Raw genomic sequence first — 72,089 nt, 5'->3', positions numbered from 1 at the left:
CTTGAAAACAAAATTAAGTTTTTGATATATGATAAATGTGGTAAGGTATTAGAAGACATTTTAAGTGCTCAAAGGTCAAGCACTAACAAACAAGGGTTGGTTTTTAAAGAAAGTTCTTCCAAAATGAAATCATCAAAACAATAAACTATAGTGTTTGTTAAGTCTCAAAGTAAGCCAAAAATCATAGAAGATCTACGGTCAAAGTACGATAAAGCCGTAGAGTCGACCGCAGGCCAATCTTCAAAAACAAAGATTCACAAAAAGCAGAAACTAAACAATTCAAGCCATATAAGAAGAATTTCTTAGAAAATAATCACTCGAGAAACCTTAGAAAGAAAGTATTTGAAACTAGGTCATGACACAAAGGAATCACAATACTAAAATTGTGAAAAGATAGGTTAGAATGGGATATTTTTGATGCTAATCATCCCGGTCTCAATAAAAATTGGGTACCAAAAATATTAATTAATAAAATATAGGTTTTCCTAAATGGCGTTGTACAAGAAGAAGATTGGATAATATATAGTGGATGTACAACGCACATGACGGGGAACAAAGACTTCTTCACAAAGTACAAAGAACATAACGGTGGTGACGTGATCTTTGGTGGCGATGTACGAGGAAAAATTGTCGGTAAAGGTAACATTACAAATTACAAAATTACTCTTGAAGATGTCTGGCATATTAAGAACCTAACCTTTAATTTGCTAAGTGTTGGTAAAATATGTGACAAAGGCTATATAATATGGCATTCACTAAATCCTCATCACATATAACTAAAGACGGTAAAAGTGTCATAAACGGTATTAGGAAAAAGGGGCTTTACACATGCAAACTAAATGATCTCAAACACTTAGATATTTGCCTCACTTCCATTCACAACACTACAACTTTGTGGAATAGGAGACTTGGGCATGCAAATATGAAATTAATTCATAATATATCTTCTAAAGAAATGGTGAGAGACTTGCCTAAACTAAAATATGAGTGTCATTTTTGTGATGCTTGTAAAATAGGAAAACCAGTCCATGCTAGTCATAAGCCTAAGAATTTCATTTCAAATAGATATCTAGAACTCTTACACATGGATTTGTTTGGGCCATCATCCGTTCAAAGTTATATGAGGAATTTTTACACTTTAGTAATCGTGGATGATTTTTCTAGATATACATGGACATTATTTCTAAAACACAAAAATGAGGCATTTGAAAGATTCGTAATTTTTTCTACAAAAATAGAAAACTTGCTTGGGTGTACAATAGTCACCATACAAATGGATCATGGAAGAGAATTTGATAATGATGCCCAATTTGGAGTCTTTTGTGATTTACATGGAATTTCTCATAATTTCTTGGCTCCTCGCACTCCTCAATCAAATGGAGTTGTTGAGAGGAAAAACTAAATTCTTCAAGAAATGAGTAGAACAATGTTAAATGAACAATCAATTCCTCAAAATTTTTGGTGTGAAGCCGTAGCACCTCTACCTATTTTCAAAATGGAGTTCTATTTAGGCCCTTAATGGATAAGACACCCTATGAAATTCTAAATGGTAGGAAACCCATCGTAAGTCACCTTAGGGTATTTGGGTGCAAGTGTTTCATCTTAAACAAAAAGGAGTACCTAACTAAATTTGAACCTAAAGCATATGAAGGAGTATTTCTACGATATTCATTAGAAAGTAAAGCCTATAGAGTTCTAAGCAAATACACGAATGTCATAAAAGAGTCGTTGGATGTCACATTCGATAAAACTCCTCCACTAAGACCAAACCACTAGTAGATGATGATGTGGTTAAAAAAGAAGCTATTGTATAAGCAAAAACCAAAATGAGTCCAAAGAAATCAAAGAAACAAATGAGAAAAAATCTTATTTGGAAAACGAGACTAGCAAAGATAACCTAGAACCCACAACCAACCTTAAACATATTAAGTATCATCCAATAGAACAAGTCATAGGAGATATCAACACTCGAACCACAAGATCACGAATCTTCAACCTAGTTGCAAACTATGCATTTATCTCTCAAATAGAACCCAAAAACGTTAAGGAAGCCTTATTAGATGAGAGTTGGGTGGAAGCTATGCAAGAAGAATTAAATCAATTCTAAAGGAGTGATGTATGTAATTTGGTTCCCCTACTAAGTGAGCATAATATCATAGGAACCAAATGGGTATATAGAAACAAACAAGACGAAGATGAGAAGGTTGTTAGAAACAAAGCTAGGTTGGTTGCTCAAGGATATAGCCAACAAGAAGGAATTGATTATGATGAAACCTTTGCTCCCGTAGCTAGGTTAGAGTCCATTAGAATACTTCTTATATATACATGTGCCAAAGATTTAAAACTTTATCAAATAGATGTTAAAAGTGGTTTTCTAAATGGTGTCATAAATGAAGAAGTATATGTGTCACAACCTCCGGGCTTTGAAGATTTTAAAAAACCTTATCATGTGTTTAAACTTAAGTAAGCCCTATATGGACTCAAACAAGCTCCTAGAGCTTGGTATGAAAGACTTAGAACCTTCCTCATTAATCATGGATATGAAATGAGAAAAATCGATAATACATTATTCATCAAAAAAACATGAAAATGATTTAGCTATTGTTTAAATATGTGTTGATGATATTGTATTTGGTTCTGCTAATGAATCTTTTAGCAATGAGTTTTCTAAGTTAATGCATGATGAGTTTGAAATGAGCATTATGGGTGAGCTCAATTTCTTTCTCGGACCCCAAATTAAGCAACTAGAAGATGGAACATTCATCAATCAACAAAAGTATATTCATAATATGCTCAAAAATTTTAATGCCAATGGCCACTCCCATGGCTACCAATGCAAAGCTTACTCTCGAAGGATAAGGTGATTCGTTCGATAGCACTAAGTATACAGGGATGATAGGATCTCTACTATACTTAACGGCCAATTGACCCGACATTATGTATAGCGTGTGCTTATGTGCAAGATTTCAAGAGAATCCCAAAATGTCACATGCTGAAGCGGTTAAAAGAATTTTTAGATACTTGAGATGTACCATGCATCTTGGGCTATGTACCCAAAGTTCACCGGTGTTGACATTTTGTGCTTTGCAGATTCCGACCATGGAGGATCATTGATCGATCGAAAGAGCACAAGCGGTGTGTGTGCATTTGTTGGTCTTTGCTTAACATCATGGTTCTCCAAGAAACAAGCATCCGTTGCACTATCTACTACCGAAGAGGAATATGTTGGCGTGGGAAGAGCATGTGCACAAGTGCTATGGATGAACAAACCTTCATCGACTACGGTATCATCTCTTCTAAAATACCTACATGTTGTGATAATAAAAGTGCTATAGACCTATATAAGTATCAAATATTACACTCTAGGACTAAACACATAGACATTAGGCATCACTTTTTACGTGATCATGTCCAAAAAGGTAATATTGTGATTGATATGGTAGATTCCGTACAGAATATAGCTGATATCTTTACTAAGCCTCTACTTAGGAATGGGTTGGGAATGATGGAACTTGTGCCGTAATAAAAATAATTCCACTAAACCCATGCGGTCAAAGCACGGTCGACCACAGCCTCAAACGCACACCACCTGACGGCTGTTTTGTCTTTATTCTCACCATCTTTATTATCTAAATCACCTTTTCATCAACCTCATTCTTTCTTTAAACTCCAACCACTAGATCTCATATCTCATTGTCTCTTTCCTCACAAACATCTCTAGTGGTCCTTCAAGGTAAGCATCCAAAATCTTTAACTTTGCTTACTTTTAAAAGAATTCTCATGTACTCTTATACTCTTTACATAATCCTTCATGAGAATATATTTAGTGTCTTTTATACTAAAAAGAACACTTGTTTTAATGCATAACTTATTCATTCTATGAAAGCTCTTTTGAAAAAATTATTACTAATAGAGTGCCATGTAAGAACTTTTTCTTGCATAATTCATGAAAGTTATTTTTGAAAACCACTCATACACACACACACATAAATGTTTGACCAAGTCCTTATGATAAATGTCAATCTCATGGTACTTATCAAATATTGGCAAACATAAATTAAAATGACGAAACTTATCTATTTTTCAAAAATGGCAAAACACACATGTTTTCAAAATGCGTCTAGACAAGAATTAATCGACACATATTTAGCATATAGGTTTTTAAAAACATGTTGTAAACATAATCTCTTTGCTAAAACGTTCACGTTCCTAGGAAATGACCAACACACAAAGACAGTGTGCGGCATATCACCAACAACAAATGGAAACTCGAACCCTTCTTGAAGAAACAGTAGTTCACTACAATGAATTTCCAAACCTTCACACGACATTCACTCAAAAAGGATGTCTCTATATATTGAACCTAGATAAAATAATCTATCCATCTCTTATTCGGGAGTTTTATGCCAACTTTGAACTTATCTACCCGAAACGAGTCAAATTTCAACTCTGTAATAAGATTCACTCTTGGCCTCTCTCGTACTTTGCTTCAGTTATGAAGATTCCCTCACATGGTCGTGTTGGCAATAAAAGATTTTCTTTTATTTAACCACGTTGAACCTTGCGAGGTTCTTGACTGAAACCGCTCCCTAACTTGTTAAAAGGGAAGAGGATTCTAAAATTGTGAGTGCGCGCGATTCAGGTTTGAAATCACTCGAATTCCTTGTACGCAACTATGTCTTGACTAACATGATCGATCCATTCTATAACGTGTATTCGAATAGTCTTTAGATTGTATCTGGATTGCTTTCAGAGACCTGACAAGCAGTGTGTGTGCATTTTTTTAGTCTTTGCTTAACTTCATGGTTCTCCAAGAAACAAACATCTGTTGATGTATCCACTACCGAAGCCGAATATGTTGCCGTGGGAAGAGCATGCACACAAGTGCTATGGATGAAAGAAACCTTCATCAACTACGGTATCATCTCTTCTGAAATACCTATATGTTGTGATAATAGAAGTGCTAAAGACCTATCTAAGAATCAAATATTACACTTTAGGACTAAACACATAGACATTAGGCATCACTTTTTACGTGATCATGTCCAAAAAGGTAATATTGTGATTGATAAGGTAGATTCCTTAGAAAATATAGCTGATATATTTACTAAGCCACTGAAAAAGTATTCATCGGGACTTTAGCATCGGGGTTCTTCAATAAATTCAAACTATCCAATCACCTCTCACATTTAGCCAATGTCTTGGTGGATCTCAAACAAATAAGAGGTCGTTCGTCATTAGGGATATCCTCATGTCAAATGGTTTGAATATACATATATAGTTACATATGCATATACTTATACATATTGTGACGACCCGAAAATTTTTGACCAAATTTAAACTAAATCTTTATATGGTTTCGGCATAATAAGCAAAGTCTGTAATGTTGAGTCTCAAAATTTTTGAACTATTTTATGAATTAATTTGACCTTTGACCATTCTCGACAACTCACGATACGATTACTTGTAAATAGATATGCATATAATTAAACATATATATACATATATATAAATATATATGTAGATAATAAAATAAAATATTATATATTGTAATTGTTAGAATTAATTAGGTAAAATAATAATAATATATAATAAATATTATTCAGAAAATCTACATATAAATAAAATGTATAGAATATGTATCTAGTGAATTAGAAGTTATTTAGTAAACAATGGTAACGCTCAATTATCATTTGAATGATAGAAAACGAGTTAAAAAGGAACTTATGTAATTTTAAAATAAACGGTGATCCGAAAATGAACTTTATAAATTTTAGACTTATAAAAAATATATTTAGGAGCTAAATGTTAAATTTGAACACTTTTTATATTTCACCCATAAATGAGAGGGACAGTTGATGTAATTTTTATTTAATAATTAATGATCGAATTTTATACCATAATGACCAAAATAAATAAATATAGTTAATTTAAAAAATATGGAATTTTTTTCTGAACACTTTTATCCGCCACTAATTAACATCGGGTACGAAATTCAGTCCGTGAAAGGTGACGGGTAATATATTCACACGTTTATTATTATTAATATTATTATATAAAATTCGGTTTCAAAGTGATTGATAAAAGCCGTGATTGATGGTGTTACATTTTTCTTTGCCTGATATATATATTATATATACAGAAAGATAGAGATTCAACTATCCTATACCTTTTCTTCTGTGCTTCTTTTTATTTTCATCATCTAATCCATATATACCCATATTTATGTACATACGAGAGATATATATACACATCTCTCGATCACTCTTTTTCTCTAAAACTATCACCACCCTTAACATTATCATCCATCACCGGTTTCCTACACTCTCAACCATCGCCACACTTAGACTACTGGAGAATCAACACAACCCTTCTCCTCCGTTCAAACAAACCGCCACCTTTATCATATAACCACCTCGACACCCACCTTCAACCGCCAAAACTTTACCCATTAACCACCTTCACTATGAAGCACCATAAACTACCAACAACAATCGAACTGCTGCTATGATTGGTACGTCTGTCCGGTCCTGTTTAATAGCTGAAGCAACCATTAAAACCAACACTATTCAATTGCTATCAACAAACCCATTTATGTAGTTGTTATTTTTGATCGATAGGAACCAATTGCGACTTTCATCTCCATTTTCTGGTACAGTCTAAACTATCACCACCATCGGTCCTGGTTACTAGTCATTTAGTCAAGATCACCACCTTTAATCATATATTTTTTTTTTTTGTGAAGCCCGACAACCCACAAAACCTCCAACTCATATACCCATCAAACCCATTTGAAACTCTTGCTGTTACTATGCAAAACCATCAACCACCATTAACGGTTGCTTGTTTCATTCCTGTTTCTTTCTTGTTGGTCGAGCACCACTCTAAACCGCCACCGAGATTTCCATCACCCATCACCATACCATCATATTTCATCAACCACCGCTGCCACCTTTCGGGTACCTGATTCGATGAAACAAGAACACCACCGAACACCGCCATTCTATTATACTTCCGATTTCGTTCATATTATAACAACGATGATAAAGTGATAATGATTAAACTAAGATGACGAGAAACATAGAAAATGCAAAAATTATTAATACTTTGTTAGAAGCAAAGTTGACAAGTATGATCTTAATATCCTTCGACAAGTTGGTAGTTGGTAGTGATTGGGTTAGTGGACTATATAGTATGATATATAAATTACTCAAAAGGAAATTCCACAACTTGTTGATACAAAGCCCCACAAAGTGCAGTGCAAATTGACATGGGCAAATTTAAAAGCAAGTGGCCTTTTATTGAATAAAAGGGTCGCTAGTGTAGAAATTGGAAACATTTTTTTTTGTTTTCAAATGGAGATGAGTAGGATTTCGAAGATGATATAGGAATGATGATAACGAGTGAAGAAAAATAAAATGGAATAAAAAGGGTTAAAAGAAATAAACTTGGTTATAAAGTAGAAATGAACAAGTAGCGAAATTGTTTGGAAGAGAGTTGGGTTAGTAAGAGGTCTTTGGTTCGAGCCCGGGCATAGGCATTTATTTTTGGAACTTTTTCTTGAGAGGTAGTTATTATTATTATTATTAATATTATTATTATTATTATTATTATCATTTCTATTAAAAATAACATTATAACTAAAATTATCAAAGTTATCAATTTTTTTTTTTTAAAAACTATCATTTTTATCAAAATTTAACATTTTTAGTAAAGTTATTATCTTTATTCTTATTAAAATTTTCATTTTTATTATTATTATTAATATTAATACTATCATTATTATTATTATTATTATCATTATTATCAATATTACTATTAATATTATTATTATTATTACAATAAGAGTTAGTTATATAAAAATTTACTTTATAAAACTATATTTTATAAATTATTTAAAGTAAATATATTGAAGTTAATAATGAAACACATGAATTACTAAAATAGTAGTTATATTAATAATAATACATAGACTTATTCGACTTCAATTATATGTGTTAATATATATATAAATGATATAGGTTCGTGAATCCGAGACTAACCCTACACTTATTCAATGACGTCATATGTATTTTTACTACAAAATACAGTATGGTGAGTTTCATTTGCTCCCTTTTTAATTGCTTTTGCAATATATATTTTTGGGCTGAGAATACATGCGCTGCTTTTATAAATGTTTAGGAAATAGACACAAGTACTTAAAAATATATTCTACGTTGAGTTGTACCACTGGCATACTTCCCTGTAGCTTGGTAACTACTATTTACATGGGTATTGTAAACGCGAATCCTGTTGATAGATCTATCGGGCCTGACAACCCCAACCGGACTGGACGACCAGTATTCAACGGTAGCACAGTACTCCGTTTCGTTACTACACTTGGTATAGTGTAGGGAGATTTCATAATAAAGGGAATATGCGACGTTGATTAAATGTTAAGTATGGTTACCAAGTGCTCAACCACTTAGAATGCTTTACATACACTTGCGAGTGTATTATGTTTATGATTATGAAATCTTGTGTTCTATTAATATATTGAAAAGATTGTTATGATAAACCTATGAACTCACCAACCTTTTGGTTGACACTTTTAAGCATGTTCATTCTCAGGTACGAATTAAGTCTTCCGCTGTGCATTTGCTCATTTTAAGGACATTACTTGGAGTCGATCATCGCAATGGGGCCAAATGTTGATGACTTCGTCCAGGGGGATAAGGACGGGTCACTATAGGTGGTATCAGAGCGGTGGTCTTAGCGAACCAGGTCTTGCATTAGTGTGTCTAACTGATAGTTGTTTAGATGCATTAGTGAGTCTGGACTTCGACCGTGTATGCATGTCAAAAGTTTTGCTTATCATTTCTAGTCAAAAATCATCTGCTTATCATCCTTAGAAAATTACCTGCTTATTATTCTTAGTCTAGACATGTCTTACTGCCTCTATTGCGTAGACAGTGTATAGATAAATTCATATCTTAGCGTATCTGTTATTGTTACCTTTGCCTGACAGCTTCCGTAGGTTTCTCCGTAACTTATGGGATTTTAGTATTATATATGCATATGTAAATTATGTATTTCAGGGTACTAATCTACATTCTATAATATATTTCATATCGAAAAGTCTTTCATCTGATCGTACGAGATGAATCCCTCAACTAGTTCGAATTCCTCGGATTCCAACAGCTATCCCGATATGGAGTTTCACCTATCAGTGTCACCAGAATGAAACAACCGATCAGTCATCCCCAATTCATCTGATGGGTTCGTAGTTGACTTAATCAATGGAAACGAGAAGAAGGCGATCCTTTCCATCCACCACATTCCCCTCTTGGCGAAGAATCTGAAGCACTCACCGGCGAACCTGTTCGTAATACTATTTTCTCTCTCATTTTCCGAATATCTCGCCAAGATTATATTCTATCTAAAATTTTGAATCTCATTCATCCGCTCGTTTTGACCGACAATCATCCCGGAGTAATGGAAGAAGTTAACGAACTTCGCGCTCGAGAAATCAATTTGGAGAATATGGTGCAAAATTTACCAGCTTCAGCAATATCACCGGCACCAACAGTACCATCAATAACAGCACCAGTACCATCAACATCACATGCCTCAACATCTCATTCTGTACCTCGAGCATAATCATCGTTCTACGTATCATTCTGTTTACTTCATCTTCGTACTACATATAGTTCTACATCGATTATCTTCGCTCGACATGGAAATTATATAATTTCTAAAGTTTTAGAGATTATGTAATCTAGTACTAACGATAAATCAAATGAGTTTAATATCTTATTGACTCATTAAATCCATGATTACATCTGAAGAAAATATATATGTATGTATATTTTCATAAAGATTGTAATTAAAAATTCTTTTGTACAAACTGTTAATGGTGAAAATATTTTAACGGGTAGGTAATACACGAGGAATATTTAGATTTCATATTAATAAGTTACACTGTACATTCTTCAAATCCTATTCAATAGTCATTTACTATCCTACATACATCCACAAAGATATGAATCCGTTCACCACAGAATAACCATTTTCATTCAATTTCATATTTGGATTTTGACCTATCAGAATCCAACAAGTGGCATAATGAAGAAAACATCGGACACAGTAAAATTTGTTAGAAACAAACTAACTAACTAATTGAAATATTGTTAAGAATCCACGCTAACTGTTCCTAGCTAACTGGTTACATTTTATTTATCGCAATTTAATTATCGCAATTTGCATACTCGCAATTTTATTTATCGTCATTTAATTTCTGTATTTATTTTACGCACTTTAAATAACGGGACACGTATACAAGGTTTTGACATATTATATTGACCCATCTATATATTTATCTTGGAATAACCATAGACACTCTATATGCAAATGACGGAGTTAGCTATACAGGGTTGAGCTTGATTCCAAAATATATATATAGTTTGAGTTGTGATCAATACTGAGACCGGTACACGGGTCACGATACGTATTAATTAATTCGAATGTTATATATTAAACTATATATGAACTATTGAACTGTTAAATGTGGACTATCGACTGTGGACGAATAATATTGGACAATTAAAATGAATTAAAATACTGATTATAACATATGAAACTAAATAATTCTTCAAGTTTGCCACTTGATTTCATCTTAAACCTCATTCGTATCTTGACGATCACCATCAGCGTTTAATCATCTAAAAACCTTCAATATTCTTGAAAACACCTCGGTTTGATAACCGATGATCCAGATCCGTTAACTTTGAAAATGCTGACGAAGCAGCATGTTGTAGATGGTCTAAATGGCCAAAAGTTTGATAATAAATGGAATGTTGAGAACGCTCGATAGAAAATTTGGTACTGAAAAACGGATTGAGCAAACCATGAAGGAGATCAAGGAAAAATACAAGGACCATACCCTATATTTAAAGAACCCGTATAATTCTGAATCCGATGAAATCTTTAAAGAATACCTTGCTTCGAACTCATGTTAAAATCTTGCGAAAAAAATTTTCATCATCATCTTTCGAACTTAGAAATTTCAAAATATCATCATAAATATCTTCGATACTTCTGAAGATATTTTCATAAATATTCTCGTCCGAAATTATATACCTCTTTGTGCTATATGTATTACATTGTATTGGAAATTTCTATAAAACCTAAGTATAATTACGAATGAATTCTGGAGAAGTGTTAAGAATTTGAGTATGAGTTAGTATAATATAATGACACTTGGCCAACGTGATTATATTACAGTAAGTCATGCTGAAAGTTCTATTAGAACATGATGATTCACAGATCATAACGTCATCATGTGCCATGTTACATAACTCTTTCATTCTACTTAACTTCTGAACATATCAAGAAAATGTATTCTTGATGGTTCTATCTTTCGTGATGTTGATAAATTTGAAAATCAAATCATGCTATTACAATTCTTCTGCTTAGTATATTATGATCATTCAAAATTTCATACATATGAATTTTGGACCATTAATCGCTTGACTTGAAGTCGGGAAGAGAAAATAAGAGTATGGAGCTCCGAAATATAAAGGAAAATATAAAGCCTATCACAAACACAGAAATCACAAACCATGTACATTAATACGAATAGCAATATAAAGACACGGGAGTATGAAAAACACTATAGTACCAAGAGCATGGTAGAAGTAAACAGATTTCTCCGGTGGTAGATGAAAAAGAAGAACGATCAATATGAAAGTCAGGAATATATCCAGAATTAAAACTGGATGAAGCATATTGATTGATGATTTGAAAGTATGAATTCAAATATAGAAAATGGGAGTGGTGAGAAGTAATGGAACGAAAGAAGTTAATTTATAATGGAAACATCTGATATAGCAATCGAGACAGATGATCGCATTTAATTATAGAGATCTTAATTTCCTTATTCACCAAAGAGTCAAATCTTATAGATTTCAAAGATTTTCTCTAAATCCCCTGAATTCCGGAATTCAACCTAGGCAATGTCAAAAGATAGGACGAATATTATTATCTAAATTCAACCAAGACAACGTCAAAAGTTAAGATGCACCTTATTTCTTAAAATCAACCGTGGCTACGTCACCGGTTAAGACAAACTTGCATTTACTCATTTCATTCTTTTGTGATAGCTTCACTCGTACTCTTCAAGTAATCGAATTGTTTTATTCATATTATTCAATGATGATAAAACTCTATTTATCAATTCATATTCGTCATGAAAACATTTTTATTGTTAGTTATGACGACTTCGATTAAATTTCGGGACGAAATTTCTTTAACGGGTAGGTACTGTGACGACCCGAAAATTTTTGACCAAATTTAAACTAAATCTTTATATGGTTTCGGCATAATAAGCAAAGTCTGTAATGTTGAGTCTCAAAATTTTTGAACTATTTTATGAATTAATTTGACCTTTGACCATTCTCGACAACTCACGATACGATTACTTGTAAATAGATATGCATATAATTAAACATATATATATATACATATATATAAATATATATGTAGATAATAAAATAAAATATTATATATTGTAATTGTTAGAATTAATTAGGTAAAATAATAATAATATATAATAAATATTATTCAGAAAATCTACATATAAATAAAATGTATAGAATATGTATCTAGTGAATTAGAAGTTATTTAGTAAACAATGGTAACGCTCAATTATCATTTGAATGATAGAAAACGAGTTAAAACGGAACTTATGTAATTTTAAAATAAACGGTGATCCGAAAATGAACTTTATAAATTTTAGACTTATAAAAAATATATTTAGGAGCTAAATGTTAAATTTGAACACTTTTTATATTTCACCCATAAATGAGAGGGACAGTTGATGTAATTTTTATTTAATAATTAATGATCGAATTTTATACCATAATGACCAAAATAAATAAATATAGTTAATTTAAAAAATATGGAATTTTTTTCTGAACACTTTTATCCGCCACTAATTAACATCGGGTACGAAATTCAGTCCGTGAAAGGTGACGGGTAATATATTCACACGTTTATTATTATTAATATTATTATATAAAATTCGGTTTCAAAGTGATTGATAAAAGCCGTGATTGATGGTGTTACATTTTTCTTTGCCTGATATATATATTATATATACAGAAAGATAGAGATTCAACTATCCTATACAATTTCTTCTGTGCTTCTTTTTATTTTCATCATCTAATCCATATATACCCATATTTATGTACATACGAGAGATATATATACACATCTCTCGATCACTCTTTTTCTCTAAAACTATCACCACCCTTAACATTATCATCCATCACCGGTTTCCTACACTCTCAACCATCGCCACACTTAGACTACTGGAGAATCAACATAACCCTTCTCCTCCGTTCAAACAAACCGCCACCTTTATCATATAACCACCTAGACACCCACCTTCAACCGCCAAAACTTTACCCATTAACCACCTTCACTATGAAGCACCATAAACTACCAACAACAATCGAACTGCTGCTATGATTGGTACGTCTGTACGGTCCTGTTTAATAGCCGAAGCAACCATTAAAACCAACACTATTCAATTGCTATCAACAAACCCATTTATGTAGTTGTTATTTTTGATCGATAGGAACCAATTGTGACTTTCATCTCCATTTTCTGGTACAGTCTAAACTATCACCACCATCGGTCCTGGTTACTAGTCATTTAGTCAAGATCACCACCTTTAATCATATTTTTTTTTTTTTTTGTGAAGCCCGACAACCCACAAAACCTCCAACTCATATACCCATCAAACCCATTTGAAACTCTTGCTGTTACTATACAAAACCATCAACCACCATTAACGGTTGCTTGTTTCATTCCTGTTTCTTTCTTGTTGGTCGAGCACCACTCTAAACCGCCACCGAGATTTCCATCACCCATCACCATACCATCATCTTTCATCAACCACCGCTGCCACCTTTCGGGTACCTGATTCGATGAAACAAGAACACCACCGAACACCGCCATTCTATTATACTTCCGATTTCGTTCATATTATAACAACGATGATAAAGTGATAATGATTAAACTAAGATGACGAGAAACATAGAAAATGCAAAAATTATTAATACTTTATTGGAAGCAAAGTTGACAAGTATGATCTTAATATCCTTCGACAAGTTGGTAGTTGGTAGTGATTGGGTTAGTGGACTATATAGTATGATATATAAATTACTCAAAAGGAAATTCCACAACTTGTTGATACAAAGCCCCACAAAGTGCAGTGCAAATTGACATGGGCAAATTTAAAAGCAAGTGGCCTTTTATTGAATAAAAGGGTCGCTAGTGTAGAAATTGGAAACATTTTTTTTTGTTTTCAAATGGAGATGAGTAGGATTTCGAAGATGATATAGGAATGATGATAACGAGTGAAGAAAAATAAAATGGAATAAAAAGGGTTAAAAGAAATAAACTTGGTTATAAAGTAGAAATGAACAAGTAGCGAAATTGTTTGGAAGAGAGTTGGGTTAGTAAGAGGTCTCTGGTTCGAGCCCGGGCATAGGCATTTATTTTTGGAACTTTTTCTTGAGAGGTAGTTATTATTATTATTATTAATATTATTATTATTATTATTATCATTTCTATTAAAAATAACATTATAACTAAAATTATCAAAGTTATCAATTTTTTTTTTAAAAAACTATCATTTTTATCAAAATTTAACATTTTTAGTAAAGTTATTATCTTTATTCTTATTAAAATTTTCATTTTTATTATTATTATTACTATTAATACTATCATTATTATTATTATTATTATTATTATCATTATTATCAATATTACTATTAATATTATTATTATTATTACAATAAGAGTTAGTTATATAAAAATTTACTTTATAAAACTATATTTTATAAATTATTTAAAGTAAATATATTGAAGTTAATAATGAAACACATGAATTACTAAAATAGTAGTTATATTAATAATAATACATAGACTTATTCGACTTCAATTATATGTGTTAATATATATATAAATGATATAGGTTCGTGAATCCGAGACCAACCCTACACTTATTCAATGACGTCATATGTATTTTTACTACAAAATACAGTATGGTGAGTTTCATTTGCTCCCTTTTTAATTGCTTTTGCAATATATATTTTTGGGCTGAGAATACATGCGCTGCTTTTATAAATGTTTACGAAATAGACACAAGTACTTAAAAATATATTCTACGTTGAGTTGTACCACTGGCATATACTTCCCTGTAGCTTGGTAACTACTATTTACATGGGTATTGTAAACGCGAATCCTGTTGATAGATCTATCGGGCCTGACAACCCCAACCGGACTGGACGACCAGTATTCAACGGTTGCACAGTACTTCGTTTCGTTACTACACTTGGTATAGTGTAGGGAGATTTCATAATAAAGGGAATATGCGACGTTGATTAAATGTTAAGTATGGTTACCAAGTGCTCAACCACTTAGAATGCTTTACATACACTTGCGAGTGTATTATGTTTATGATTATGAAATCTTGTGGTCTATTAATATATTGAAAAGATTGTTATGATAAACCTATGAACTCACCAACCTTTTGGTTGACACTTTTAAGCATGTTCATTCTCAGGTACGAATTAAGTCTTCCGCTGTGCATTTGCTCATTTTAAGGACATTACTTGGAGTCGATCATCGCAATGGGGCCAAATGTTGATGACTTCGTCCAGGGGGATAAGGACGGGTCACTACACATATACATATACAATTTACAATTTTATATATATATATATATATATATATATATATATATATATATATATATATATATATATATATATATATATATATATATATATATATATAGTTACACATATACATATACATACACATATACATACACATATACATGCACATATACATGCACATATAAATATACTTATATATATACATATAAAGTTTTAACCAAAAAAAAACTCACTGGGAATCGCATCAACTCAGTGTAGTCATGCCAGCCCATAATTTTTTTCTTCTGTTTCCAGTGGATTCCACAAGGGATGCCATCAGTAACCAGTTTGTAAGCGTATGCTTACATCCTTTTTTGTATGTCTCCCATATCCACATCTAAATAAATGACAATATGGTTTAATAAATGTGAAACAAATTATTTGATTAACATTTATAAGTAGACGTTTATACCTTAAACGCCCAAGTGAAGCCGCTCAAATGGTATGTCATCACCCCCTTCAGGTTTTTGTTTCTATCTTGTGTTTATAAGGTACCAACACGTGATGCAAGTGATTAAAAGTGTTGCTCCATATGTAAGAACCCCACGGATATTGGTTCATCAACTGAAAGTCCTCTAATAAAAGAAGCAAATCATCATTTACATTGTCCCGCAACTGCTTACCAAGAAAGAATAAGTTGATTATCAACTCAATCGCGACTATGACCATATCTTTGTTATTTCCTTTCAATTCATTTTTAAAAAAGCTTTCGTGAAAATCTGAAAGATAGCAGGGACCACTATGTCGTTTATTAAATACACGAGATGAAACCGATAGATCAAAATCAGACTTTTCTTGACCTATCCAATCTACAAATGATGTAACCGGACCAAACCGCAACCCGGTAACCAAACAAAACTCACGTCGACCGCATCTAATGGGATGATCTCGAGTAGCTTGAAACCATAACTGTTCTGGCTCCTCAATTATTTCACGTCCGTTGATTGCAAAGTTGTTCGAATGGTCAATCTGATTCATTAATAAGCAATATATGTATCCCGGATCATTGTCATCACACTTTATATCTAACCAATGACTAAAACACGTATCCCTGAAAATCTTTGTCTGAGCCGGAGTGAGTTTTTTCTTAATTTCACGAATAAGAGACATCTTGCTTCGGATAGTGACCTTCGCCTCGAACCAAACATGTGAACAAACAATGTATATAACATTATCCGGTTAACACAAGATTATAATATACATATACAAACATACACGGTATATACATACATATACAGTTAACCATACATACATATACATATACAGTTAACTATACATACATATACATATATAGTTACATATACATACATATACATATGCAGTTACATATACATGTACAGTTACATATACATACACATATACAAAGACATTAAATCGAACACCAAGTGTTCAATTTAATTTCTCAAAAAATTTATCGAAATTACTTAGAATTTACAAAATAAGAATTTCATGTTACCTCTACATATGTCATCTTTTGAAGTGTGATTATTCAAAAACACTATATTCGATGTGATTCTTCCCGGACCTCCGTTTCACGACTGTAGTTATCAATCAATGGCTTCAAATTAGGGTTTATATTTTGAATCTATACGTGAATAATCAGGGTTGATGATTGAATCAGGCTTTTTGCAATGAATCTGGCTTGTTCAAGGATGTATGGTTCGTATCTAGGGCTTGTGGAGTGAAAATTTATATTTTGAAATGGGGAGTCGCGAAAGATATCTGATGTTATGTATTTTTAAATAGGTAGTCGACCACCATCTTGGTTGCCCGTGCGTTTTTTGGTCGACCACAATGGTCGACCATCTTAACATTGTAGTCGACCAATCCTTTTATAGAGGTTGGTCGACCACCTTGAAAAATTAAGTGGTCGACCATACATTAATGTGGTCGACCATATTGTTGGTCGACCTAATGGTGTAAAAAGATAAATTTTAAAAAATAGTGTATTTATTCCAAAAACATTAAAAATAATGTATTTTGGAGAATTTCCCACCTATAAACCTATATGTATCTTCGCCTCTAGTTATTATACTTTGCAATTAATACATTGAGTGAATGAATTTCTTTATTTTTTAATTTATATTTTAATAAAAAAATGAATCTATGTTTTTTTTTTTAAAAACCAACCTTTTTATTACTCGAAAATATTATATCGAGAGCCTTGGAGGTAAAGGCCCGGACAAGTACATTACATGAAGGAAACAACAACGAAATGAAGGCAAGTTAATACAATATACGAAATGAAACTATAAACTAGCAAGCCGACATGAAACACTTGATTTAGCCTGACCAACGCCTAACCATGATCAACGATTGCCGACGGGTTAGAGATCCATTGGAGCCAGTCAATGGTGCGATTTTTTAGACAATTTGCCACCCATTCAAAGCTCCAGTACAACTGAATCTCTTGTAGAACGAAAGGGGCCGACTAATCCATGTTACGAAAAATTTTATTATTCGTATTCTGCCCAATTTTACAATAGTGAATCCTAAAGAATATTTATAATTTTAACCACACTTAAATAATGGTAACAATAAAGGTAAAACAGTAAAAAAAATTTATATACATACATACATACATACATACATACATACATACATACATACATACATACATACATACAACAATACCTCTAAAAAATGAGTCTTAGATAGTATTTATGATTTTTAATCACACTTAAATAATGGTAAAATAGTAAAAGAATATATATATATATATATATATATATATATATATATATATATATATATATATATATATATATATATGACTAAACTTTGGGTTCTAGTAACACTAATAAGATTATTTAATTAGGAAAATAATCTTGTAAACTGCTAAAATATGAAGTTTATATTAAACATATTTTGAAACATAGCTTTTATTTGTGGTGTGTTCTAGCTAATGAGGTGTGAAGTGAATGATTTGATAGTTTAGAGGGCTGATGTGAAAATAGTAGTAGTAAAAGTGTTGTTGAGCTCAAGTGTGGAAAAGCTAAAGGTTTAAAAGAGGCACTTTTTAAGAGTTATAGGGCTAAAACTATAAACTCAAAAATACTAGATAAATAATCTTCTAAACTGCTAAAATATGAAGTTTATTTTGAAAAATAAATTTTCTTTTATTTGTGGTGTGTTCTAGCTAATGAGGTGTGAAGTGAATTGATTTGACATTTAGAGGGCTGATGTGAAAATTATAGAAGTAAAAGTGTTGTTAAGCTCTAAGTGTGGAAAAGCTATAGGTTTAACAATGGCGCTTTTTATGAGTTAAAGGGCTAAAACTAGAAACTCGAAGCCACTAGGAAAATAATCTTGTAAACTAATAAATTATGAAGTTTATCTTGAAAGATAGCCTTTTTTAATTATTTGTGGTGTGTTTTAGATAATGAGGTGTGAAGTGATTAATTTGACAGTTAGAGGGCTGATGTGAAAATAGTAGAAGTAAAAGTGTTGTTGAGCTCAAGTGTGGAAAAGCTAGAGGTTTAACAGTTGCGCTTTTTACGAGTTAAAGGGCTAAAATAGAAACTTGAAACTACTAGGAAAATAATCTTGTCAACGACTAAAATATGAAGTTTATCTTGAAACTTTTCTTTAATTTGTGGTTTGTTCTAGCTAATGAGGTGTGATGTACGAAAAGTGTGCGTGTGCTTAGTTTTCTTTTCAATTTTTAAATTTATATAACCTTTATTATTTCACTTTTAACACCCGAACGACCAACAGAACCTAGTCAAGTGTAGTTGATATCGGCTAAAAAGTCACGTTTTTGTCCCAATATTAAGGCCCAAAAATAATAAGGTTCAAAACTATATCGCCATAATAATCGCTTTGTCAGTTAAGTTTGTAGATTAAGTAATTACAAAGGCGATACAAAAAGAATCAAGTAAAACGGAGCTAAAACGAAGATTCTAGAGCGAAAACGGTGAAAGAAAAGTTACGAACCCGGAAACCAAGTTACAATCCCCGGAACGAGCAAGATGATCCAAGCAAAATAGCAAACTAGATCCAACACCGCCCTGCCACACTGGCTTGCCAGTGTGGCACTGACTTGCCAGATCACCCCCACACTGGGCACTGGAAACAGGCTAGGCAGCCGGCTTGGCTGGCAATGGCCACCCACGCCTCCCTGTGGCGCCGGCTTGCCAGGACGGCTTGCTAGACCGGCTTGCCAGACATTTCCATCCAAAATCACTTCTATAAATTGGACCATTTGTCACGACCCGGAAAATTTCGACTAATTTTAAACCAAACTGTCGATACGATATTGTATTTTGACACGATAAGCAAAGTCTGTAATGTTGAATCTCAAAAAGTATGAACTGTTTCATATATGCAATTGACTTTCGACTATTCTCAACGATTCACGAACAATTAATTGTAATTAGATGTATATATATATATATATATATATATATATATATATATATATATATATATATATATATATATATATATATATATATATATATATATATATATATATATAAATAATAATTTGAAATATAACTTAAGGTATGATTTGTTGTTGTTAAAAATTAATAATGTAAAATAAAATAAAAAAATAGGATATTATAATTATTATTATTTTAAAATATATCTATAAATATAAATAAAGTAGATTAAAAATAAATAAAGATAATTAAAATAAAAATTTGGGATTTTTCTGAGAACTTTTATTCGTCATTGATTATCAAAGAAGCACGAAACAACGATCCGTAACGGATCAATAACAAGTGGGGAAACTCTCCTGTTTACTCACGGACTACTTCATAATTGTCACAGATTGAAATTATTGTCCTTGTTGAATTAACTACTAATATTTTCTTGTTTCTTGTGAGTAACACTAAACAAACCCCTTGATCATTTTAAATATATTCGACTACCAAACCCACTTGTCCCATATCAATCTCTCATCCGCGAATTATGAATGTAAAATACTGTATCTCTTTTAGACTTATGATTAATAATTGATTGAATTATATGTGCTTAATTGGTACTTATTGTCTCTGATTAATTCAAGGATTCCTATCAATCATTATCTACCATATTTACTAGGATATATATATATATCCTATCTATATATACATATATCATATTTGTGGATAGGCGAGTAACCAAAATTCAAACACCCTTAAACCTCTTGATCAACTATCACCTTAACACCACCACACGACACCATAAAACCCCACCACCCTACAACCATTAGGGAAACCCATCGTCACCCTCACCCATTTCTGGTTTCTTTTTCCTGTTTCTATTGTCTGGTTATCACCACCATCAACGAACAACCGCGAAACCACCATCATCATCGTTATTTATTCTTTCACTTTGTTTCTTTCGTTTTCTGTGCAAAGCACCACAATCTTATGCACTTCGTATCTACTGCAGCCACTCATGTCTGTTTCCAATTTATTCGCAGAAAAACCTTCCATCACCAAAGCCATTTACACCATGGACCACCTCACCTCCACCACTTCAACCACCATCGAAAGCAACACAACAACCTTGATGATACACACTGCCGATGTTGTTCTTTTTCCACTTCTATTTCGATGACAAACACCACCATCACTGTTAATCGTTAGTTTCTGTCTTCTTTGTAAACGCAACACCACAATAACCACGATCACCAACACCTGTTAAACTACTGCAGGCCGAAACAGAAATTATTATTTTGATCCCTTTTGTGTACTGCAACAGTTCGACAAACAACCACAATATTAAACCATTATTGTTATTGAATACAATCTGTTTCTGTTGTAAACCGTCGCAAACCACCTCTACAACTGCTATTCGCTGCTTTTTTTTCTCGGATACGAACGAACACCTTCAAACCCAGAAACTAGAAACTCTCGTTGTTGCTATTCGAAAATCTGCAACAATTATTATTGTTGTGAGAAGATGAAGAATGATTAATAAGGTGGAACGATGATGATGATGATTAATAAGGATAAAACAATCGATGATGATAAGTGATGAATATTTAGGATCGATCTGTTTTTCTTTCTATCGAATTTCAGTAACCCCACACGGCTGCTTTATTAGGTATAATTATTATTTATCTATATCTATAATATTATTAAGATTTAAAAAAAAAAGAGAAAAGGGTTTACATATTAACGAAGAGTTTATAAAAATGTGGTTACAATATATAACAGGAAAACAAAATTGTTCAGTTGGTTAAGAAGGTGTTTTCGGGTTAACTTAGGTCGCAGGTTCGATCCTGATTGGTGGCGTTTATTTTTTAAAAAGTAGAAGAAGAAACAATAAATACGGAATTTAAATATATAAGTTATATATTAACACAGAATAGAGAAAACGGAGGAATGGTTAGAGTGTATTGGTTTTAACGAGAGGTCTCGGGTTCGAGTCCGTCATTTGGCAATATTTTTAGAAAGCCTTTACTTTGAGGTAGTTTACCCATTTATTATTATTATTATTATTATTATTATTATTATTATTATTATTATTATTATTATTATTATTATTATTATTATTATTATTACAAAATAATACAAACCTTTAGTCACTATCATTATTTTATCAAATAGACATTAAATACATAAAAATATATTTACTAAATATAATATAATATAACTATATTACATAGTATTAAAGATATATTAATATATTAAGTAAATGATATATTATTATAAATATTATTACTAATATCATATTAAAAAAAAAAATTAAGACTTATATATATAATATTAATATAACATATATATAACAATTGAAATAACAAATACATTACTATTTTAAATAAGAAATATATATAAACTTATTTGATTATTAATACCTGTTAATTATATGTGTTAATATATATACAAATGATATAGGTTCATAAATCCGAGGCCAATCTTGCACTTGTTAAATGACGTCATATGTATTTTTACTACAAAATACAGTATGGTGAGTTTCATTTGCTCCCTTTTTAATTGCTTTTGCAATATATATTTTTGGGCTGAGAATACATGCGCTGATTTTATAAATGTTTACAAAATAGACACAAGTACTTAAAAATATATTCTACGTTGAGTTGTACCACTGGCATATTTCCCTATAGCTTGGTAACTACTATTTACATGGGTATTGTAAATGCGAATCCTGTTGATAGATCTATCGGGCCTGACAACCCCAACCGGGCTGGACGACCAGTATTCAACGGTTGTACAGTACTTCATTTTGGTGACTACACTTGGTACGGTGTAGTGAGATTTCGTAATAAAGGGAATATGCGACGTTAATTAAATGTTAAGTATGGTTACCAAGTGCTCAACCACTTAGAATATTATTATTAAAACGTTTATGTATATGAAATCTTGTGGTCTATTAATATATTGAAATGATTGATATGATAAACCTATGAACTCACCAACCTTTTGGTTGACACTTTTAAGCATGTTTATTCTCAGGTACGAATTAAGTCTTCCACTGTGCATTTGCTCATTTTAAGGACATTACTTGGAGTCGATCATCGCAATGGGACCAAATGTTGATGACTTCGTCCAGGTGGATAAGGACGGGTCCTCACACCATTTGTCATCCAATTTTATACACACTTCAATTCACTTCTTTCTCTCTCTTTCTACAATAATTACTCATACTTTCAAGGTCTTCGACTCCAAGCGGGAAAATTAGTACCCGGAGAAGAACGTCGAAGATTATATTAGGAGCGATCTGGAGTTTGCAGTTGTCACTTTTGTATTTTCAGAACTCATTTGTGACAACCCGGATTTTTCCGACTAGGTTTTTCCGACTAGGTTTTTCCTAACCTAACTTGAATGATTTAAGTTTCGACACAATGAGCAATTTGATTTCTTGAGTCTTTTTAGTCATTTGTGAAATTTATAGATTTTTTGTAAGCATTTGGGGAACGACTACCTTCACCCTAACTTTAATTCACAAGGTGTTAACAAATAAAAGACTATAACATTTTTATATATGCCCATTACATAAATGTATGTAAATAAATTTACTAAGTACTTTACTTTAGTAAATAAAGGACCTTATAGTCAAGTAACATGAAAAATACATCTTTTAAGATTAAAATGATACATGAATATGTACATTAAAATGATACTTGCATCATTTAAACAAACTAGCAACCATTAACTTTTAGACACATGATTAGGTGACTAGTTACAATTACATATACTTAATCAAGATTAAGCTTCCATGCATGTCATTAGCCTAACTTAATTACATGCAAACTTAACCTCTAAGTATCTTTACATGCAAGATCACATCACAACATTTATTACTTGCATGTGAACTTGACCAACTTTCTCTCTTTTTCTTCCTTACCCCACGCCACCATCACCATCATTTCTATCATTCACCTAGCTTACTACTTACACTTTCATCTTCATCCATCTTCTTCCATCTTCAACAACCTTCAAGCATCTTCATCCTCATACATAATTCATCTCCATCTAGGTATAAAACTTTAACTAATTTCTTCATCAATTTCTTTTAAAAAGCCCTCTAACAAGATCAAACTTGGTAGAAATACTTGAACTAGTGTTTTAAACACAAGGATGTTCATGTGCCTAGCCATGATCTTGTAAAGTTGTGGCTATATTTATGTACTTACATATATGTTATATATCACTAATAAAAGTTATTTTGAAGATTTGAACACTTAAACACAAGAAAAGTAACTAAAACACTTAGAAACTCCATAACCTTGAATCTGTCCAAATCAGCCTTTGTAATTTCATCACCTAAAAACCAACTTAGGCTTTAGATCTAGGCTTCATAAATTTAATCCATGTTCATATATATGTTCTAAGCTCTCTGTAAATTTTTCGTGATTTGTTTCAAAGAAAAAGGTATTTTTGATTTTTATTTTCGCACTACTTGTCAGGTTTTAAGCAAATCTGACCAAGGTCTAAAGGATGGGGTATAAATCAAAAACTAAAAAGGATTTGGAAATATAGTCTTTTGATATTTAAATGGCACACATAGAGGAGTAAATCCCAATTTGAACAACTCAAACACATATAGTATTCATGGAGAAATGACCTTTTCTAGTTGACCTATGAAATTGTTGTTTGCTAATAAAGGTCTAGAACATCACTTGCAAACACTAAGTAAATGGAGACCTGAAGTTAAATCCTTTTAAATATATGTTATTTTATGTCTTATAAGCCCTCTTTAAAGAGCTCAAGTCAAACAAATTTGTTTTACTAATTTTAAGCTTGCATGGGATCTAATAGTGTAAATTTTGATAGTTTAGCACACCTGTGAAAACATGCACTTTTGACCAAATTTTATCTTGAGTCTTAAACAGAGGATTAAATATTTGAAAAGAGGACTCAAAGACCTTTCTAGAGGTGGTAATCTCATCTTAAATGGATGTGTATTTTAGGAGAAACACTAGGGTCAAAATGATGGTTCAAAACAGAAAAATCCAAAAACACTAAGTTAGGAAACTAAGAACTAAACAAAACTGAAACCGAAACGAACATATAAAAATTACCAACTCAGATAATAAACTTAACTAAATACTATATTAAGTATAGTATGACCTCTGACCCTAATTCATATATTTAGGTCTCGATCCCGGATCACCGTGAAACATTTAAAATCGCACTTTCCGAGCTTCGCACCGTGTTGCATCGATTGTGAGTTTCATAGTTTCGCTTTTTCTATATTTTTGGGCTGAGAATCATGCTTACTGTTTTAATACATGCTTGATGTTTATTTCATACTTTTCATTACCAAAATGTTTTTACTGTTTTACTAGATGCTTTATACGTTTCTAAAGCGGTTTATTGTTTTAATACTTTTTATGTATTATTTATTTTGTATTTGATATAAGTGAACTTTGTGGTTCCTTATAAACACTTTATATCTTGAAATGATAATTATGTTTCTCTTATGATTTACACTGTGGACATGAGTAACGAAACTATATTCTATGGAGTAACATTTATAATCCACTCAAATCCCGATTCCAATATTGTTAATTATTGGGTTATGGTAAACGCGAATAATGGGGACAGATCTATCTGGGTTTGAAAACCACATCCGGACTTAGTAGTTAAACTAATTGGATGCTCAGACTTCGTCACGGGTCACTTTTAGATTATGAGTGATTAAACTTTTTGAGTACGGATACTTATGTATTTAATTGGTTAAGTTCAATATTGGGAGCTCTAGTATATGGAATATGCATTTATCTGTTTTCAAACAAATTTGATAACCGTTTGGAAACTAGCTTCAAACATGAATTGTTATATTATAAAATCTTGTGGTCCACAAAACTGTTTGATAATTGTGAAAACTTATTATCTATGGAACTATTTATAAACTTGAAATGTTACGATCTACGAAGCTATTTTCGTACTTGATTGCTTGAGATCATATTACTTCTAAACTAACTTGAGAACTTGTAAATTGTTTTACTGTCAACTTATGTGTGATCTGTGAAACATTTTTAAACTAATTTCACTACAGATCACAAACTGATTTAAACTGTGAACCCTTGTGGTCAAATCGTTTTACTTGTGCAACTAAAACCTATGAACTCACCAACGTTATGTTGACCGTCTTTTTATGCATGTATTCTCAGGTTTGTAGCTAGCTTTCGCGCACTCTGATAGGAGACTGGACTGGGACCATGAAGTCATGCCACGTCATAAAGGGTCAGGAGGGGGTGTGACAGATTGGCATCAGAGCCCATGTCATAGGGTTCTAGGATCTGCATTAGTGAGTCTAACAGATTTGTTAGGATACATTAATGGGTCTAGACTATGGCAGGATTAGTTTACGTTCTTACTTGAACTATTTGATTACATTATCTAATATTAAGATATTGAACTAACCTTAAGAAACTGATAACTCTTAGATGACCTCCTTCACACCAATCACTTCTATTGATTTTGATGACAAGTATGTCGACTCGCTCATTATCGTACAATCCGAGACTTCGCTCGACTCTAGTATAGGTAGTTACCTTATCGGAAGGAGTCTATTAAAATAGATTCTGAGTAAGATTCCAAGGATTTATATTTATCCTCATCTACCACTTATACTCAATTATTGTTTGTCGTTTACCCTACCTCCCCAACACTTGATACAAGTCCGCGAGGACGAATACCCACCGACCACCTCTTATGCTTATACGTTTAGTATTTTCAACTATAAGTATTCCAAGGATGGAAATTCATATCCCCATTATGACTCATTATTTGAGTAAACCCTAAGACTATACTTTCCACCATTCATTGTCAATTAGACGCACGTAAGTGGAATTGGATGAGCGACATCCTTGACTAATGGAAATCTGAGGACAACAACTCCCGTTATGAGACAAATGAACTTTCCAACAGAATATCGATTAATCTCGTAACTCGCTTACAACATCACCATGCTACTCACATGGTTGTAGGTCACACCATTCGTCAGGGAAGATATCCGAACAATTTGGACGCTGCCAAGAAATATCCGTATATCATGTCACTCAAGTTTAGGATCGCGTGATACCGTGAAGGCTATGATAATCACCCACTATTGAACAATAGTTTGATTTATTCATAGTTGTGAACAGTTCCATGGACAAGCAACCCGATCTAACCATTTTTACCAATCAACCGAATTTCACCAATAATATACGATTCCACCCAAATCAAACACGAGATACTTAATGAAGCAAGGATCTCAAATCATAAATTATTAAGTATTGTTCCTCGGAGGAGGAATCCGATAAATACTTATTAAAGAAGCCACATCCTCTCTCTCATCAAACACTAAACTAGAAACTATCCTATGGAATCTATCCTAGTCACTCTAATAAACTGTATTAGGTATACTCATCCCGAAGGATGGTCCGGATGACCAAGATTCGCTTCGTATCACATCTCTTGACGCTTATCTTCCACTTCCACCTACCATTGTTCATCGACACATGAATGCCAAGGATTTAAAAATCGAAACTCTAGCACCCTCGACCGTTGAAGACGGAAAGAGGGAAAACCCTAATCCAAGATCAGTAAACATTACACCACCATCGCTCAAGGATCAGGAAACTATCACCTCATTTTATTTTCTTGCCCTTATAACCTACATAATTTTTCCGTGAGACAAGCACTGAAATCCCATAATTGGAATATGAGAGGATTACCATGGATTTTACCCCAAAACTACCAATGACTACGAGTGGTCGTGAAACTATTAAAATAAAAGTAGACCATTTTACAAAGTCAACACCTTTTTGCCGATGACCACTAAAATCTCACTATTCTCGAGGGAGATACGAATTGATTTCTCTGCACAGGCGATGTCCGCTCGGTTTCTCGACAACCAATCCATTAAAACTTCCTAACTCGACCGAAATCCAGTCAACTTTGAACAAACTATAAAATAAGTTCAATGTACAATCGCACATGACCTTATCCACCTTCAGCAATTTACCATTAGCTAGCCATATAGAAATGTGGGGATCAAATGCTTCGAGAAGGAAGTATGAATCTCTCTTACAGGGGATAGAACTTTAGTAACCCAAAAAGGGATCGTGACACGAGGCTGAACATAATTTCATATCTGAAAACTCAATAGTACCTAAAGAAGGGGTATCCCGCAATAATATCTGTACGAACAATCAACTCATGAGAGAAGCGAGTTGAGAAGGTACTAATCAGAGAACCTTGTGACGAATTACGAATCACTTGACCAGCCATGAAGATCTAATGATTTACTCAAAGAATCAATCTGGTGGAAAGCATGATAACTTAACTCATTCCGACTCTTAGAATACGAATAAGATAAGAAAAACATTCTTGGCTTTAGGCCATAAGTGAATTGAATATAGGACATGGATATCATCTGTTAAGAAGGGATGGTGAAATAAATGTATGAATTATTATAATGTAATGACATCTGACTAATGGAATTATATTGTAATAAGTTATACGGAAATTTACACCATCAGTTCAGGAAAAGATGAAAGTATGAATTGTTATAATATAATGACGCCTAGTCAAATTGGACAGCAAGCCAGGCCAGGATCTAGTATAAATAAGGCTCATTTGTGTCCATTTCAACACACTCTCCACTCTCTACTCTTCAATTTACTCTCAAATTTAGTTTAGTTTTCTAGTCTAGTTTGAGAATAATCTTTTGAGGCCTTCTCACCTCCAAGTAGGAAATTAAGTACCCAGAGACGAACGCCAAAGATTGTACTAAGAAGCTGTCTAGAGTCGGAGTTGTCACTTTTGTACTTTTAGAACTCGATTAATATACTGGTACTTTTATCTTAACTCTATCTTGTTATAATGTCTTTTAATACTTTGATAGATGATATTATTGCCATGATTAGCGAGTAGTTATATTTTGTACATGCTGTGATGTAGTTGTTACGCTATCTGAATATACAGACTGTGTAATGAGATATTGTGGAGATGATTTCCGATTATGATTAAACTCAATCGCTTTTCCGACTAATAGAACGTGGTTATCGGCTCTGTGATTGGGAAGTCGCGAACCCCGATTCAGAGTACACTATCTGTGTCACCCATTGGTAAGACACCTCTGCCGGATACATAAGGTGTTTTTCAGAGAAACAACGGTTGTAGTAAGGCAACCTACCCTACGGATTCCGACAGAGGTTCTTTCGTAATGGAAACCCTAATTGATACTAGGATTACAAGGCCGACCTCAGGCTATGTTAGAGTAGTTACTATGCATATAAACATAGTACGTATATCGAGGAGGCACAACGGTTGTAGTACTCTATACCTCTGCTATGTATGGCCATGGAAACGACCTCACTGCTGAAGAGTACATTGCACCATAACGCGGTCTCAGACATTGCATTCCGTCTGAGGGATTCTTTAGTAATAGGAACTATTTGTTTAAACCCATAAAGGATTAGAACCATTGGGATAACTGAACGTTCACATGGAGACTACCGTCTGGCCATGACATTTCTTTATGGTTGATTTCTTTTAAATAAGAACCTAACTAATCTTTATAAACCAATCGTTAACGAAAGCATTGGAAACGTATCATGTCTCTCGGATAAGGGATACCCAATACTTTAGCTTATGTTTAAGAAAGTTTGGGCCAAGTGGATAGATTAATACGTTGCCTTATCGGGTCGCTCATAATAAAAGAGCCGTCTAGTGTTAACAAGTAGATGTGTTACTCTGGCGTCGAGAGAAGAGGCGTTGCTGCCCATTCAGAATCTTCAAGCATATCGCATACATTATGCCCAGTGACATGTCAGTCCTCTGACAGAGGCGGTAGGAACAATATAACGGGTAAAGGGTTATCAACTATTCATAAGCCATCATTATACAACTCAGCAATGTAACTAACGAAATCATAGCATGTACATCTTTAACCTTATCTGAAATACAAAATTTACCTATCTGTATTTATTTTATCCTTTACAAAATTAGAAAACCCAAAATAGAAACACAACTACTCCTTGCTAATTATTTTTCTCAGGGTTTAGGTTCGATTCTGTAGACTTCTTTAAAAATGATCCTAGGTCATACTTCCCTTACACACCCTAAGGAGTAGTAGATTTAGGCCCAGACGTTATAAATTTAAAACACGGGTACATCCCCGATGGGAGACCTCGACCGACGACGTGCGGCCCGACGACACTGCACACTAAAACATAACCGTCCGTTTTGGCCATATCAGTAGGGAACCTAGTTTTTGGGGCCGTTACCGGGGACACTGGTATCAGACAATACTGCTTTTATCGAACCTATTCGCAAGCATTTAGTGGTGTCTAAGAAAGACAATTATACACGGACTTGGTTGTTGGATTTTTCGAACAGTCTCCAATTATATTGGAACCAAAAGGATCCTGCCTCTCTATAGTCGGCCTGGCCACTGGGTTTGTTAAATAGTTTGTGCGGAGCTCTGTTGTCGAAAGAGCAGGGTAATCTGCAGCAAGAACCAAAAATTAAACCCGCCAAAAATAACTAACCCTAGTTTAGATTAGATTGCCTTAGACTAACTTTAGGACTAGCTTTAGCTTACCTACAGAATTAACTGTAGCTTAGATTAGATTGCCTTAGATTAAATTTCAGACTAGCTTTAGAATTACCTTAGGGCTAGCTTAGCTTAGATAAAATTGGACCTTTCTAGAATCCTTTTTGGATTCCCTATCTAAAATTTATGGCATACCTAGTGTATGACCCACACTTGATCCAGACCAGGACCGTTGCTATCTACACCTGATCTGGAATCTATTATATCTACTGCACGTAAGGAAAGAAGACTTAGAGAGCTTAATCAAATGGCGCTACGAGTCACCTTTGCGGAAAATACCAAACCCTCGATTGAAGGTCGAGGAGGACCAATCAGATATCCAGAGATCCAAGGTCACTTGTTCGAGTTAAGGCATCACATTGTGCAGCTTATCCAAAATAGTTGTCAATTTCATGGATTACCGAACGATGATCCTAACTCTCACCTTGACAAGTTTATCTCTCTTTCGAACTCCTACAAACAGCAAGGAGTGGGTCAAGATATAATGCGGCTATACTTGTTCCCCTATTCCCTCACTCATCATGCTCAGACATGGTTTGAAGGACTGGAGAATGATTCCATCACCATATGGACGGAAATGGCTACTAAATTCCTAACCAAATATTTCCCTCCATTCAAGCAAACCAATCTTAAAAATGACATCATTAATTTTCATCAAAATTATGATGAATCTCTGTACACCGCATGGGAGCGATTCAAAACCTTACTGAAGAAATGCCCGAACCACCAAATGGAGAAGTCAGCCCAAATATGCACCTTCTACAATGGTCTTACGGTAAATCATAGGATAAAGATTGATGCAGCAGTTCAAGGGAATCCGATGAATCAAACAGTAGAAGCATGGGAATTGCCCAAAAATATGACAATGCATCATCATGACTGGAATAGTGGTGAATGCCTTTCATCATGGATAAGATGGAATCTCTAGCCAAACAACTCGGAGAATTGAAGTCGCAACCGCAACAGGTTAATCAGGCCTTTACAAACTGTACCAACCCACAACCTATTGAAGAATACCAAGTTGAGTACAATAACCCTGACGGATCAGTCTATTACATCTAATACCCTACCCATCCACAAAATTATGGATATAACCAAACCAGGAATAACTAGTTTCAAAGGAACAACCAACCGTTCCAACCTCATTTCTAAAAACCACCTTACCCTCAACAACAATTAACATACGATCAACCATTACCTCTTATTGGACCAGCACCCAAAGAAAACCTTCCTGGTAACCAGATTACAAAAGCAACTAACTTAAGTACTGAAGATCAGTTGAACCAGTTCATTCAAGGACAGCACCAGCTGAATCAGAGAACTGCACCTAGACAAGATCAGACAAAAGCACTCATGAAAAATCAATTCGCGCTACTAAAAAGTCTAGATTTGCAGCTCGGACAGTTATCACAACAACTTGAGACCCAACCACAAGGAAAATTGCCTAGTAATACCATCCAAAACCCCTACATAGAGGAAGCTAAACAAATGGATTCTATCCTACCGAAGGAAGTACCTGCACCTCGGAGGCGGTCAGCAAGGCTAAAGAATAAGAGTGTCAACACTCAGCAGCTACCCAAGCCGAATCCAGTTCGTGTATCATATCCTGGAAGACTAAAGGAGAATCCTGAAAAGCTTGGCACCTTCAAGCTTTACAGAAAATTCTTGGACTCTATGTCCATAGTTCCTAACCAGAATAGATACATACGAAGACTTCTCTCTACAAAGGATCGGATGCCGGATTCCAACAAAATTCTACTGAGTGAAGAATGCACGAAATTACTCAGAGACTCTCTACCCACGAAACTAGGAGATACGGGGAGATTCACATTCCCGTTTTCTATCTACCAATCTGGAACCATTCACGCTTTGGCTGATTTAGGAGCAAACATTAATCTTATGCCTTACTCTCTTTTTAAGAGATTAGAGCTAGGAGACTTGTTACCAACAAAAGTTACGATCCAACTTGCTGATCATACAATTCATTATCCCAAAGACATAGTTGAGAACATTTTGGTAAAAGTTGAATGATTCTTGTATCCTACGAATTTCGTAGTGATGGACATTTAGGAAGACCTTAATACCCCTATCGTTTTTGGACGACCGTTCATGAATACGGTTAGGACAGTCATCGATGTTTAGAATCAAAACTTGGTCTTACGATCACATGAGGAGTGCGTTACATTCAAAATTGACAAACCTACCTATTTATTTGAACATGAAGAGATGTTTACTATTTCCATCAACCGGATCACTTTCGACGACAAATCTCCACCATTAGCCACCAACACAGAGATGAGCATTATGCCACCTGAGCCATAATTTGATGAAGATCCCGATATGGAAGAATAAGTTCCTGAAGAAGAAATAGAAGAAGGGGAAGAATCCAAGGAGGAAATGGAAGTTGAAGAAATTGAGGAGGAGATGGAAGAAACGGAAGAATACACTGATATAGCCCCGCTGTAGTGACCCGAACTTTTCCATGTTTATATATATATATTAAATGAAATTGTTATTTACATGATTAAGTGTTTCAACATGTTAAGCAATCAAACTTGTTAAGACTTGATTAATTGAAATAGGTTTCATATAGAAAATTGACCACCCAAGTTGACCGGTAATTCACGAACGTTAAAACTTGTAAAAACTATACGATGACATATATATGGTTATATATATAGTTAATATGATTTTATTATAAGTATGTATCTCATTAGGTATTTTAACAATGAGTTATATACATAAAAATGAGACTATTAATTTAAGAAACTCGAAAACGATATATATAACAATTATCGTTATAACAACGTCTTACTAGGTACATATGAATCATATTAAGATAATGATACATTTGGTTAATTATGTTAAATGATAAGTAAATATATTATTAAGTGTATTAACAATGAAATACATATGTAAAAATAAGACTACTAACTTAATGATTTCGAAACGAGACATATATGTAACGATTATCGTTGTAACGACATTTAACTGTATATATATCATACTAAGATATATTATATATCATAATATCATGATAATATAATAATTTAACATCTCATTTGTTATAATAAACAATGGGTTAACAACATTCAATAAGATCGTTAACCTAAAGGTTTCAAAACAACATTTACATGTAACGACTAACGATGACTTAACGACTCAGTTAAAATGTATATACATGTAGTGTTTTAATATGTATTCATACACTTTTGAAAGACTTCAAGACACTTATCAAAATACTTCTACTTAACAAAAATGCTTACAATTACATCCTCGTTCAGTTTCATCAACAATTCTACTCGTATGCACCCGTATTCGTACTCGTACAATACACAGCTTTTAGATGTATGTACTATTAGTATATACACTCCAATGATCAGCTCTTAGCAGCCCATGTGAGTCACCTAACACATGTGGGAACCATCATTTGGAAACTAGCATGAAATATCTCATAAAATTACAAAAATATGAGTAATCATTCATGACTTATTTACATGAAAACAAAATTACATATCCTTTATATCTAATCCATACACCAACGACCAAAAACACCTACAAATACTTTCATTCTTCAATTTTCTTCATCTAATTGATCTCTCTCAAGTTCTATCTTCAAGTTCTAAGTGTTCTTCATAAATTCCAAAAGTTCTAGTTTCATAAAATCAAGAATACTTCCAAGATTGCAAGTTTACTTCCAAGTTTTCTAAATCCATTCCAAGTAATCATCCAAGATCAAGAAACCTTTGTTACTTACAGTAGGTTATCTTTCTAATACAAGGTAATAATCATATTCAAACTTTAATTCAATTTCTATAACTATAACAATCTTATTTCGAGTGGAAATCTTACTTGAAATTGTTTTCGTGTTATGATTCTGCTTCAAGAACTTTCAAGCTATCCAAGGATCCTTTGAAGCTAGATCTATTTTTCTCATTTCCAGTAGGTTTATCCAAGGAACTTGAGGTAGTAATGATGTTCATAACATCATTCGATTCATACATATAAAGCTATCTTATTCGAAGGTTTAAACTTGTAATCACTAGAACATAGTTTAGTTAATTCTAAACTTGTTCGCAAATAAAAGTTAATCCTTCTAACTTGACTTTTAAAATCAACTAAACACATGTTCTATATCTATATGATATGCTAACTTAATGATTTAAAACCTGGAAACACGAAAAACACCGTAAAATCGGATTTACGCCGTCGTAGTAACACCGCGGGCTGTTTTGGGTTAGTTAATTAAAAACTATGATAAACTTTGATTTAAAAGTTGTTATTCGGGGAAAATGATTTTTATTATGAACATGAAACTATATCCAAAAATTATGGTTAAACTCAAAGTGGAAGTATGTTTTCTAAAATGGTCATCTAGACGTCGTTCTTTCGACTGAAATGACTACCTTTACAAAAACGACTTGTAACTTATTTTTTCGACTATAAACCTATACTTTTTCTGTTTAGATTCATAAAATAGAGTTCAATATGAAACCATAGCAATTTGATTCACTCAAAACGGATTTAAAATGAAGAAGTTATGGGTAAAACAAGATTGGATAATTTTTCTCATTTTAGCTACGTGAAAATTGGTAACAAATCTATTCCAACCATAACTTAATCAACTTGTATTGTATATTATGTAATCTTGAGATACCATAGACATGTATACAATGTTTCAACCTATCATGTTGACACATCTATGTATATTTCGGAACAACCATAGACACTCTATATGTGAATGTTGGAGTTAGCTATACAGGGTTGAGGTTGATTCCAAAATATATATAGTTTGAGTTGTGATCAATACTGAGATACGTATACACTGGGTCGTGGATTGATTCAAGATAATATTTATCGATTTATTTCTGTACATCTAACTGTGGACAACTAGTTGTAGGTTACTAACGAGGACAGCTGACTTAATAAACTTAAAACATCAAAATATATTAAAAGTGTTGTAAATATATTTTGAACATACTTTGATATATATGTATATATTGTTATAGGTTCGTGAATCAACCAGTGGCCAAGTCTTACTTCCCGACGAAGTAAAAATCTGTGAAAGTGAGTTATAGTCCCACATTTAAAATCTAATATTTTTGGGATGAGAATACATGCAGGTTTTATAAATGATTTACAAAATAGACACAAGTACGTGAAACTACATTCTATGGTTGAATTATCGAAATCGAATATGCCCCTTTTTATTAAGTCTGGTAATCTAAGAATTAGGGAACAGACACCCTAATTGACGCGAATCCTAAAGATAGATCTATTGGGCCTAACATACCCCATCCAAAGTACCGGATGCTTTAGTACTTCGAAATTTATATCATATCCGAAGGGTGTCCCGGAATGATGGGGATATTCTTATATATGCATCTTGTTAATGTCGGTTACCAGGTGTTCACCATATGAATGATTTTTATCTCTATGTATGGGATGTGTATTGAAATATGAAATCTTTTGGTCTGTTGTTACGATTTGATATATATAGGTTAAACCTATAACTCACCAACATTTTTGTTGACGTTTAAAGCATGTTTATTCTCAGGTGAATACTAAGAGCTTCCACTGTTGCATACTAAAATAAGGACAAGATTTGGAGTCCATGTTTGTATGATATTGTGTAAAAACTGCATTCAAGAAACTGATTTCGATGTAACATATTTGTATTGTAAACCATTATGTAATGGTCGTGTGTAAACAGGATATTTTAGATTATCATTATTTGATAATCTACGTAAAGCTTTTTAAACCTTTATTTATGAAATAAAGGTTATGGTTTGTTTTAAAAATGAATGCAGTCTTTGAAAAACGTCTCATATAGAGGTCAAAACCTCGCAACGAAATCAATTAATATGGAACGTTTTTAATCAATAAGAACGGGACATTTCAGTTAGTATCCAAGCGTTGGTCTTAGAGAACCAGAAAATTTGCATTAGTGTGTCTTATCGAGTTTGTTAGGATGCATTAGTGAGTCTGGACTTCGACCGTGTTTTCTTTAAAAATGATTGCTTAACATTTTTGTTGGAAACTATATATTAATAACATGTATATATTATGTGATATATTAATCTCTTAACATGTTTGATATAGTGTGATAGATGTCTACCTCTAGCACAGATCCCATTGACTCACCTAATAATAACGAAGAGTCGAATATATATTGGACTGATTCACAAGTTCCCGAAGAAGAACCGGAAGAAGAATCAGAACCGGAAGAAGAATCAGAACCGGAAGAGGAGGAACCGGAGAAGGAAATAGAACCGGTGGGGGAAATAATAAAATAGTTAAGTAAAAGAAAATCCTCAACCAACCGACCAAGGTTAATTATGGTCAATGGTGTTTCCGCCAAGGAAGCAAAGTATTGGGAGGATTACCAATTCTCCGATGAATCGGATCCCGACAAGGATTCCGATGATGTTATAGAAATTACCCCAACACAATTTAATAAGGCAAAAGAGAACAATAAGGGAAAGGGCATAAAAATAGAGAAATTTGATTCCAAACCCGATGAACTTTATATGTATCGTCAACACCCGTATTTCTTAAGTTGTGACAATAACCCGGGAACCTCTAAACCACCAGGTTTTTCTAAACCAATGTGGAAAATGACGGCTCGTATTAGGGGAACATCATATATCCCTAGAAACTTGGCAAAACGAACCAAAACCGAAGAAGAAGAAACGAGCGAGTCGAAATAAGATAGTTGTATTCGTGTGGTGTAATATATGTAATATAGTGTGCTTATGCTTTATGATATATGTAAAAATTGCTTGTATTAATAAGTATTTTTTTATGAATCTAACTCTTGTCTATTTTACAGTATAAAAACACAAAATGGATAGACAACCCAATATTTTAAGAGACCTACCCAGAGACATGATTGATGAAATCTTGTCTAGAGTCGGTCAGAATTTTTCGGCACAACTATTTACGGCGAAATCAGTTTGTAAGACATTCGAAGAACGTTCCAAGAATGTCTTGGTTTATAAGAGACTTTCGTTTGAAAGATGGGGGATATCACATTGGGAAACCCATAAGTTACGATGTGTTTACTTTGACGCATATATTGCGGGGAACCCAAATGCTATTTTACGCAACGGGTTAAGAAATTATTTTGACTCAATGTATTCGAATATAGGACTTCATGATTTAGAAAAAGCGGCTAACATGCAACATAAAGAAGCATGCTATGCTTACGGGTTAGTAATGTTCGCTTCTCACCAAAGTGAGAAAAAGAACATCGGGCTACAACTATTAAACAAAACGTTTCCACAAGTGACGGAGTCGGTAATTGGGGTAAGAAATGAGGTTTTTAGGTTATTACGAGATTGTTGGTCATTACGTAACCCTCGTCCCTTTGACGACGTTACAACACGCTGTCTTATCAACGGCCATAACGGTTATGTTCCACAAGACCAAGGATGGGAAGTAGTCCTAGTAAAACCAGAATGCATGACTTGTTTCTGGATGTATGAATTACGTGTCTTTATTGCCTTTGCTGAACGACTTGTGTACTAGCTAGAATTATCTTCACAACTATCTTGTATCAAAGTTATTGTGTGCTATATTTCATGCTTTATGTAAAATAAGCGGTATTGTAAGTTTGTAAAATATTGTATAAAAGTTTGAACGCGAAATATTATTATAATCAGTTTTTCATATAGAATTGTAGTAGTTGAATTGTATATTAGCTACTAAGTATGAACTTAACGGGTAGGTACTACCCGAATTTAAACTTTTAAAACGCTAATATGAAGAAAAAGCTTTTATAAATGAGTTCATATTATGCTACGAAATACTATTAACTACTATTAATATTCTATATGATTAACTTATTTCATTTGACTATTTTGAAGGAAATGACACCGACTACTCGACACACCGTGAATATGAATGAAGAGGAATTCCGTACCTTTCTTGCTTCAAACATAGCCGCAGTACAGGCTGCGCTACATACCAACAATAACCTTAGATCTAGCAGTACAGAAAATCGTGTAGGATGCACCTACAAAGAATTCACTGCCTGCAAACCTTTGGAATTTGATGGAACCGAAAGACCGATCGGATTGAAACGGTGGACCGAGAAGGTCGAATCGGTGTTTGCCATAAGTAAGTGTACTGAAGAGGACAAATTGAAGTACGCTACGCATACCTTCATAGGTTCTGCGTTAACATGGTGGAATACCTATCTAGAGCAAGTGGGACAAGATGATGCGTACACACTACCGTGGTCAGCATTCAAGCACTTGATGAACGAGAAGTACCGTCCCAGAACCGAGGTCAATAAGCTCAAGACAGAACTTAGAGGGTTACGAACCCAAGGATTTGATATTACCACGTATGAAAGACGATTCACAGAATTGTGCCTATTGTGTCCAGGAGCGTTCGAAGATGAGGAAGAGAAGATCGACGCGTTTGTGAAAGGATTACCAGAAAGAATCCAAGAAGATATAAGTTCACAAGAGCCCGCCTCCATACAACAGGCATGTAGAATGGCTCACAAACTAGTGAACCAGATTGAGGAAAGAATTAAAGAACAGACGGCTGAAGTGGCCAATGTGAAGCAAGTCAAAAGAAAGTGGGAGGAAAACGGTGATAAGAATCACCAATACAACAACAACAACAGCAATTACAATAATAATCGTAACAATTATCCCAACAATCGCAACATCAATCACAACTACAACAAACGGCCCAACAACAACAACAACAACAACAACAACAACAACAACAACAACAACAACAGCAACTACAACAATCATCCCAACAACAATAACAACCGCAACAACAACAACAACAACAACAACAATCAGAAGCAGCTATGCCAAAGGTGTGAAAAGTATCACTCGGGGTTCTGCACCAAATTTTGTAACAAGTGTAAAAGAAATGGTCATAGCGCGGCGAAGTGTGAGGTCTACGGACCAGGGGTTAACAGAACGAAAGGAACAAATGGTGTCGAAACGAGTAATGGTGGAGCAAGTAGTGTCGGAGCAAGTTATGCCAATGTAGTTTGTTATAAATGTGGAAAACCGGGCCACATTATTAGAAATTGCCCGAACCAGGAGAACACGAATGGACAAGGCCGCGGAAGAGTTTCAATATTAATGCGGCAGAGGCACAGGAAGAACCGGAGCTTGTTACGGGTACTTTTCTTATTGACAATAAATCTGCTTACGTTTTATTTGATTCGGGTGCGGATAGAAGCTATATGAGTAGAGATTTTTGTGCTAAATTAAGTTGTCCATTGACGCCGTTGGATAGTAAATTTTTACTCGAATTAGCAAACGGTAAATTAATTTCAGCAGATTATATATGTCGGAATCGAGAAATTAAACTGGGTAGCGAAATATTTAAGATTGATTTGATACCAGTAGAGTTAGGGAATTTTGATGTAATAGTTGGCATGGACTGGCTGAAGAAGGTGAAAGTAGAGATCGTATGTTATAAAAATGCAATTCGCATTGTACGAGAAGAAGGAGAACCCTTAATGGTGTACGGAGAAAAGGGCAACACGAAGCTACATCTTATTAGTAATTTGAAGGCACAAAAACTAATAAGAAAAGGTTGCTATGCTGTTCTAGCACATGTCGAGAAAGTACAAACTGAAGAAAAGAGCATCAATGATGTTTTTGTCGCAAAAGAATTTCCCGATGTATTTCCGAAAGAATTACTGGGACTACCTCCACATCGATCTGTTGAATTTCAAATAGATCTTGTACCAGGAGCTGCACCAATAGCTCGTGCTCCTTACAGACTCGCACCCAGCGAGATGAAAGAACTGCAAAACCAACTGCAAGAACTATTAGAACGTGGTTTCATTCGACCAAGCACATCACCATGGGGAGCTCCTGTTTTGTTTGTCAAGAAGAAAGATGGTACATTTAGGTTGTGTATTGACTACAGAGAGTTGAACAAACTTACCATAAAAAACCGTTATCCACTGCCGATAATTGACGACTTATTTGATCAACTACAAGGCTCGTCGATTTATTCGAAGATTGATTTACGTTCTGGATATCATCAAATGCTAGTAAAGGAGGATGATATTCCAAAAACTGCTTTTAGGACGCGTTATGGTCATTACGAGTTTATGGTTATGCCGTTTGGATTGACTAACGCATCAGCTGTGTTCATAGACCTTATGAACCGAGTGTGTGGGCCATATCTTGACAAGTTTGTCATTGTTTTCATCGATGACATACTTATTTACTCAAAGAATGATCAAGAGCATGAAGAACATTTGAGAAAAGTGCTAGAAGTATTGAGGAAAGAAAAACTGTACGCTAAGTTTTCAAAGTGTGCATTTTGGTTGGAAGAAGTTCAATTTCTCGGTCACATAGTAAACAAAGAAGGTATCCAGGTGGACCCGGCAAAGATCGAAACCGTTGAAAAGTGGGAAACCACAAAAACTCCGAAGCATATACGTCAATTTTTAGGACTGGCTGGTTACTACAGAAGATTCATCCAAGATTTCTCCAAAATAGCAAAACCCTTGACTGCATTAACGCATAAAGGGAAGAAATTTGAATGGAAGGATGAACAAGAGGAGGCGTTTCAATTATTGAAGAAAAAGCTAACTACGGCACCTATATTGTCATTGCCTGAAGGGAATGATGATTTTGTGATTTATTGTGACGCATCAAAGTAAGGTCTCGGTTGTGTATTAATGCAACGGACGAAGGTGATTGCTTATGCGTCTAGACAATTGAAGACTCACGAGGAAAATTATACGACGCATGATTTGGAATTAGACGCGGTTGTTTTTGCATTAAAGACTTGGAGGCACTACTTATATGGGGTCAAAAGTATTATATATACCGACCACAAAAGTCTTCAACACATATTTAATCAGAAACAACTAAATTTGAGGCAGCGTAGGTGGATTGAATTGTTGAATGATTACGACTTTGAGATTCGTTACCACCCGGGGAAGGCAAATGTGGTAGCCGACGCCTTGAGCAGAAAGGACAGAGAACCCATTCGAGTAAAATCTATGAATATAATGATTCACACTAACCTTAATACTCAAATAAAGGAGGCGCAACAAGGAGTTTTAAAAGAGGGAAATTTAAAGGATGAAATACCCAAAGGATCGGAGAAGCATCTTAATATTCGGGAAGACGGAACCCGGTATAGGGCTGAAAGAATTTGGGTACCAAAATTTGGAGATATGAGAGAAATGGTACTTAGAGAAGCTCATAAAACCAGATACTCAATACATCCTGGAACGGGGAAGATGTACAAGGATCTTAAAAAATATTTTTGGTGGCCAGGTATGAAAGTCGATATTGCTAAATATGTAGGAGAATGTTTGACGTGTTCTAAGGTCAAAGCTGAACATCAGAAACCATCAGGTCTACTACAACAACCTGAAATCCCGGAATGGAAATGGGAAAACATTACCATGGATTTCATTACTAAATTGCCAAGGACTGCAAGTGGTTATGATACTATTTGGGTAATAGTTGACCGTCTCACCAAGTCAGCACACATCCTGCCAATAAGAGAAGATGACAAGATGGAGAAGTTAGCATGACTGTATTTGAAGGAAGTCATCTCCAGACATGAAATACCAATCTCTATTATCTCTGATAGGGATGGCAGATTTATTTCAAGATTCTGGCAGACATTACAGCAAGCATTGGGAACTCGTCTAGACATGAGTACTGCCTATCATCCACAAACTGATGGGCAGAGTGAAAGGACGATACAAACGCTTGAAGACATGCTACGAGCTTGTGTTATTGATTTCGGAAATAGTTGGGATCGACATCTACCGTTAGCAGAATTTTCCTACAACAACAGCTACCATTCAAGCATTGAGATGGCGCCGTTTGAAGCACTTTATGGTAGAAAGTTCAGGTCTCCGATTTGTTGGAGTGAAGTGGGGGATAGACAGATTACGGGTCCGGAGATAATACAAGAAACTACCGAGAAAATCATCCAAATTCAACAAAGATTGAAAACCGCCCAGAGTCGACAAAAGAGCTACACGGACAGTAAAAGAAAAGATATAGAGTTTGAAATTGGAGAAATGGTCATGCTTAAGGTTTCACCTTGGAAAGGCGTTGTTCGATTTGGTAAACGGGGGAAACTAAATCCAAGGTACATTAGACCATTCAAGATTATAGATCGTGTCGGACCAGTAGCTTACCAACTGGAGCTACCTCAACAACTCGCGGCTGTACATAACACTTTCCACGTCTCAAATTTGAAGAAATGTTTTGCTAAAGAAGATCTCACTATTCCGTTGGACGAAATCCAAATCAATGAAAAACTTCAATTCATTGAAGAACCCGTCGAAATAATGGATCGTGAGGTTAAGAGACTTAAACAAAACAAGATACCGATTGTTAAGGTTCGATGGAATGCTCATAGAGGACCCGAGTTCACCTGGGAGCATGAAGATCAGATGAAGAAGAAATACCAGCATTTATTTCCAGAAGATACGTCAACACCTCCAACTGCTTAAAATTTCGGGACGAAATTTATTTAACGGGTAGGTACTGTAGTGACCCGAACTTTTCCATGTTTATATATATATTAAATGAAGTTGTTATTTACATGATTAAGTGTTTCAACATGTTAAGCAATCAAACTTGTTAAGACTTGATTAATTGAAATAGGTTTCATATAGACAATTGACCACCCAAGTTGACCGGTGATTCACGAACGTTAAAACTTGTAAAAACTATACGATGACATATATATGGTTATATATATAGTTAACATGATTTTATTATAAGTATGTATCTCATTAGGTATTTTAACAATGAGTTATATACATAAAAATGAGACTATTAATTTAAGAAACTCGAAAACGATATATATAACGATTATCGTTATAACAACGTCTTACTAGGTACATATGAATCATATTAAGATATTGATACATTTGGTTAATTATGTTAAATGATAAGTAAATATATTATTAAGTGTATTAACAATGAAATACATATGTAAAAATAAGACTACTAACTTAATGATTTCGAAACGAGACATATATGTAACGATTATCTTTGTAACGACATTTAACTATATATATATCATACTAAGATATATTATATATTCCAAAAGTTCTAGTTTCATAAAATCAAGAATACTTCCAAGATTGCAAGTTTACTTCCAAGTTTTCTAAATCCATTCCAAGTAATCATCCAAGATCAAGAAACCTTTGTTACTTACAGTAGGTTATCTTTCTAATACAAGGTAATAATCATATTCAAACTTTAATTCAATTTCTATAACTATAACAATCTTATTTCGAGTGGAAATCTTACTTGAAATTGTTTTCGTGTCATGATTCTGCTTCAAGAACTTTCAAGCCATCCAAGGATCCTTTGAAGCTAGATCTATTTTTCTCATTTCCAGTAGGTTTATCCAAGGAACTTGAGGTAGTAATGATGTTCATAACATCATTCGATTCATACATATAAAGCTATCTTATTCGAAGGTTTAAACTTGTAATCACTAGAACATAGTTTAGTTAATTCTAAACTTGTTCGCAAATAAAAGTTAATCCTTCTAACTTGACTTTTAAAATCAACTAAACACATGTTCTATATCTATATGATATGCTAACTTAATGATTTAAAACCTGGAAACACGAAAAACACCGTAAAATCGGATTTACGCCGTCGTAGTAACACCGCGGGCTGTTTTGGGTTAGTTAATTAAAAACTATGATAAACTTTGATTTAAAAGTTGTTATTCTGGGAAAATGATTTTTATTATGAACATGAAACTATATCCAAAAATTATGGTTAAACTCAAAGTGGAAGTATGTTTTCTAAAATGGTCATCTAGACGTCGTTCTTTCGACTGAAATGACTACCTTTACAAAAACGACTTGTAACTTATTTTTCCGACTATAAACCTATACTTTTTCTGTTTAGATTCATAAAATAGAGTTCAATATGAAACCATAGCAATTTGATTCACTCAAAACGGATTTAAAATGAAGAAGTTATGGGTAAAACAAGATTGGATAATTTTTCTCATTTTAGCTACGTGAAAATTGGTAACAAATCTATTCCAACCATAACTTAATCAACTAGTATTGTATATTATGTAATCTTGAGATACCATAGACACGTATACAATGTTTCGACCGATCATGTGGACACATCTATATATATTTCGAAACAACCATAGACACTCTATATGTGAATGTTGGAGTTAGCTATACAGAGTTGAGGTTGATTCCAAAATATATATAGTTTGAGTTGTGATCAATACTGAGATACGTATACACTGGGTCATGGATTGATTCAAGATAATATTTATCGATTTATTTCTGTACATCTAACTGTGGACAACTAGTTGTAGGTTACTAACGAGGACAGCTGACTTAATAAACTTAAAACATCAAAATATATTAAAAGTGTTGTAAATATATTTTGAACATACTTTGATATATATGTATATATTGTTATAGGTTCGTGAATCAACCAGTGGCCAAGTCTTACTTCCCGACGAAGTAAAAATATGTGAAAGTGAGTTATAGTCCCACATTTAAAATCTAATATTTTTGGGATGAGAATACATGCAGGTTTTATAAATGATTTACAAAATAGACACAAGTACGTGAAACTACATTCTATGGTTGAATTATCGAAATCGAATATGCCCCTTTTTATTAAGTTTGGTAATCTAAGAATTATGGAACAGACACCCTAATTGACGCGAATCCTAAAGATAGATCTATTGAGCCTAACAAACCCCATCCAAAGTACCGGATGCTTTAGTACTTCGAAATTTATATCATATCCGAAGGGTGTCCCGGAATGATGGGGATATTCTTATATATGCATCTTGTTAATGTCGGTTACCAGGTGTTCACCATATGAATGATTTTTATCTCTATGTATGGGATGTGTATTGAAATATGAAATCTTGTGGTCTATTGTTACGATTTGATATATATAGGTTAAACCTATAACTCACCAACATTTTTGTTGACGTTTAAAGCATGTTTATTCTCAGGTGAATACTAAGAGCTTCCGCTGTTGCATACTAAAATAAGGACAAGATTTGGAGTCCATGTTTGTATGATATTGTGTAAAAACTGCATTCAAGAAACTGATTTCGATGTAACATATTTGTATTGTAAACCATTATGTAATGGTCGTGTGTAAACAGGATATTTTAGATTATCATTATTTGATAATCTACGTAAAGCTTTTTAAACCTTTATTTATGAAATAAAGGTTATGGTTTGTTTTAAAAATGAATGCAGTCTTTGAAAAACGTCTCATATAGAGGTCAAAACCTCGCAACGAAATTAATTAATATGGAACGTTTTTAATCAATAAGAACGGGACATTTCACCTGCTCAGCACATCAGCTATTCAAGAGCACCATGAAGAGATTATGCAGCTTGAGACAGAAGATCATAGCATATGATTGGTGATTCATTTTCGTAAAACAAATGAAGAGCCGGCCGATGTCAAAGATATAAGATTGATCCTATCAGCAGAGAAGCAAGACACCAGAACACTGACACACCTCATTCACCTGCCACTTTAGTTGAGTTCCCATCTTACGACTCAGTTTCAGATGATGAGGATGATCAGCCATGCCTAGATATTCTGGTCGACACTCGCTCTCTCCCGACAGCTTCAACTCAAGAGGAGCCGGACTCTTCTTCGGAGCATTCTGAAATTCCAATCATATCAACCCATGCTGATATGATTTCATTCATCAATGATAACAATGAATTCTTTGAAGAAATTCTCGAAGCCATCCGACACTCGACGATCGAATTGACCACTCGGTTAACAGAGCAGATTGAAGCTATCGAAGATGAGTATACCCGATACGAGCAGAGAAACGATAATGATACGACATTATTGGAAGAGAGACTTCAGGACTTTATCGTTACACTCCACAATCATATTCGCCGAGAGGAACGGGAAAGGGAGCAAAATTCAGTAGTTTGTACCATGCACGAGACAAGGTTTTGCCGAGAACAGAAGATCATCTACACCAAAGTATACAACGCTTTGGCAGGATCAGCACTTCTTATTCCACTACTCAGAGATCACTACTTTCCCTTATCTGTCGAAACATGGAGCTTTCGACTGGATGCCTGACTTCCCACTCCGATTCACAAATGGTCGAAGACATTAGAAGCCTCTTCACTCTCTTACCTCAAGACGATTTCGAGGGCACACCAGAAAGACTTGTGATCTATGTTACTATCGATCACCATGCCAATCTGATTATCAAAGAGTTAGAAGCTGCATTTATGGAAGAAGAGCATCGCAACAATCCTTTCTCCCATTTGGATCCAAACAGAGTTAACCTTGCTACATTTGTGACATCCGAGCTTAGACGTATCTTCAATGAGTCAATGGATCTGCGCTTCACATTCAAAGCTGGATGCCGTGAAATCTACTAGAAAGCAGCCGCCTTGTTTCTAGACTCAGGATTGCTATTTACCTCCTTCCAGCTTCGACTAATAACTAATCTGTGCCGAACAGTCAACAGTTTTTGTGGAGATCCCCAATATGAAGATTTTGAGATCATGAAGATACAGTTCCTGGCATTACTTGAAGACCTCAGACATGAGCATCCCAGACAAGAAACTATCACCACCAGCACCGCATCTATGACTGATGTACATGGGACAATCAGTAGGGCGTACATCCTCGTCGGACTTTAGGATTTATCCAGAGCTATGACTGCCCACTACCACTCCTTCAGAAGATCGACACGAGATATTCCAGACCTTCTCCACTTTTTGGTCCGTCATTTTCTCAGGATCTACCCACCGAGATATGTTCACCCTCAGCTTAACGAAGACATCCTCAGGAGGGATTTGTCTACTTTACCATGGTAGACAGAGTATTGGTTGAGCCAACGATGTTAAAAAAAGTGCTTCTTGGGAGGCAACCCATGAATAAAGTAGAGTAGAAGACAATAAAGAAATTAAGATGACAAAGAGCCTATTAGAGACCTATAGCCGAGAGATCGCCGAAGCCTTCTGCCTCTTCAAAGCCAGCCAGCTTCTTAATTCGCTTTCTCAGCAGCCGACGAAGGGTACTTTTTCCTTGTTTTTACCGCATTAGCTCTATTCTATAGACAAATAAATCGCATCATTGCTTATCACTAAGTGTGGGATTCCATCCCAAATAACCACTAAGACAATTGTTTCCTAAAAATCTTTATTAAAAACCCTAAGTGTGGGATTCCACAGTAGGAACATTAGGGACAATGTTCGTCTGGGTGTGGGATATCGATGTAATGTTTATTGTATTAAGTTTGTTATCAAGATTCTGTGTTTTTAATCCAAATTTCAAAAATTTTAACCAAAAAAAGAAAGCCTTTACGAAAAAGTAATTTTGAAAAACCAAAACGTTTGTAAATAAAAGTAAGGGTTATCTAAAATAAAATCTTGTTAGGGCGAACTGATTCTCTAAAAGAGCATTGAATGACTTGTCGTATTCGACCTAAATTGATTATGGTGAGGCACCCAAATAAGACCATGAAAAGCATTCATTTTTAATGCTTTACTATATTCCGTTGAGTGTGCTGATGTTTGTGTTGGGAATTAGAACTTGCTCCTGATCTACATTTACGAGCAGCGAAGTGTGATATAGGTATATACCAGAAGAGCTAGCCAGTTGTCAAGAAACCACTCTCACCCCTTCATTCATTTCCCTTCATCATCCACCTTCACCACCTAATCTACTGCAAAAATTAAAATCACCTCATAGGAAATTCCAAAAATAGTCACTAAAAGATTATGGCAAAAATCTTGAAAAACTACTAGCGGAAGCTCCTCGAGATGGTATTCTAAGAAAATAATAGTTATGATACATCTCGATTCAAAATTCTGAAGAAAGGAGCAGAATTTATAAAAACTCAAAATGAAAACCGTTGGATTCCAAGAGCCCAATTCTAAGGAAAAACTCCTAGAAAGAAGTTCAAAAGAACTAAAGTGCTTCACAAATTAGTTGCACTCCTATCTATCCCTTTTTTAAACATATCAATAAAGTCTTTAATTAGACTATTATACCCTTTTTACCTTTTCCACCACCAAAAGTCCACTCTCCAAACACCTTCATCAACCCTTTTTGACAAATGAGCTAGAAGATATGGGTATCACCGCCATCATACCTAGCACATGGAGGATTTGAGTCTTGACCAAGCCTATGATGAAAGGTACAAATATGACTGGCTATGAGCGAGCAAAAGTTCTAGATCTATAGGGAAACCCATACACTTGAGTGAATGAGTGACCCGTGAGAGATAGCCAAAAGTCATGCACCCTCTCCTCATGCATAGCTTCAAACCCTAACAAAATGATTATTTTATGATTGTACTAAGAAGCTGTCTAGAGTCGGAGTTGTCACTTTTGTACTTTCGGAACTCGATTAATATACTGGTACTTTTATCTTAACTCTATCTTGTTATAATGTCTTTTATTACTTTGATAGATGATATTATTGCCATGATTAGTGAGTAGTTATATTTTGTGCATGTTGTGATGTAGTTGTTACGTTGTCTGAATATACAAATTGTGTAATGAGATATTGTGGAGATGCTTTCCGATTATGATTGAACTCAATCGCTTTTCCGACTAATAGAACGTGGTTATCGGCTCTGTGATTGGGAAGTTGTGAACCCCGATTTAGAATACACTATCTGTGTCACCCTTGGTAAGACACCTCTGCCAGATACATAGGACGTTTTTCAGAGGCACAACGGTTGTAGTAAGGCAACATACCCTACGGATTCCGACAGAGGTTTTTTTCTAATCGAAACCCTAATTGATACTAGGAGTACAAGGCCGACCTCAGGCTATGTTAGAGTAGTTACTATGCATATAAACATAGTACATATATCGAGGAGGCACAACGGTTGTAGTACTCTATACCTCTGCTATGTATGGCCATGGAAATGACCTCACTGCTGAAGAGTACATTGCACCATAACGTGGTCTCAGACATTGCACTCCGTCTGAGGGATTCTTTAGTAATAGGAACTGTTTGTTTAAACCCATAAAGGATTGGAACCGTTCGAATAACTGAAAGTTCACATTAAGACTATTGTCTGACCATGACGTTCCTTTATGGTTGATTTCTTTTAAATAAGAACCTAACTGATCTTAATAAACCAATCGTTAACGAAAGCATCAAAAACGTATCATGTCTCTCAGATAAGGGATACTCTCTACTTTAGCTTATGTTTAAGAAAGTTTAGGCCAAGTGGATAGATTAATACGTTTCCTTATCGGGTCGCTCATAATAGAAAAGGCGTTCTAGTGTTAACAAGTAGCTGTGTTACTCTGGCATCGAGGGAAGAGGTGTTGCTGCCGATTCAGAATCTTCAAGCCTATCACATACATTATGCCCAGTGACATGTCAGTCCTCTGATAGTGGCGGTTGGACCAATATAACGGGTAAAGGGTTATCAACTATTCATGAGCCATCATTACACAACTCAGTAATGTAACTAACGAAATCATATCATGTACATCTTTAACCTAATCTGGAATACAAATTTTACCTATGTGTATTTATTTTATCCTTTAAGAAATTAGAAAACCCATAATAGAAACACAACTACTCCTTGCTAATTATTTTTGTCAGGTTTTAGGTTCGATTCTATAGACTTCTTAAAAAATGACCCTAGGTCATACTTCCCTTACTCACCCTAAGGAGTAGTAGATTTAGCCCCGACCTTATAAATTTAAAACACGGGTAAATCCCTGCTGGGAGACCTCGACCGACGGCGTGCAACCTGACGACACTGCACACTAAAACATAACCGTCCGTTTTGGCCATATCAGTCTTCCATTGTTATGATCTATGATATTGTTACCATGATTAGCGAGTAGTTATCTTTAGTGTGTGCTATGATGTAGTTAGTTATAATGCCAAAATAATATTATGGTTTGTGTATGTTGTTGAGATGCTTTCAGATTGTGCTTTAACTCAATCTCTTTTCCAACTAATAGAACGTAGTTATTTGCTCGGTCATTGGGAAGTCATGAACCCCGATTCAGAGTACACTATCTGTGTCACCCTTCGGTAAGAGAATTCAATCAGATACAATGCAAGCATGAATGAGGCACACCGGTTGTAGTAAGTCCACCGAGCTTTGTAATCCGACTTAGGACTCTTTCGTAGTGAAACATCTAACTAGGCCCATAGTACATTGTCGGTCCTAGACCATGCTAGTGTAGTCACCAAGCATATAAACTTCATACGTACATGCTGAAGCATGACGGTTGTTGTAAGTTGTACCTCTGCTAAGTAAGGCCATGGAACCCGATCAGTGCTGATTAGTACACCTCAACATAATGTGGTCTCAAGCATTACACCCCGCTTGAGGGATTCATAGTTAATTAAGGAACTGTTTGTTTAAATTCGTAAAGGATTGGACCGTTAGGATAACCGAACATGATCATGGAAGTCACACCGACTTGGCCATGGTTTTCTTATTGGTTAACTCTTTTTAAGGGCCTAACTATCTTTTAAAACCAATCATTAACGAAAGAATCAACACACATCACGTCTCTCGGATATGGAATACTCTATACTTCATTATGCTTAAAAAAGTTTAGACCTTTTGGAATTTTAATACGTCACCTAATCAAGTCGCTCAACTGGATTAGCTGTTTGAACGTGTATGCCTATAGTCAAGCTGCACGGGCATCGGAGGTATGTGACGTTGCTGTCTATTCAGAATCTTCAAGCCTAACGCATTACCCAGTGACATATCATATGACAAAGGCGGTAGGACCAGTGTAATGCATACAAAGTCACTACCTATTCATGAGCCAGCATTCCGTAATCTCGGCAAAGTAACCAACGAAATCGTAGTATGCACTTGCTTTAATCTTATCTGAATTACAAATTTTATCGCATTTACTTTATTTTACCTTATAAACTAGAAAACCCAAAATTAGGTAATTACAACTACTCCTCTACTTTAGGATTATCTTAAGTTAAATAGGTTCGATTCTGCTGACTTCTTAAAAATTCGACCCAAGAACATACTTCCTTACTCACCATAATAAGGAGTAGTACGATTTAGACCCCAATAAATACAATTTTAAAACCAATGCCCCTCTTCTGATAGTTAATGTAACACCCTAATTTTTTTGGTCACAGCGGAAGTTTATACATAATTACCAAAATAACCTTAGTTAATTTTTTACAAACCATTATTTACAAATCCACATTGTTAAGTACATTGCAATAATTTATAATACGGTGTTACGTAAATCACTAAAAAACTCTGGTCGCAACCAGTTTTTATGACAAGTAAGAAAACATCAGAGTTAGCTCATAGTCAAACATGTCTTCAACCTTGATATCGGCTAAAAAGTCATGATTTTACCCTCGGTATTGAGTCCCAAAAGCATAAAGTTCAAAACTTTGTCGGCAAAATAATCGTTTTTTTTGTTAAATTTGTAGATAAGGTAATTACAAAGACGATGCAAAAAGAATCAAGAGAAACGGAGCTAAAACAAAGATTCTAGAGTGAAAACGGTGAAAGACAAGAAATCAAGTTACGATCTAGGGAATTAGAAAGCCAAACGGCTTGCCAAACGGGCTGCCAAACGGCCTGCCAGTATGGCAAACGGCCTGCCAGTCGTTTGCAGGAAAATTTTGTGCTTATTTAAAGGCTTTTTAACATCCAATTTCAACACACTTCTCTTCACTCTCTCACTACAATACACTTTCTCTCACTAGAGCTTTCAAAGCCTTCTCACCTCTGAGCGAGAAATTAAGTACCCAGAGGCGAACGCCGAAGATTGTAATAGGAGCAGTCTAGAGGAAGCCAGCACTTGTAATGGTCCAGATTTCGTTTGTAAACGGTGAACGCTTTCCTTAATTTAATGAAGTTATCTTGTTATCTTAAGTTGCTTTCATCTTGCATGCTTATCTATCTGTTACAAATGTTTATTATGTGTTGAATACTTTATCTGAACCTTATCATACTGTTATGCTGAAACCCTGATGATTTAGAAGTTTAATTTACGGATCACCCTTTTCGCGTATTCACGTGGCTATAACCTAGTATTAGGACCTGATCAACCCCAGGATACAAGGTAAGTAGTTATGTGTGCTTAACGTCACAATAGGGATATAGTACCTACGTACGAATAACCAATTATTCGTCAAAGAAGAGCTGCCCATTTAGGTTGTGATTAGAGTTGGAAATATAGAGTTCAGTGAACACTAGCTTGGTCAAAAGCATGATTCGCGTCAGAAGCAACGTTCTTGAGATTTTGTAAGATGATCCGGGGTTGAATAAGTGATCGCAAAGGAGAGACCTCTAATCCAATTAGCAGTACCTTAAAATATCTAAGATTGAACATCTGTTAATGTTAAGGCATAGCACAGTGTTAAGTGGTGGAATATTGCTTTAGTTAGACCAACTAGGATTAAGAAAAGCTGAGACTTTCCTTTATGGGTATACCACTTTATTCATGTACCTAGGATTCTATTCATAAGGTCGTTTAAACCCTTTAGGTTAACGTTGGGAGTAGGGATATCCGTCTTAGCCAGAATCTTCAAGGCCTAAACTCTTAGTGACAAATCGGTTAGGTTCATAGCCCAGTTGATTGAGATTTAGTGTTTATCCTAAGAAGATAAACTCTTGCGATAATTTTCCTTAAGAATTCTATTCTCCATACCTATCTATCTTTATCTTTATAAGTTCAATTACTGTTTTATCTAGTTAATCTTAATCTATCACCTCTTGTCACTAGGGTTAACTTTATAGGCACTTTTGTCCCACGTTACTGAGAAAACATACAAAAATACGAACCTAAGTTATATTTACCACTTACTCGTTAAAAGGAAGACAAGTAGGTGAGTTATAGCTAAAAACCCCCAGCTAAATATAAATAATAAAACCATTACCCTCTTTTGGTAGCTGATTCTGACGTGTTGTGACCTAACGACATTGCACAAATAAAACCGTCCGTTTCAACCATATCATAAGTAGGTGTAAGTTTTTTGGCGCCGCTGCCGGGGATCGAACCCGGGTCAACCGCGTGACAGGCGTTAATACTGACGTAAGAACGGCTTGCCGAACGGGCTGCCAAACGACCTGCCAGTATGGCAAACGGTCTGCCAAATGGCCTGCCAGCCGTTTTCAGGCAAATTTTGTGCTTATTTAAAGGCTTTTTGACATCCAATTTCAACACACTTCTCTTCACTCTCTCACTACAATACACTTTCTCTCACTAGAGCTTTCAAGGCCTTCTCACCTCCGAGCGGGAAATTGAGTACCCAGAGGCGAACGCCGAAGATTGTAATAGGAGCAGTCTAGAGGATGTCAGCACTTGTAATGGTCCAGATCTCATCTGTAAATGGTGAACGCTTTCCTTAATTTAATGAAGTTATCTTGTTATCTTAAGTTGCTTTCATCTTACATGCTTATCTATCTGTTACAAATGTTTATTATGTGTTGAATACTTTATCTGAACCTTATCATACTGTTATGCTGAAACCCTGACGGTTTCGAAGTTTAATTTATGAATCACCCTTTCCGCTTATTCACGTGGCTATAACCTAGTATTAGGACCTGATCAACCCTAGGATACAAGGTAAGTAGTTATGTGTGCTTAACGTCACAATAGGGATATAGTACCTATGTACGAATAACCAATTATTCGTTAAAGAAGAGCTGCCCATTTAGGTTGTGATTAGACTTGGCAATATAGAGTTCAGTGAACACTAGCTTGCTCAAAAGCATAATTCGCGTCAGAATCAACGTTCTTAAGATGTTGTAAGATGATCCGGGGTTGAATAAGTGATCGCAAAGGAGAGACCTCTAATCCAATTAGCAGTACCTTAGAATATCTAAGATTACACATCTGTTAATGTTAAGACATAGCACAATGTTAAGTGGTAGAATATTGCTTTAGTTAGACCAACTAGGATTAAGAAAAGCTGAGACTTTCCTTTATGGGTATACCACTTTGTTCATGTACCTAGGATTCTATCCATAAGGTCGTTTAAACCCTTTAGGTTAATGTTGGGAGTAGGGATATCCGTCTTAGCCAGAATCTTCAAGGCCTAAACTCTTAGTGACAAATCAGTTAGGTTCATAGTCCTGTTGATTGAGGTTTAGTGTTTATCTTAGGAAGTTAAACTCTTGCGATAATTCCCCTTCAGAATTCTATACTCCATACTTATCTATCTTTATCTTTATAAGTTCAATTACTGTTTTATCTAGGTAATCTTAATCTATCACCTCTTGTCACTAGGGTTAACTTTATAGGCACTTTTGTCCCACGCTACTGAGCAAACATACAAAAATACGAACCAGACTTATATTTACCACCAAGTCGTTAAAAGGAAGACAAGTAGGTGAGTTATAGCTTGGAAACCCCAGCTAAATATAAATAATAAAACAATTACCCTCTTTTGGTAGCTGATTCTGACGTGTTGCGACCTAACGACATCGCACAAATAAAACCATCCGTTTCGACCATATCATAAGTAGGTGTAAGTTTTTTGGCACCGCTGCCGGGGACTTATTTTCTGTCTGTTAAGGTAATCGTTGATTCTCCCAAAATATCTGAGATTCTTGAGTGGTGTCTAAGAAATACAATTATACACGAACTTGGTTGTTGGATTTTCCAAACAGTCTCCAATCATATTGGAACCAAAAGGATCATGCCTCTCCGTTGTCGGCCTGGCCACTTATTTCAAAGATAAATTGACAAGAAACACACATACTTAACAAGCAGGGCGTTTGTCGATATAGGATTTAAAGCCGCCTGATGTGTGCGAGGTGTACTAGGAAATAGTATTATTTTTACAACGAAATACTATTAAATATGATACAATTTTACACAAGATATTTATTTATTTATAGAATGGATATACCTAAACCTTGCTACAACACTTATAGGCAGTGTACTTAATCGTACAGTAGTGTAGTTTTTAGTAAGTCTGGTTCGTTCCACAGGGATCTTTTAAACAAGCTTAACGCTATATAAGTTTAACTTATAAAAATACAAATATATATATATATATAAGTAATATTATTATTATAAAAAGGGGGTTTTTACCGTTTAATGACCGGTTTGTCGATTTTAAAACTTTAGTCGCAGTTAAAACCTAATGTAAAATATTAAATAAATAAAAGACTTAATTTAAATCGTAAAGTAAATAACGATAATGAAATTGCGATAAATAAAAGTGCGATAAAATAAAATTGCGATAATTAAAAAGTGCAATTAAATACAATGACAATAAATAAAAGTGCGATAATTAGAAGTGCAATTAAATATGAAATAAAAGAATTATGCTTATTTAAACTTCCATAATCATGATGTTTGACGTGTTGATTTTTAGTTTAATCCCATGGGTTAATTGTTCTTTTGTCCTGGATTATTCAATATGTCCGTCTGGTTTTTGTCCATAACAGTCCATCGATCATAAATTTAAAGTGCGAGTGTCCTCGTCAAATTATCCTTATATCCGAAGTCAAATATTCTAACTAATTGGGGACTTAAACTGTAACAAGGTTTTAATACTTTGTTTAATAATTACACCAGGATATCGACTGCGTGTAACCCAAGGTTTTAATACTTTGTTATCAATTATGCCAAGTGTCCTTGTACATAATTTCACCCCTATTTTAATAAATCTATTAACTATTAATCCATTCCCGTATCCGGTTAAATGAACGATTATTCGTACATATAAATATCCCGCCCATCGTGTCCGATCGAGTGTATATGGTGATTTATAGGTACGTCCAATTGTAAATCTTTATATTAAAATTAACAAACTATCATTTAGTTAAACAAATATAAACCCATTAATAGCCCATAGTCTAATTTCCACAAGTGTCGTTCTTTTGTCCAAACCCCAATTATAGTATAAAGCCCAATTACCCAATTTTAAATATTTTAGCCCAACATAATGATTATTTCGGTATTAAATAAGCATAATAATAACTTAGATACGAGACATTAATTTAAAAATAACATTAACCATAACTTACAGTGATTAAAAATAGCGTAGCGTTACACGGACAGAATTTCGACATACACCCTTACAACATTCGCTAACATACCCTTATTATTAGAAATTAAAATTAAAATTAAAATTAAAATATAATTATATATATATATATATATATATATATATATATATATATATATATATATATATATATATATATATATATATATACGTATAGATAGAGAGATGGATATATGATATATAAACTGAGCCAAACACGCGAATTTATAGGCATGTGGCCTCTCACCTACTGCCATGCGATTGCATGGCTTTTTGCCTTCCAGGCCATGCGATCGCATGGCCCCTTTTTCTAGCTCACAAGACTTTGTTTCTTCTGCCGACGGTTTCTATAAATAAATATAATATATAAATAATTATAAGAATTATTTAAATATTATATTATATTTATGTGCATAGTTGACTTGTAATTTTTAGTCCGTTGCGTCGAGCGTTGAGAGTTGACTTTGGTCCCGGTTCCGGATTTTTGAACGTCCTTGCGTACAATTTAATATCTTGTATTTTGTGTTTTGCGTCTTGTACTCTTGTAATTTTGAGACGTTTCTCATCAATAATTGGAACCTCTTTGATTGTATTTTGTACTTTTGAGCTTCTTGGTCGTTTGCGTCTTCAATTCGTTGAATCTGTCTTTTGTCTTCACCTTTTATTATTCAAACGAATATCACTTGTAAATAGAACGATTGCAACTAAAAGCTTGTCTTTCTTGAGGGATAATGCTATGAAATATATGTTCGTTTTTAGCATTATCAAATATTCTCACACTTGAGCGTTGCTTGTCCTCAAGCAATATCGTCTTGAAATAAAAATACTAGAATCACTTTTTTATTCTTCACACTTTGTACATCAGTGATTTCTATACGGCGGTATAAACAATGGTAGTAACGTTGTGGTTTACAGTCCCACATGACTATGAAAATTTAGATCCTTAAGGAAATTGGATCTTTATGAAAATATTTGATCTTTTGAAAATTAAATCTAGCTTTTATCCTAGATAAGTTTTCCGGAATAACCCTTCACCGGTGTTTGCAAATTATTTTTGTGGGTTTAGTGGGTTTCATATTTGAAAATTTTAGCTCAAAACTTGCGGTTTTGTGTCACCCACTTGCTAACCTTGTATTAGGAAAGCAACACGTCCAGTATACTTGCTCCGTATATTACCTTTTGGTAAACTATCGTCCGGTTGTAAAGGAAAGCGTTGAACAAGCAACTGTTAAGGCAATGTCCCCTGACATGCTTTTAATTATGGTCTATAACGTGTCGGATGCAATTACTATCCTTGGTAGGAGCAATAGTAAAGCTCACCCTTATAATTTTCTGGTCTGGCACAAGGTCCTGTCTTTGACCATGTTATGCAACCACCGTTCTTACGGTTGACACCCGATTTAGTTCAGGTGACCTAATGAATTCTAGGTGAATTCCTAGGATTTTACGTTCAATGGTAATGAACACATTGAAAATGGGTTTTCAGAAAACAAATCGTTTTGTAATTTTGATCAAAATATTTTCTCGTTCAAGCTCGAGTTTAGATATCATTGAATTCCATGAGTTTGTAATTCTCAATCTTTAAGGTCAATCTCAAGGATTGAGTAATATCAGTCTTAAAAGCTGATTTTTGATCTTTAAGGAGATTATCCTTTCTGGGGATCTGATTCATTAGTCTTATCCAGCTAATTTGCACGGCATCTTCCCCATTTTACAAGACAGATCCTCTCATGGTTAGGATAAGTCTGACCACTTGGCGACCCTGTTTGATGCTGAGGTCCGTGGATTTCCTGCTGATTTTAGAGATGACTTTTCTAGATTTTTTGTCAACCTATAGCTGGTCTAGACGACAACTTCCTGACCTAAATCAAGAAGCGCATTTCTTTTTCGGAAGACTTTACTTCCTTTTAACGATGGAATTGATTCATCGTGTAGATCCATCTTTCTTTCAAATGTATTACATTAAATTGGGTTAAACTGATTAGATTAGTCCAAAGCAAAAGTATCTTTAATTATTTGTTACAGAAATATATGATATATGTTTAAAATAACTTGGTAATTTTTCCCACACTTGGCTTTTTATTTTCTTTTATTTGCCTTTTTATTGTCTTCTATTCCATTTTAAATGAATTCTAACATTTTGGTTTGTTTCTCAATTTATGTCCTTTCTGAGGTAACAATAATTTCGGTGTTAACACCTAGTTTTATTGTTCATAAATATGTATAAACATGATTTTGAGTTCATTTAATTGAAAATTTTGAAAAATTTTACTAGAATTGGGTAGTCAGTATATAAGACTAGGGCTGTTCTTTATTATCAGAGAGCACTAGATTCTAATACAACTACTGCATTACTAGTATTTTTAATGGTAACCAAGTGTTTTAAGTTAAAAATTTTAAAAATCCGAAAGAATTTAACCCCTTCTCACACTTAAGATCTTGCAATGCCCTCATTTGCAAGAAATCAGTAACAATTTAAATTATTGAGGGTTATTAGCGTAAAAAAATGATTAAATTTTACCAAAGTTTCCAAACATATTGGCGTTTGTTTGTTGAATGATAAATGGTGCACATCATTTTTTCATTCCGTCTTGTTGTTACATCACATTTGTTTTTCGTTTTGTCGTCAAAAGTACTAGCTTTTACTGAACTTAATGCCAGTCTTTGAAAATACGATGTTTTACCCTGTTTTCTACAATCGACAATATACATACAATACAAATATAAAATTGCATGGTAATTTGAAATTGGACTTAAAATCCCACTTTCAAATCAAATATGAAATATTAGCACAACATAATAAAAATATTAAACAATACATAAAAGTATCATAATATAATGTGTTTATACATAAATAAATAGAAATAATAAAAATTAAAAATCATATAAATTACCAACTGAAACTAAATCAATCTGGATAGGGGTTCCAGTTCATGTCATCGTCCGGGTTCCATGGTTGGTGATAGGTATACTGGTAGGTCTGGTTAGGGTAGTAGAGAGTGAATGGCGGTCTCATCCCGGGCTGGTGTGGAGGATAGTAAGCTGGTCGGGTCGGAACGTAGTGATCCTGAGGTGACAGCCGGCTCATAATCTGACGCTGATGATAGTCCCATCTATCATGCTGTCGTTGCCTGGAATGCTCGTAATCATTCCGGGCTTGCCACTGCTCCATCCGACGAAGTCTCTCCGCGTTTGTCATATCTACCTCCTCTACACGCTGGTAGACATCAGTCATAGCCTCCCGAATGACATCCCTAATGTCATCTGCTTTCTCCATCTCCTCATCTGAGCCTCTCTCTACCTGAGGATGACTACCTACATAGGGTATTGCCTGGTTGCGTCTACTCTTCAATACCTTAGCACCCGCATAAACCCTCAATCCTAAAAGCTCAACCTGTTCCCTACATTCCAAAAGTGGACCCCCTTGGTCCTTATCTACACCTAAATACTCTCCAATGAGAGTAACAAAAATACCTCCTCCAACTATCCCCCCTTCCTGTATTCCTTCAACCATCTTAGATAAATAAAAACCAACACAGTAGGGGATATTAACAAAGCCTCTTGGGTCTCGAATACACTTTAGGTAAAATAAATCATGTAAGGTCAATTTTTCCTTGTTGTGACCTCTCTGTGTAATCGAGTTAGCCAAAAATCTATGAATTATACGAAGCTCGGCTCTGTTAATATGTAAGTAGGTATGTGTTCCTCCCCGCCCAAAAACATTATAATCTGACATACGCCTCCAGACGGCGTTTGCGTCAAAATTCCTATCTACCCTTTCACCATGATAAATCAAATTCATACAATCGGGTAGTAGTAATTCAGCGGGCGTATATATCTGTAATGCCCTGGCCATGTCCAGCATGGACATCCTGTACATCCTACCGCCAAGTATAAACCTAAGAAAACTTCTATCATCTAATCTATCTACATCTACATTTAATGCTATAGTACTGATCAGCTCAACACACCATTCCTTATATACAGGTCTACGAATGGTGAATAAGCGTTCCCAATCAGTAAAAGAAGAACTGCCATACCTTTGAATCAGATGCTCCCTAACACGGTCAGCTAGTTGGATCCTTTCCAAAGGATCCCAATCAATTACCCTAGGCACCTCTACATTTTTCGTTATTAATTTGAATTTATTACTTTGATATGCCGGGTAATCTCTCCATCGTCTATCGAATCTCAGATTAGGATGCAACGTGTGTTCAGGAATCGTTGGGTATTCTACAGGCGGATGCATCGGAAATACTATGAATTCAGTAACAAACTGTAGCGGATCATAATAAGGTACATGTTGATCAGGCTGATGTTGTTGTTCCTGTTGTGGTTCTTGTTCGGGTTCTTGAGCAGGTCGTCTAGATGATGATGATGAACCTCCAGTTTCAGTATTAGTAAATCTCTGCAAAATACATTAAACACAAAATTTGTGCATCCAAATATGCATTAGTGTTAGCAAAATAACAATTTAAAACAATCACAATAACATGTTCAATCAAAATTAAACTTATACACATTTTCACAATTTTTTACAATTCTACACTTTTTCAAATAAGCACATATGAAAATGTATACAAAGTTCATAAGCTTTTAACTCAAATAACATGTCAAAATAGTCATTACTAGCAATTAAACAAGTCTCAAATGGCAATTATATCAAATTAATCAAGTTCATGAATTTTAGACTTAAAAAGTCTACTTTAATCTCCAAAAATCATGTTTAGGATCAAAGTTTGGATCATTTAACTACCTAAACATGTTACACTACTCAATTTAGCAATAATTCATGACAAAAATCGGCCATAACCTGTTTATATCAAAAAGCCCCAAATTGCTCAAGAACACAAACCCTAGATTTCTAAAATTTTTGAAGTTTTTGGCTTCAAATTATGTTAAATAGTATCAATCTAGGTTATACATGCATAAAATACTAACAATTTAACTCTAATTACACTAAAAAATAACAAAATCAAATTATGAAAAATATAGCTCAAGAACACTAAAAATTAAATTTAAAGAAATTTAGGGGTGAAATTGTTACCCTTTTTGATAAACACCTTATCAAATTCATGTTTAGAGCGGATTGTAGCGAGAAATTTGACGAATTTTGGTGAAAAATGATGAATTTTGGGGTGGATATGTGTGTATGTTCGTGTGTATATGTGTGTGTGAAGTGTGAGACAGAAGCAGAATTCAACTGCCTTTTGATTCTGGCCTGGAATCCAGGGCCATGCGATCGCATGGCTGCAAAGGCCAAACTCCATGCGATCGCATGGGGTCCGGAAACAGTGACTTTTTCCTTTTTTTTTATTATAAAAACCTTATACTTAATAAAACATAAAATTAATAAAATTTTTAAAAATTTGTTTCTTTTTAGGATGAGGGCATTTCGGATCATTGTCCTAGTCCGTCCCTCGACAAAATTTTATAATTTGTCAATTTTAAGGGCGTTTTTAAAAGCAAAGATTTTTTTTGGGCTTTTTTAATGTTTTTGGCATACTTTAGTTCAATAAGATTAAAAATAATGATAATAAAAGTTCTCGTCCCTCCCTTGGGTAGAGCAATTTCGGTTCAACGACCTAGTCTTCAACTCACGACGAATTTTAAAAATCAAATTTTTAACTTAACGAAATAAAGTAAATTTTTGTTTTTAAATTCACAGCAAAATTAAATTTAAGATGCATAAAATTAAAAATTCATATTAAAAATTCACACCAAACTTAAATTATATTTTTATTTTTATACATACAAACTTATATTAAAAATATTAATTTTTCAAATATTTACAATTTTAAATATATTGATTTAAAAAGTTTACAATATTATTTTAATATTAATATTAATTTTAAAAACAAAGTAAAAATAAAATTAAAAATCTTTTTGGTCTTTTATCCCACTTTAATCAATCAAATATTATCAAAAATATACGCCCCTCTTTTCAGTAAAGTAATTTCGGTTACATAACCTAGTTTAACTCATGACGAATTTTTGAAATATTTTGGGTTGATTGATTAAAGATATTTATACCTTAAGAATAAACGGTAAATTTCGCAGTGATGTAATAAATTTTTGTATGATATCAATAATTTCGGTCGCAAGACCTAATTTTATCGAATACCAATTTAATACTTTATAGCGAACGATTTAGCATTTATTATCAAAAGGTTAAAAATAAAAATAAAAACTGAAAACTGTACATACTTACCTGTGAAATAGATTTCTTAGTGACCTGCCTTAGCCCACTCATAAGATAGTCGGACTAATTGGTTTTCCATAGCTACATAGGCGTAACCTCGAGCATTCAATGTTTTTTCTTCGAAACATATGAACGGTCCATCTCTGCATAAAGTAACGAATTCGGTATTGGAATATGTCTGATTCGTCGAACATTTTCCTTCGTGTGACCATTTTCCACATTTGTGACATCTTTCAAGGTGTCGTGCTCTTCTTTTCGCTGCGGATTTTGATTTTCCTTTACCAAATTGTAACTTATTATTTTCGTTTCTGGATTTATTATTTTCGTTTCTGGATTCTTTTCTTACTCCGTCCAATTTGCCTCTGATTAATGATACTATTTCACTTGGAAGTGTGTCATTATTACGTTTAGTGATCAAAGCGTGTAGCATTAGACCATAGTTTAGTTCACAGGAAGTCTTCATCTCGTAAAACCTAAAAAAAATAAAAATTCAGAGTGGGGGGAGAAGACTAGTTCTTTAGGGTCTGCTAGGGAAAGACCATTCGGATTCCATTCTTGAGAACTACACAAAAACAAAACATCTAACTCTAACATAAATACATATTATCCTTAAAAGACTTGATTCTCCCCACACTTAGTTAGCTGTGGTGTTGAAATTGTGATTAACTTCGTTGTCAACTTCCATTGGACTATCTACGTAATTTTTAACTCTGTGACCATTAACCTTAAATTCAATCCCATTTGAATTTATTAATTCTACTATTCCGTATGGGAAAACTCTTTTGACTATGAATGGTCCAGACCATCTTGATTTCAATTTTCCAGGAAATAGCTTGAATCGTGAATTGAAAAGAAGAACTATGTCTCCTTCTTTAAATTCTTTTGAACTTCTGATTCTTTTATCATGCCATTTCTTCGTTCTTTCTTTATAGATTAACGAATTTTCGTATGCTTCATGTCTTAATTCTTCTAATTCGTTTAGTTGACTTAACCGTAGAAGTCCGGCTTCATGTAAATCAAGATTACATGTATTCAAAGCCCAAAATGCTTTGTGTTCAATTTCTACTGGAAGATGACATGCTTTTCCGTAAAAGAGTTTAAAAGGTGTGGTTCCAATTGGAGTTTTGTAGGCTGTTCTAAAAGCCCAGAGTGCATCCTCCAATTTTATGGACCATTCCTTCGGATTTGATCTTACGGTTTTCTCTAAAATATGTTTCAAAGCTCGGTTAGTATTTTCAACTTGTCCACTTGTTTGTGGATGATAAGCAGTTGAGATTTTATGAGTTACTCCATATCTTTTAAGAACTTTCTCAAGTTGATTATTACAAAAATGAGTACCCCGATCACTTATTAAAGCTTTCGGTTTTCCGAACCTTGCAAAAAGACGTTTTAAAAAGTTGACTACAACTCGTGCATCGTTAGTTGGGAGAGCTTGTGCTTCCACCCATTTAGATACATAATCAATGGCAACGAGAATGTAGAGATTATTATGAGATTTTGGAAATGGACACATAAAGTCAATACCCCAAATGTCAAATACTTCACATACTTGAATGACATTTTGTGGCATTTCATCACGTTGACTTATTTTTACGGCCCTTTGACAAGCATCACAGGATTTGCAAAGAAGGTGTGCGTCTTTGAAAATTGTAGGCCAATAGAATCCAGCATCATAAACTTTTCTTGCTGTAAGTTGAGGCCCATAATGCCCTCCTGTTGGTCCTGTGTGACAATGGTTTAAGATTTTACTAGCTTCATCTCCGAATACACATCGGCGTATTATTCCATCGGGATAACTTTTAAACAAATGTGGATCTTCCCAGAAATAGTGTTTTATATCACTAAAGAATTTCTTTCGTTTTTGGTACGATAATCCTTTTTCAAGGAATTCACATACTAAGTAGTTTGCATAGTCTGCAAACCATGGAATTTCATTATAATCGATCTTCAATAGATATTCATCAGGAAAGTTGTCTTGTATGGCCGATTCATTTAGAACTTCTAATTCAGGATTTTCAAGACGAGAAAGATGATCAGCGGCGAGATTTTCTGCTCCCTTTTTATCTCGGATTTCAATATCAAACTCTTGTAAGAGTAAGATCCAACGGATTAATCTTGGTTTGGCATCTTGTTTCAAAAATAGGTATCTAAGAGCAGAATGGTCGGTATAGACCACCGTTTTTGCTAGAACGAGATATGATCGAAATTTGTCAAAAGCAAAGACAATAGCAAGGAGTTCTTTTTCAGTAGTTGTATAATTCGTTTATGCTCCTTGTAACGTCTTACTAGCATAATAAATAGGTTGAAATCGTTTTTCAATTCTTTGTCCTAAAACGGCTCCCATTTCAAAATCACTTGCATCGCACATTAGTTCAAATGGTAGATTCCAATTTGGAGTTATCATAATTGGCGCATTAGTGAGTTTTTCTTTAAGAATATTAAAAGATTTGATGCATTCATCTGAAAAGATGAATGGAGCATCCTTTTCTAGGAGTTTATTCATAGGAGTGGCAATTTTAGAAAAATCTTTTATGAAACGTCGGTAAAAACCGGCATGCCCTAGAAAACTCCTAACTCCTCTAACATTGGTGGGATGCGGAAGTTTAGCAATTACATCTACTTTGAAATTTTATGACCAAGAACGATGCCTTCTTTAACCATGAAATGGCATTTCTCCCAATTAAGTACTAGATTTGATTGTTCGCATCTAATAAGCATTCGTTCAAGATTAACTAGACATGATTCAAAAGTATCACCGAAGACTGAAAAGTCATCCATGAAAACTTCCATGCATTCTTCTATCATGTCGTGAAAAATCGCCATCATGCACCTTTGAAAGGTTGCAGGGGCGTTGCAAAGTCCAAATGGCATGCGTTTGTCAGCAAAAGTACCATAAGGGCACATGAACGTGGTTTTCTCTTGGTCCTCGGGTGCTATTGGAATTTGAAAATATCCGGAAAAACCATCAAGAAAACAATAGTAACTATTTTCGCCTAATCTTTCCAACATTTGATTAATGAAAGGTAAGGGAAAGTGATCTTTTCTGGTGGCGTCATTTAATTTTCTATAATCAATACAAACATGCCATCCTGTTACAGTCCTTGTAGAAATAAGCTCATTTTTCTCATTTGTAATGACAGTCATGCCACCCTTCTTAGGTACGCATTGAACTGGGTTTACCCATGGACTATCAGAGATTGGATAAATTAAACCTGCATCAAGCAGTTTAATAGTTTCTTTCTTAACAACATCTTGCATATTAGGATTTAGTCTTCGTTGGCGTTGCACATACGTTTTATGACCTTCTTCCATAAGGATTTTATGTGTGCAATACGAAGGACTTATTCCTTTAATATCATGAATTTTCCATGCAATAGCTGGTTTATGAGCTTTTAGCACAGAAATGAGTTTAGATTTTTCATTTTCAGTAAGAGAAGACGATATTATTACAGGTAATTCAGATTCACCATGTAAATAAGCGTATTCCAAATGGTTTGGAAGTGGCTTTAACTATAATGTCGGTGGTTCTTCTATCGATGATTTATATCGATATCTGTCTTCTTCTTTTAGCATTTGAATTTTTTCTGTTGTTGGTTCATATCCATTAGCCATAAGTGTAGCTAACATTTCAGTTTCATCAATTGGTTCAGTACCTTCTCCTAAAGAACATTCTCCTGTTCCTTGTAATTCCCGAAATTCTTCTAACAGTTCTGCATGTGAATCTATAGTTTGAATATAATAACATGTATCATCTACAGATTGCGGTTGTTGCATAGCTCTATCAACTGAAAAGGTAACACTCTCGTCCTCTATACTTAGGGTCAGTTTCTTACCGAACACGTCTGTCATTGCTTTAGCCGTGTTTAAGAATGGTCTTCCTAATATGAGAGGAACTTGAGAATCTTCTTCCATATCCAGAATAACAAAATCTGCTGGAAATACTAAAGTATCAACTTTAACTAGCATGTTCTCCATTATCCCTCTAGGATATTTTATTGATCGATCGGCTAGTTGTATGCTTATTCTTGTTGGTTTCAATTCTCCAAGGTCTAGTTTAGCGTATAGTGAATACGGCATTAAATTTATACTAGCACCTAAGTCTGCCAATGCTTCTATTGAACTTAGACTACCCAGAAAACATGGAATTGTGAAACTTCCTGGATCAGATAATTTTTCTGGTATCTTATTCACAGCACTGCAGTACAATTAGCATTCATAGTAACAACCGAGAGTTCTTCCATTTTCTTTCTATTTGTGATCAGATCTTTCAGAAATTTAGCATATCTAGGCATTCCTGATATCACATCAATGAAAGGAAGATTGACATTTATCTGTTTAAACATATCCAAGAATTTGGATTGCTCAGCTTCAAGTCTCTCTTTTCTCATTTTACTCGGGTAAGGAAGTGGTGGTTGGTATGGTTTAACATAAGGTTTTGCCTTAACTGTGTTATCTTCATTAACCTTTTCAACTACCGGTTCTTTTTCCTTATCTTGCTCAGGTTGTGGTTCTTGTGGAGTAGGAATAGCTTCATTAGAAATTACAGGTATTTCAGGTGGTTTAAGTGTAATACCACTTCTCGTGGTAATAGCTTTAGCTATTTCATTCCGGGGGTTAGCATTTGTATCACTAGGTAGACTTCCCGGTTTTCTTTCACCTATTAACCTTGCTAGGTTGCTTACTTCTTGTTCCAGATTTTGAATAGAAGCTTGTTGATTTCTAAATGCTTGAGCATTTTGTTCATTGGTTTGTTTCTGAGATGTGAAAAATTGAGTTTGAGATTCAACTAGCTTTGACATCATGTCTTCTAAATTTGGTTTTTTATCATCGATTTGTGGTGGTTTGTTTTGGAAAAACATGTCTTTGCTGATTGTAAGTATTATTAGATACTTGTTGATTACTTGGACCTTGTTGGTTGTTGTATGGAACATTTCGGTTATAATTCTAGTTTTGATTGTAGATCGGTCTTGGCGGTTGATAATTATTCTGATAATTATTTCCAGGCCTTTGGTTTATGTATGAAATATTCTCTCTTTGTTCCATTGTTAGTTCAATACTAAGACAATATTTTGTCAAATGTGGTCCTCCACACTGCTCACGACTAATTCGTATTGAGTGAATATCTTTAGTCATCTTTTCCATTCTTCTCTCGATAGCATATATCTTTACGGAAATAGAATCTAAGTCATGGCTAGAATCGGCTCTAGCTGCTTAAGATGATCTAACGATATCTTTTTCTTGGTGCCACTCATGTGAGTGGGAAGCAGTGTTATCAATAATTTTGTTAGCATCAGTTGCTGTTTTCTTCATAACGGAACCACCAGCTGCTATATCGATGTCTTTTCTTGTAGTGATGTCGCATCCTTGGTAGAATATTTGTACTATTTGACAAGTGTCTAAACCATGTATCGGACATCCTCTCAATAACTTTCCAAATCTTGTCCATGCCTCATATAGAGTTTCATTTGGCTTTTGTGTGAACGTAACAATTTCTCCTTGAAGTCTTACGGCTTTAGATGCCGGAAAGAATTGTTTAAGAAATTTTTCAACTAAAACGTCCCATGTATCAATCGCCCCTTCAGGTAACGATTCTAACCAATCTTTGGCCTCTCCTTTTAAAGTTCAGGGAAATAACATGAGATATATCTGTTCATCCTCCACTTCTCTTATTTTAAATAGAGTACAGATCCTATTAAATGTACGAAGATGTTCATTTGGATCTTCCTTCGACGCACCACTAAATTGGCATTGATTAGTTACCATGTGTAGGATTTGTCCTTTGATTTCATAATCTGGTGCATTAATGTCTGGTTGAGTAATTGCGTGACCTTGGCCAGTGCGTTTAGCTCTCATTCGGTCTTCCATACTTAGAGGTTCCAGATTTTCCATGATTGAATTTGTTGAATCTGAATCACTAGAGGATTCTGATTTAATGGTTGGTTCCTCAACAATCTCTGTTTGAATGGTTGGTGGTTCCGGAGGAAAGATTAATGGTTCAGGATCTCTGAATTGTCCCTGAAGATTCTCCGGATTCTCAATTGTGAGGTCGGGTTCAAAAAATGGATTATCGGAAATTTGAATTGCAGTACTTGGTCGACTGGATGACAATTCTAAAGAAAAATCAACGGCGACAATATTTTCTAGATGTCTTGATCGAGTTACAGGTGGTGAACGTACAAAAGGTTGTGAACGTTTTGCTCGGTGCATTCACTGAATATCCTATTAGTTATAAAAATAAGAAAAATTATATAAGTTATCAAATTAATAGACTTTTCTGATTTTGCCCACGTTTCGAATAGCCAAAAGATGCAGCAGAGGGGCAGGATTCGTTTGGTCTCAATATAATTGAGTACTGTTTGGCTCCAATAACCCGGTCCACGTACAAATCCAACTATTACTACGAACCAGAAAATTTTGATGTCTATCAATTTAACCGCTTAAAATAATTTTTCGTTGAAATTTAAAGAAATTTTAGATAAGAAGTAGAAAATTAATCTAAGTCCTAAAACTAGAATGTCGAGAAATAAGAAAGAAAAAGAGCGCGTCGAAAAACGTCGAAAAATAAAAGGTAGAAAAATAAAATAAGAAAGTAGCGCGTCGAAATGTAAAAAGGAACTAAAAACTAAGAATTAAAAGTTGCATCTAAAAATATTAAAGCTTAAAAGAAATACTATATCCCAAATGGCAATAACTTAAAAAGGTACTAAAATATATAAAACGGCGTCGCAAAATTCTAAAGCACCTAAATCTTAGTCTAAAGAAAAAGCACTTAAGGGATTTTACGGCAAAGCCTAAAAATCTAGAAATAAAAATAACTATGGCAAAAACTATGACTTAAAACTAAAAATGAGCGAAAAAATACAAATATTATGCTAAAACGAATAAAAATATACAAAATATAAAAATATACTTAAAGTTGTAAAAAGTACAATTTTTATAAAAATATTATTTTTATATTATTTATTTTATAAAAGTATTAATTTTATAATTTAATTAAACTAAATAAACTAAATATACAAATTAATAATAAAAACTAAAACTTTAATAATAAAATAAGTAAAACCTAACTAGGGTTTTAAATTAATTATAATTAATAATAATACTCCGTAATGATTGCTGTTGAAAGTCAAATGTGGTGTGTCAGAGACCCTCATGCGATCGCATGAGAATTTTCCTTCGGGCTCATGCGATCGCATGAGCTAGGGTTACGGGCCAGAGAGTGGGCTGCTACAGTACGGGCCTCGAGTGTTTTTAATTATTATTTTTTTCTGTTTTCTGATTTAATAAATAATTAAATAGATAAATAAAAACTTAAATTTTAAAAACTAAAATAAAAATAAAGAAACTTTATAATTTTATATATATATATATATATAACAAACTATTAAAAATATATAAATATTTTGTTTTTCTTTTTATATATTTGTATATTTAAAACGTATATTTTTTACAAAAGCGTATTTTTATAAAAGTGAACTAAAAATTTATAAAAATCTTTTTTTTTCTTATAGCGTTGCGCTTCCGGCGTTTATACAAATGCTAATCCCCGGCAGCGGCGCCAAAAATACTTGATGTGTGCGAGGTGTACTAGGAAATAGTATTATTTTTACAACAAAATACTATTAAATATGATACAATTTTACACAAGATATTTATTTATTTATAGAATGGATATACTTAAACCTTGCTACAACACTTATAGGCAGTGTACCTAATCGTACAGTAGTGTAGTTTTTAGTAAGTCCGGTTCGTTCCACAGGGATCTTTTAAACAAGCTTAACGCTATATTAGTTTAACTTATAAAAATACAAATATATATATAAGTAATATTATTATTATAAAAAGGGGGTTTTTACCATTTAATGACCGGTTTGTCGATTTTAAGACTTTAGTCGCAGTTAAAACCTAATGTAAAATATTAAATAAATAAAAGACTTAATTTAGAGCGTAAAGTAAATAACGATAATGAAATTGCGATAAATAAAAGTGCGATAAAATAAAATTGCGATAATTAAAAAGTGCAATTAAATACAATGACAATAAATAAAAGTGTGATAATTAGAAGTGCAATTAAATATGAAATAAAAGAATTATGCTTATTTAAACTTCCATAATCATGATGTTTGACGTGTTGATTTTTAGTTTAATCACATGGGTTAATTGTTCTTTTGTCCTGGATTATTCAATATGTCCGTCTGGTTTTTGTCCATAACAGTCCATCGGTCATAAATTTAAAGTGCGAGTGTCCTCGTCAAATTATCCTTATATTCAAAATCAAATATTCCAACTAATTGGGGACTTAAATTGTAACAAGGTTTTAATACTTTGTTTAATAATTACACCAGGATATCGACTGCGTGTAACCCAAGGTTTTAATACTTTGTTATCAATTATGCCAAGTGTCCTTGTACATAATTTCACCCCTGTTTTAATAAATCTATTAACTATTAATCCATTCCCGTATCCGATTAAATGAACGATTATTCGTACATATAAATATCCCGCCCATCGTGTCCGATCGAGTGTATATGGTTATTTATAGGTACGTCCAATTGTAAATCTTTATATTAAAATTAACAAACCATCATTTAGTTAAACAAATATAAAGCCCATTAATAGCCCATAGTCTAATTTCCACAAGTGTCGTTCTTTTGTCCAAACCCAATTATAGTACAAAGCTCAATTACCCAATTTTAAATATTTTCGCCCAACATCATGATTACTTCGGTATTAAATAAGCATAATAATAAATTAGCTACGAGACATTAATTTAAAAATAACATTAACCATAACTTACAGTGATTAAAAATAGCATAGCGTTACACGGACAGAATTTTGACTTACACCCTTACAACATTCGCTAACATACCCTTATTATTAGAAATTAAAATTAAAATTAAAATATAATTATATATATATTTACGTATAGATAGAGAGATGGATATATGATATATAAACTGAGCCAAACACGCGAATTTATAGGCATGTGACCTCTCACCTACTGCCATGCGATCGCATGGCTTTTTGCCTTCCAGGTCATGCGATCGCATGGCCCCTTTTTCCTGCTCACAAGACTTTGTTTCTTCTGCC

General features: G+C 34.2%; 1 protein-coding gene and 1 non-coding gene across 2 annotated transcripts; one reads left to right on the top strand and one right to left on the bottom strand.

Annotated features, from left to right (window-relative positions):
- Positions 1 to 31,353: 31,353 nt before the first annotated feature.
- LOC139841435 (uncharacterized) lies at positions 31,354 to 32,807 on the top strand. The gene is made up of 2 exons (XM_071831653.1): positions 31,354 to 31,666; positions 31,990 to 32,807. Exons 1-2 carry the CDS (start codon positions 31,354 to 31,356, stop codon positions 32,805 to 32,807), a joined length of 1,131 nt encoding a protein of 376 aa, XP_071687754.1.
- Positions 31,402 to 31,508, bottom strand: LOC139846197 (small nucleolar RNA R71). The gene has a single exon (XR_011758929.1). It is a non-coding gene; the product is annotated as a small nucleolar RNA R71 (small nucleolar RNA).
- Positions 32,808 to 72,089: the final 39,282 nt, after the last annotated feature.

The sequence above is a fragment of the Rutidosis leptorrhynchoides genome, chromosome 4, assembly GCF_046630445.1.
Source record: "Rutidosis leptorrhynchoides isolate AG116_Rl617_1_P2 chromosome 4, CSIRO_AGI_Rlap_v1, whole genome shotgun sequence".
Classification (NCBI taxonomy): Eukaryota; Viridiplantae; Streptophyta; class Magnoliopsida; order Asterales; family Asteraceae; genus Rutidosis; species Rutidosis leptorrhynchoides.
The sequence above is the reverse complement of the archived record's forward strand: the minus strand, read 5'-3'. Positions and strand labels throughout refer to the sequence as shown.

Excerpts from the sequence above, each read along its gene's own strand:
- LOC139841435 (XM_071831653.1), top strand. The coding sequence starts at position 31,354 with ATGGCTACTAAATTCCTAACCAAATATTTCCCTCCATTCAAGCAAACC. Across the intron at positions 31,667-31,989 it reads TCATCATGACTGGAATAGTG|CACCCAAAGAAAACCTTCCT; the intron begins GTGAATGCCTTT and ends TTATTGGACCAG.